This window comes from Camponotus floridanus, unplaced genomic scaffold, assembly GCF_003227725.1.
Source record: "Camponotus floridanus strain SB8 unplaced genomic scaffold, Cflo_v7.5 scaffold118, whole genome shotgun sequence".
NCBI lineage: Eukaryota > Metazoa > Arthropoda > Insecta > Hymenoptera > Formicidae > Camponotus > Camponotus floridanus.
This window is the reverse complement of record NW_020229235.1, coordinates 446,429-518,517: the sequence shown is the minus strand read 5'-3', so window position 1 is coordinate 518,517 and position 72,089 is coordinate 446,429. Positions and strand designations below refer to the sequence as shown.

The 72,089-nt window shown below is 35.7% G+C and overlaps 2 protein-coding genes across 2 annotated transcripts; both read right to left on the bottom strand.

Moving 5' to 3' along the window:
• Positions 1–19,106: 19,106 nt before the first annotated feature.
• On the bottom strand, positions 19,107–20,564 carry LOC112639922. Its single transcript, XM_025415253.1, has 4 exons — positions 20,528–20,564; positions 19,572–19,792; positions 19,335–19,494; positions 19,107–19,242 (listed from the first exon to the last, which is right to left on the bottom strand). The coding sequence occupies exons 1-4, from the start codon at positions 20,562–20,564 to the stop codon at positions 19,136–19,138; spliced, it is 525 nt and encodes a 174-aa protein (XP_025271038.1). The 3' UTR covers positions 19,107–19,135.
• A 13,284-nt stretch (positions 20,565–33,848) lies between these two features.
• On the bottom strand, positions 33,849–37,818 carry LOC112639921. Its single transcript, XM_025415252.1, has 2 exons — positions 37,519–37,818; positions 33,849–37,475 (listed from the first exon to the last, which is right to left on the bottom strand). The coding sequence occupies exons 1-2, from the start codon at positions 37,816–37,818 to the stop codon at positions 33,849–33,851; spliced, it is 3,927 nt and encodes a 1,308-aa protein (XP_025271037.1).
• Between the last annotated feature and the right edge of the window lie 34,271 nt (positions 37,819–72,089).

The following is a 72,089-nucleotide window of genomic DNA, read 5'->3' as shown; positions in this document are numbered from 1 at the left end:
ATTACACCTTGTACGCAAAAAATTTATATTTAATATATTTCATAAAAATATCCCTAAAAATAATTTACAGAAATTTTCCCTAAAAAAATAGTTCTCGTAAAAAAAAAACAAAACTAAATATGAAATCAACAATTAACTAGCCAAGTACATTGAAGCAATTCATAGAGATTTGTAGTTTGAAATATTTGTCACAAATTCCATCTTGCATTTATGTATTATAAATTTTCGACAAAATATTAAAATAATTTTCAAAATAAGATTTCAATGCTTTATATGATATATAAAAATATATTATTATGATCCAAATTCAAATTAATATTTGTACAATATATGAAATAGCACTAATATATTGCGAATTTTATCATAAACATAAATAATAAGTCATAAAATTACTTAACCTTTATTTTACCTTTAATAACGTTGATTACATTAATCGGCAATTTTAAATTTAAAAGTGTCTCGTGAAAAACAAATCGATTTGTTTTGAGATCATCAAGTTTTACCAAGTAAATCCGGAACTAAAGAAACTAAGAAAAGTTACATACAAAAACTTGATTCGAATAGCATTATAATATATTTATTATTAATAAACATTTAATTTCGAAATTAATCCTAAGTTTTACCAAGTAAGTGCAATTAAAAAAGTTAAAATCAAAATAACAAAAACTTGGCGTGCTCTCCTCGTATCATAATTCATATTGTTATAATTAGTAAATATTATAATTATAGATATATAATTAACAATTGCAGAAATAATTTGCGAATCTTAATTTTAAATATTTACTAAAATAAAATTATGTGAATTATGTGATTAATTTTAAATATTTACTAAAATAAAATTATGTGAATTATGTGATACGACGAGAGCACGCCAAGTTTTTGTTATTTTGATTTGAACTTTTTTAATTGCATACTTACTTGGTAAAACTTAGGATTAATTTCGAAATTAAATGTTTATTAATAATAAATATATTATAATGCTATTCGAATCAAGTTTTTGTATGTAACTTTTCTTAGTTTCTTTAGTTCCGGATTTACTTGGTAAAACTTGATGATCTCAAAACAAATCGATTTGTTTTTCACGAGACACTTTTAAATTTAAAATTGTCGATTAATGTAATCAACATTATTAAAGGTAAAATAAAGGTTAAGTAATTTTATGACTTATTATTTATGTTTATGATAAAATTCGCAATATATTAGTGCTATTTCATATATTGTACAAATATTAATTTGAATTTGGATCATAATAATATATTTTTAATCATATAATTTTATATCATATAAAGCATTGAAATCTTATTTTGAAAATTATTTTAATATTTTGTCGAAAATTTATAATACATAAATGCAAGATTGAATTTGTGACAAATATTTCAAACTACAAATCTTTATGAATTGCTTTAATGTACTTGGCTAGTTAATTGTTGATTTCATATTTAGTTTTGTTTTTCTTTTACGAGAACTATTTTTTTAGGGAAAATTTCTGTAAATTATTTTTAGGGATATTTTTATGAAATATATTAAATATAAATTTTTTGCGTACAAGGTGTAATATTTTTTATGTACTTGGCGTACTTTTTTTACCTTTATAAGGTTTTTTTTAGAGGGATATCACACCTTTTTGTAAAAATTATATTTTTTCTGCAAAAAATATATATGCATTTTTAGCACTTTGAGGCCAACTACATTTTTGTACTACTAAATCATTTATTAATTGCCATTCAATACCTTTAGCACGTACAATGTTCGTGTAATGTCTATCAAGTATATTTTTACCTTCATGAAAAATTCCACTAATGACTTTATATGTATTTCCATCAATATATATACTTTTCCGTAGGTACAGCTTTAATTTTTAAATCTGTTATTTTAATAATTTTTATATCATTGATTTTAAATAATGGTAACTGTAAGATAATAATACTTTTTGTCTCTATTATATTAGTCTTTCCAAGCAAAGAAATAGCACTACAATTGGTACATATTTTTTCAACATTATTCCAATGTGTAAAACTATATTGTATTAATTCTTGTAGAGTATATGATTTCTTTAAATTTTCAGGTAATTGAAGTAATAATATATAATTTGTATGCTTTTTTATATTTGTATAATTGCATACCTTACATCGTGAAGTTATGTTTAATTGGTTTTCAAGTACATTCTTTATATTATCTATGCTATTAATTAAATCTATAATAAACTCGCTAACATCTTGCTGAAATTTTTCAATATATTTATATCCTGCTAATTGACGTATTGCCATTATATTAATAGTTTTATCATCTGATACGTAAGAATTAATAAATTTTTTTATAATATTTGAATGTTCAAGATGAAGTAACAATTTTCTGAAAATAGGAGAATGAAGCATACAATTGAATTGAAACATTAGCATAACAAGATATGTTATCGACATTTGGTAGTCCTTTTACATACCATAAAATACAATCATTAATATTCTTATCATCAATTTGACATTCTAAAACATTCTTTGATAACATCCAAATAATATCACGAACCTTGCGGACACGTTGTTTCGAAATATTAATATTTAAAAGATCTGGTCGATATTGTCTTCGCAATCTATTATATTCTATTATAGCTAATTCATTTGCTTTAACAGAGGAAAGATCAAAATTTATGAGATGCAATCCACTCAGCGTAGTTACTCGTGAAAGAGTGACATATATTTGTCCACAACTAAATATAGAATTTCCAGCTTCTACAACCGCATGTTTTAAACTCAGACCTTGACTTTTGTGAATAGTCATAGCATAACTGAGACATATAGGAAATTGTTTTCTTATAACAAATGCTCTATCCATTACTTCGAATTTAACGCTTATGCGTTCTATAATATGCTCTATTCCTGATGACACTGTTATTTTTATTTTTTCTACTTCATTGTCTAATGCATTACGCATAATTGATGTAATTGTACCAATTGTACCATTTACAAGATCTAAACTAACATCGATATTTCTTCTAATCATTATATATGCTCCTAATTTTATAGTTATAATTCTCGCTAAGCCAGCTGTTCGAGAACTATCTTTATCATCTTTATTTAATATCTTCATAACTTTTTTTTTAAATATGGTGCACATTCTGTTAGATCTTGAGCAACGAGTTCTATCTCATCCGAAGAAATACGACTTAACATTGCAGTATTCAAAACATCACATAATGCACAAGTTGAAATTAAACAAACTGTATCCATTGGTAAGCTTTGCAAATAATCACATAATTCTTGTAATCGACCATCACAATTAATTTCTTTAAAATTTATTTTCCTTGTTTCTAAAATAGTTATATCTGAATCTGTTACTGTTCCAACACGAATTCTCGTTAATATATCTCGATAAGAATTATCACCTTGTTGTCGTACGTTAATTTGTAATTCATCATAACTAAATAAAGACCATAAATTTACAGCTCCCATTGCACCAATATACTTCTCAATTTTTAGTTTAGATAATTCAATAAATGGCGGATCCTTATGCACAGGTGGAAGTTGTAATAAATCTCCAAAAAGAAGTATATGTTTTTTGCCGAACCATCCATTATCACAATCGATGGTATTAAATATTTCTGTTAATCGAAGATGTATATACATTAAAGTGATATTTGAAATCATTGAAACTTCATCGATAATTATTAACACAACATTCTTAAGTTCATCTCGTATAATTTTAAGTACTATCAGAAAGTTGTTTATACTTGGCAGTATGACCATGTTCTACCGGTAATTGAAACAATCTGTGAATAGTAAGTCCATCAATATTAAAAGCTGCTATACCAGTTGGTGCAGTTATTGCCGTGTCCTTTCCCATATACTTTTTGATCCAAAATCTAATAGTTTTTATCAAGAAACTCTTTCCAGTATCACCCTCATCGCTTACATAAAGTCTAAAAACTTCACTATTTTCATCAAATATACCACTAGTAATTGTATCAAAGATTCGTTTTTGATCAATATTTAATTGCATTATCATTTCTTCGACGTTAACTTCATCAAATTTATTGCCAATATCTTTAAAGTCTTTCATAGCTCCTTCGACTTCGACAGGAACACATTCTAATACATCAAGACAGTTGTTTTCATCTTCATCTTTTGTAACTTCTGATATTTTTTTTTCAATTAATTCTTGGATATTATCCATACCTTGCTGAATGTCGGTTATTCTTTCATGATATTGAAGAGCATCTTTCAATTTAAATTGTATTAAAGAAAATGCTTCTGCATAACTATCACATCTATTTTTTAATTCACTAATATCTCTCCAATGCTGAAATAATAACAATAATGAAAAATAATAACGTTCTGATTGAGTATGAACATTGTATTTGTAATGATTGATAAGGTATCCACGTTTACGTTTCGTTAAATATAGAGATTCATCAAGCATGTAATACTTTCTTGTCTTAGAAATTGGTTTAGTTTTTGTATTATCATACCATTTTGCATAATCATATAAATTAGTAGATTCTAATTCTTTAGGTCTGCTTGGATAATATGTATCAATTAAAGAAGGATAAAAAATATTCACAGATTCAGAATCTAACATTTCAATCTCTTTGTGAGATTTAAGTTTTCTACTCCTAATCATATTTACATCTAACCATCTTATAGTCGTTTCCTTGTCAGTACCATATAATGATATTCCTAGCAAAGTATCAGCAGCTTCAAGAGTTCCACATTCTCTATGATTTAACATACGCATTCCAATATTCCAAAGACAACTTCCTAATGATTTTGTTGAATTTATCTTTTCAAATGTATTTTCTGCATTATTACTCTTCTCTGCTTTAGAAACATATTTCGTAGTATACCAAGTCAATAACGTAGATTTTTCACCTACAAACTGAATATCCATGTTTCCTTCCTAAGCAGTAAGAATAGCTGGATTATAATCATTAATATTAATTTCCTCTTTAGATCGTGGCTTCAGATCGTACAGTCTGCTTTTTGTTTTCAATCTTTTTCTATCCGCTATTGAAACAACAACGTCTCTAAGTTTCAAAGTGTCTGTTACGGGTCGTGAAAAGCCAAATCTGCATACTTCCGAAAAACCTATTTTAGTTTTTTTGGTACGCAAACAGTAATTATTATGTTTATGTCGTTGATGTGCATTTACATGTCGATGTAATTCAGGTGATAACTTTTCATTTGGCATTCTACAAGTGGCATATTTTAAGATAAAAGATGAAATATCTTCATTAGATGATGTACCAATTATCGGGGCATCTTTTATCCAAATTAACAAATGAAAATGTTGCATACCTCTACCTTGATACTCACGGCGCCAAAAGTAATGAGTGACCTCTCCGATTGGATTATCAGGTGAACAAATAAAATCAAGCATAGCTTTAAATTTATTATCTACGAATCTCGAAGTTGATGCAGGATCGAGAGCAATAAGCTCGTTCGCAGATTTTTGATTAGCAATTGGTTCATTTATCTTTCTCTCGAAGATATTCTATCAAATCTGTCCATAACCACTCACATGGACTGAGGGTAAGAAACCAAGTAGCAGGTCCATAATTACATATCATGCAATGCAAATTACTTCTAGGTATTTTCTAATATTGTTCTGTATTCCGTAACTTGGAAAATATAGTACTTAAGTTAGACTTAAGCTGCTGATTAGATAATTGCTCCAAATAAGAGGCAGCTGTATATCTTTCACGAAGATTGGTAACATTCATTTTATGAAATATTCCACTATTTAATTGTCGCATATTATTATCATGTAATAAATAAAAAAGATATTGTATGTTTAATCTAAATTGCGAGTGTTGCGACATAAGTCTCATTTTAATATATTCGAAATCAGTTATTCGGACACTTCTATCTTCATGCTGTCCATTGACACCATATGGATATAAATCAGGGAAACATTTTACATCCAAATCTTTAGTACGATTATCCAATGGAACGTCTTGAATTTTTATCATTTGATAAAGCGTAGTTGCAGATTCATTTATCCTTTTTTCATACATCGGATATATTGTAAATTGTTCATAATATTGATTTGTTTGCGACATTTGAGTTAATAATGCCTTGTATTCTTTCTTAGAGGTGTTATTTTTTTCATTTTCTTCATCATTATCTTTCTCCAAATTTTTGTCATAAGGTTTCGAATCATGCTCTTGAAACTCTACGTTTTGTAATTCGGAATGCAACAAATTCTCAGGAGATGTTGGTAGCATAATATCTGAATGTATAGGATTATTTTGTTTTAACCATATTAAAGCAGTCCACACTTTTTTTACATCGACTAATTTTTCCCAAATTATGTTTGCTTTAGTTGGAATACCACGAACTAATATATGCAGTTCATGATTAAGATTAATAGGTTCAGTCGAAGGACAAATCTTTTTTAAAGTTTCATTTAACGGCAACGGCAAATGGAATGTTCTGCCTTTCACTTTTGAAATCATTTCTTTATGCGGTAGATTTTTATTCATTACCGTATGTGCTCTTTGCACAATTTGGAATGCTTTTGCTCGTTGTATAAGAATTCGTTCGTATTCATTTAATATTGTTATTTCTTTTGGTACTGGTAGAATTTCGAGTTTATTGGTTCTACATGTTGGCGGCAGTTTGTTCTTTTTAAAATATTGAAATTTGCAAATAACAAAATTTGCAAATAACACAATTTTCATTTATTTCTAATCTTACATCATTAATAAAATTATTCCAAACTGTTTTATCATTTTTTTTATCAACTTTTATCATGAGAATATCTCTTTTGAAACAATATTTTGTACAAGAAATACAGGCATATTTTGGAACATCTAGTGATCGTTTTGTAAATGCTTTAAAAGCTAAGTAATATTGAGACTGAATTTCATCCTCATTTAAATTAATTTCTGTAGTCACCTGTGTAAAAGTATTTGTTTTTTGTTGAGCCTCACTTACAATATTTTGAAGTGTATTTACATCAACATCATTTAATGCTTTATGTAATTTATTTAGTTTTTTATTAAGATTGATTAACTTATATATTAATCTTTTAATATTATATATCTCTATAAATCTTTTAATATTATATATATTATATATCTCTCTCTATTTAATATATATCGTATCATCGGATAATGAGGAGATACTATCTCAATAGGTAAAAACCGTGATCTACATACTTTATAATCAATATAACAGATATGAGAATGGCCTAATTTGTCTTGATTTATCTGATTGGAACAATTATAACATAAAATTTTTTGACGAAGAGTTTGTAATGTACAATTTAAAAATTCTTCAATGTAGCATTTCATATTGTTAATAATATTTTTTTCTATTTTACAAAGAAAATTACAGCGCCATGATTTTTTAGTTTTATATTTTGATTCTATTAAGGGTAAAATATTAATTGTTTTACCTTCGGAATTCATTATAATAGGTTTAGAAAGATTATATTCACGATAAATACTTTCTGCAAAATATAATTCCGAAAAAGCGGTATGTTTATCTTGCTCACAAAACATATTTACATAATCTGTAAATTTTGATGAAGAACATTCTGTTGCACGTGTCAAGCAAACTTCAATTTTTTGTTTACATTTATTAAATATTCTACTCATTTGTAAAATATAAACTTTTCTTATATAAAAGCACCATTTTGCTATACGTTCAGCCTCTAATCTATTTTCAGACAACGATGACATCCTAAGAAGCTTTGATATATTTCTAATACATTTTTCTTTACTATACTTCATATTTTGCTTATTTCTATTATTTATTTTTGTTTTGTTCATTTTATTCTTACAGTAAATTTGTTTTTTAAATAGTATATTGTTTTTATGTAATCTATAATATTCCTTCCTCGACTTCTTGATATCGTTTCTGTATTTTTCATAATATTCCTTGTTCAATTTCTTTATATCGTTTCTGTGTTTTTCATAATATTCCTTTTTCGATTTCTTTATATCATTTTTGTGTTTTTCATAATATTCCTTATTCGATTTTTTTATATCATTGTGTTTTTTATTATATTTACTTTTATTTGTTAATAAATCATTTCTATGCAATTCATAATATTTTTTATTAAGAACATTTTTTTATTTGTATATATAACATCAGCCTTACGTGATAAAACATCTTTTGTATAAATGTCAGAGTTCTTATTTTGTTTTTTATTACTATCTCTACAATTATGACTATTTATTTTTCTTTTTAAATCATGTTGATGTTGATCTCTACTTAAATCTTTAATAACTGTAATATTATTAATACCAATACTATCCTCACTGAATTCATATGTGTGATCAATTTGCTCTGAATTAATTGTTTCTGTAATTTGAGGAAAGTGTTCTATTCTATTTGATTGAAACATTTTTACTAAATGCTGACGCATTAAATTATGATTATATATAATTCTATTTGGTTGAAGATCAAATAAAAGAGATACTGCAAAGGCTATTGCAAAAACCCCGCAATCATTACCGTTAGGTTGTGATTGGACCGTTGGAAACTGTACTGGTTGCTTATCAAAGGAGTAAAATGGATATAATTTTTCAAGATAGATTTTATAGTGTTCATGTAATCGTTTCATATTCAATGAGTCATAAATATAACACAAAAAAAATATATCACATATATCAATAAATATATCACATTGATATCGTAATAGCTGCAAACCCAATGGCCGTCTAAATTAGTTGCTATATCACTGCAACTAAGTAATATTTGAATATGTTTCTGATTTTTAGGAACAGGTTCAATTCTATCAGGACATTGAATTTTCCATGATTCGTGTGATTGATATTCTGAGCAACTTTTCAATAATAAATTAAAATAGTCAATATGAATATCTTCTAACCACTCACCTCTAAGAATAATCTGTATATATTGCATGCTTAAAGGTAAAATATCTGCAACAAAATTAGTATATTTGTATTCATTAATTCTTGTTATACAAGAACTGTCATTCTTTAATAACTTGTTTTCCTGAATACATGTAGGAAAATTATTTGTATAATTCTTTTCATTATTTTGCGTTTCATCTATAGCAATATATAATGATGAAAAGGAATTCTTAAATGTGCTATGAATAGAATGCTTAACATCATTACATTTATTTAAAACATTATTTTTTTTTATTATACAACGATCAAATTGATCTAATATTTTATCATATTTCTTCTCTCCTTTCTCCAGTGTCATTTCAGTTATATCATTTTTTAATTTTATTAAATCTATAGAATTTTCCTGTTTAGCTTTCTTTTGTCGATGTTCTCGTTTTTTTCTAGCTAAAGTTTCCCTTTTTTGTATTTCATCCAAACTAAATAATTTTTTTGGATCATTAAGTCTTATAATTCGAGGAAAATGTTCTATTTTTTCTGATTGAAACATGTATGCCAAATGTTGACGCATCAAAGTGTGATCATACATAACTGTATCTGGTCGAAGGCCAAATAAAATAAAATTGATACTGCAAATGCAATTGCAAAAACACCACAATCGTAAGCATTAGATTGATTTTGAACTGTCGGAAATCGTACTGGTTTTTTATTAAAAGGATAAAATGGATATAACTTGTCAAGATATATCTTATGATGTGCATGCAAACGTTTTAAGTTCAATGAATCATAAATATAAATAGTTTTAGTATCATAATAGCTACAAACCCAATGTCCATTTTCATTAGTAATTATATCGCTACAGCTATGTAATATTTGAATATGTTTCTGATCTTTACAAACAGATTCGATCGTGTCAGGACATTGTATTCTCCACGTTTTACGTGGTCGATACTCTGAACAAGATTTTAATAATAATCCAAAATGATCAATGTGAATATCTTCTAACCATTTATCTTCAAATATTATCTGCATCATGTAAGGATTCAGGGATCGATTATTATCATTTATTTTATTGGCAGACATAATAAATGGACACATAAAAAAATTATGCAATAAAAATTTAATTATTTATTTATTACTAACAATAAAAATTTAATTATTTATTTATTACTATTACTATTTAATACTTTGAAAACAGAAAAATCTTTTAATCGGTGCTTATATAGTGAACAATTCTTGTCAATTAAGACAAGACTTAAGATAAGACTTTAATTGTTAAGATAAGGCTTAGTGCTCATGTAGCTGAGTCTTTTATTCAGCGCTTATAGCAGCCGATTTTTTAGTGCAGCGCTTATGGCAGCCGAAATCCAGCGCCAGAGAGCAGCCGCTATAATAAGTAATTCAATATTTAACGACACCTGCAAATAAAGAAATTGTTCATTATTAATTTTGTAATCTATGATATTACATATAAATACATTAGTTCAATATTTATATATATATATATATATATATATATGTATATATATTTATATACCTTTTTTTATACAATATTAAACAAATGGATATTTTTTACTACTGTCGACAGCCAGTGATAGTTTCTATCTTTGTAATAGCTGCAATAATAATGGCTACTATAATAAGATAAAATTGTGATGTGCATATGCTCAACAAGTGCCTTAATACACGAATTTATATATTTTTTACATATGTACATAGAACATACATATGTTCCGATATGTGCATAAATTTGTATGTTAAGGCATTCTTATTGCCAAGCATAATAAATGCTATTTACCTATTGCTCAGAATCGTTGTTAATTAATATACGTGAAGCACGTATGTGAAGCACGTTTATAACCGTAACTAACTGTAACTCCAGTAAGTGATTGTAAGTGCAGTACATTAACCATGTAACGTTTCTCGACTGAAGCAAGTTTTGATCTAAAAACAATTAATAACATCATTCATCAATTACAACCAATAAAAAAACAAGTTTCTTTTTTGTTAAAAGTTACATATCTATAAAAATTTTCAATCGATGATTCAATCGATAATCAAACATGGCCGCAGAGAAAGAAGTAAGTATTATGATATCATCCTTAATATTTTTTTATTTATTAAACAATTTATATAATTTTTTATATAATATTCATTTGATTTTAAATATATTCATTTAATTTAAAATTTTAGATGATCGTAGAAGTAGACGATTTTCTGAATGAGTTCTCGTTCGGAAAAGAAATGCATTGTAATTCAATAGCCGGTCCCGCCACTTCCGCTGGTCTTGCAGATAATTCTATCGTTGGATGCACATCTAATTCTGCCGCAGCTGCCTCCGTCGTCAAACCCATTGCTGCTGAACGCGTCCATAGAGTAGCTACTAATTCTACCGCCATCGCCGTTGGTTCTGTTATCAAACCCGTCGTCGTTGGTTCTATCGCCAAACCTGTTGCTGCTGGTACCAACGCCAGCATTAATTCCGTTGTAAAATCCGCTGCTGCTCCCATCGCTGACTCTGGCAATGCTGCCGCTAATATTATTGTGACTAATCCCGATAATCCTGATCCCGCTAATTATGAAAATGAACGAGGTAATATTTTAATTATATTTTAGTTTATCTATTTATCTTAGTTATTATTTTCATACTTTTTATGTTTTTCATATCTTTTCATATCTTATCTCTAGTTCAAAGATCAAGAGGAACAGCAGCAGGAGCACGCAGGCAGCAGGAGAGATTTATAAGATTCCTCTACCAACTATCGTCTGCTCACTATAATTGGGGCAGACGAGCAAGACCAAGAAGGTAATAAAAATTGTTCATTACAAAATATTTAAAAAATTCTTTATTTTATAAATACAATAACATTAATGACATTATTTTTTTAAATTGATTTTAGCAGACAGTGGCACAATAAATAAACTACCACACGAGAACTACATGATAATAATTAAATTTAAAGTTTGCGTTTATTTATTATAATTTTTGCTTGCATTAATAATTACATTTAAAAACTATGTTTACTTTCATTATATTTCTGTTTATTAGTATTAAAGATTAATAATCAAAAAATTGTATTCATATACATTGATATAATTTCTTTATTAGATATAATTTCTATTTACTAAAATTCGTATTCACTACAACTTCTGCTTATTTTGCGTTTATATTCATTATAATTTTATATTCATTAATGATATAATTACTGTGATTTACTAGAATTCGTATTCACTACAACTTCTGCTTATTTTGTGCTTATAATTTCTATTCATTAATGATATAATTACTGTGATATAATATATAATATTTTATTATCAGTATTAATTTTGAGGTTTAATGTATTAAAGGAATTTTGAACGATTCAAAATAAATATCTTTAAATAAGTAAAATGATTACCATTATTATTATTGTTATCCTATTATTATTATTTATTATAATTAACAATGATAATTTCTGTTTTTTATACATAATGATATAATGATAATATGCATGAAGATGTATCTATGTAATTCAATATAATTTTTTGTGAATGCTAGTATTTTAATTTATGACATGAGAACAAACTTAGCGAGATAAAGATTTATTACGTATATTGGATATACTTAAGTTATATAATGGTACTGATATACTAAGATATATTATCTTAGTATATCAGTACTATTATATAACTTAATATCCAGTATACATAATGAATCTTTATCTCGCTAAGTTTGTTCTCATCTCGCACTCACCTCCCTCTTCCTATCCTGGGGCCCGGAGTACCACGTGGTACTCCGGCCACCAATCCGCGCCAGATCTACTGCGCTGAGATATTTACGCATCCGACTTAACCAAGAACCAATTGTCGGCCAAAGAGTCGTAATGCGCGCTTCCTGCCAAGATACGCGCTTCATCTTGACGAGAATACTACTTGTATTACGTTTTAATATATTATGGTATTGCATTTTAATATGATATGATATGTAAGTAAAAAATTAACGCACAATGTTACGCATATACACACATAATTTTGTCTCTCAAGGTGTATTTGCACACTCGAACGAATAATCATACATGAACATTGCAAACGCGCCTTGAGGGACAAACTTGCTTTGGGTGTATGCGTGCGAGCATATGTACGTGAAGTCTGAACCTGGAAATGAAGAAAAACGATAAAATGTCACATTTCTGATATGCGGTCATTATTTCTCGGGATTGACTGCACCAATCTTATTCAAACCACCACTACGCGCATGACCGTGTAGGGAGACCGCGTGGGGGTATCTCGGCAGGTATATAAGGCGGCCGCTCCGGAAGATCGGCATCTATTCCTGTCCCGACTCTCGGGACGCACGAAGCTACAGGGCGCACCCTGGGCATTCACAGCTTACCGAGCTCTTATCCTATCCTTGCTTCTGGTCCAGAGCACGGTCTCAACCGTGCCCGGTCGGATGATCCCGACATCCAGGAGCTTTCCGTCGAGCCACGGACAACTCGGTCCAGGGTACGGGCGCTCCCGTACTCGGTCGGTCGCAACCGACGTCCGAACTGTCCGGCTCGCATCCCGACACCCGAATAGCCGTTTTCACGGCTCCTGGAATAATTAGCCATTTTCACGGCTCTTGGAACTAATAGCCGTTTTCACGGCTCCTGCAACGACAGCCGTTCTCACGGCTCCTGGCTCCCGGACGAGCGCCGTCCCTCGACACTTGGAGGAACAGCCACCGCCGCGGCTCCTGGAGGATAGTCGTACCCACGGTACCTGGAGGACAGTCGCATCTACGGTTCCTGGAGGACAGCCGTATCCACGGCTCCTGGAGATCGACTGCCCACCCGCTCTGCGTTAGAGCCGTTCTCACGGCTCTCCGAATAGTAGTAGTCCATTTGTAAATAAAGTTGGTCTTTTCTCTCTCCTCCTCCTAGATTCTCAACCGACTTTCTCGTTACGGCCGCCCGACAAATCGCTCGTCCACCGTCCTCGCGTTTACTTCGAGGAGACCCTGATTAATTCCCCTGGTCTAGAGCCCGGTTGCTACCGGGCCCGGTCGGTTGCTACCAGTATCCCGGCGTACCATGGGGCACCCGTATACGCCACCCTGAGGACGAGTACTCCCGTCCTCAGCCGACTTCGGTCGGCAGACCCTGCTAGGTCCGTGTCCGTGCCTCGTTGCACGCGACCACCCATTAGGACTTCCGCGTCGCGAGACATACTCTGGGAAGGGGTCCTGTTTAATTCCCCTGGTCTAGAGCCCGGTTGCTACCGGGCTCGGTTGGTTGCTACCGACGTCCAGTATCCCGGCGTATCACGGTGCACCCGTGTACGCCACCCTGAGGAGAGGTGCTCCCGTCCTCAGCCGACTTCGGTCGGCAGACCCTGACAGGTTCCGTGTCCATGCCCCATCGCACGCGACCATCCATTAGACTCTCCGCGTTCCGCGTTACGAAGGTTTGTACGCGCTTTTGTATAATAGCATAGGCATAGGCTTGTTTTCGATACACGAGTCATTGTAAATAGGTTTAATTAGCGTTAGGCAGTTCCGTAGTTATTAGGTTTAGGTGCGTTCGTGTCCGGATAATGTAAAACGGTTAAACGGTTAAAGACGCGTCCGTAATTCCGTTGCAACTCCGTGTAAATATTTGTTCGAAGGTAGATGTATGATTATACTTTGTGGTGATTGCACGGTCATATCACCCGAAACTCGCCTGTCTATTTGTCCCATACCTGATTTCTTTGAATAAAGCAAACTTATTTTAAATTGTGCCTGTGTGGTGTTCTGCGAGCCTGAGCCTCCCCTTCTCCCGAACCCTGACTCCGACGAACCGATCCGCGGCGTCGGGAAAGATGCACCGTTACAGTGCTATCGAAAAAGAAAATCAATAGAAACTTCTATATCAACAGATAATGCACAGACATTAGAAGCAACGAGAAAGCAATTGCACAATAAATAACAAAAAATAATAAATTTTGCTGTAGTAAATAATCAACACATTTCCAAAATATAATTAATACGTCATCCAATAATCAAACATTACAGGCTAATATATTACCGATCTCTCAAGAAATTTAAGAATCTGATATTGATATGCATAGAAATAAATTATTACAACAATTTTATTCAACTATATGGTCTTTTGCAGATATCGCTTGTAATATTTGTAAAAAAATTATATTATAAAAAACAGTTATGTGTTACAAAAATGTTTGTTACAATAGCAGATATTTTTCCTAGTGTGCTACGTGAATTAAATGAAATAGTTACATGTTTCCGTTGTGCTAATTTAATAAAAAAAGTTCCAACACAAGCATGATAGTAATGTTATGTTTTTCAGAAGAAATTCCAGATGTTACACGAAATTTAATTGATATGGAACTGTTACGTCCAGGCCCGAGGAAGGATGGGCCGAAGGAAGAGCGTAACACTTGTATCCCGAGAATAGGTGCCTTAAGGGCAAGTGTGTCGGGTCGAGCGAGCCTGCGGGTGAGCCAAAGATAGGTCAACGACCACAAGAGTCGATTTTACACTATTTCTGGTCCAAATGCCCGCTCGTCGGTCCCCTTTTCGGTAAAGGAACTTAATCCTTTTTACCTGGGACGGGACCAAGTGCGATTCAGGAGCGTGGGTGACGAGGGGGAATCGATTAAGTTGAATGCAAAAGAATAGATTTAATTAAGTTTATTATATATTATGAAAATCAAACAAAGAACATTTATATATGAAGTTGAGTATTTATGTGAACTTCTTAATCTTGATTAAGTACAATATTAAGTATAATCGTGTGTGTGTGTGTGTGTGTGGGTATGTGTGTGTGCGTGGGTGTATGCGAGACGGAGGGAATTTGATCAGAATCGGGAGGATATCTTTCTCGCAAGAATTCTATGAGAAGGGCGATGGGGTAACTGGTGAAGGGAGTAAAACAGGGGATGCAGATGTTAGAAGGGGCGGTCCGAAAAAAGTCCTTAAGAGTAGGAATGTGTATAGGACCAGGGCCCAAGGTGAATTGGTCTGGATGGATAAAGTACGGGTACGGAGCGTAAGTTGAGGCGAGGATTATTGCGACATTTCGATCGCTAAGATCGATGTCGGAGAAGATAGGGAGAGCGGGAGGAGGGAAAAGATGAGAGTCTGGTGCGTGGGGTGGAGGAGAGAGTGACACCGGCGGGAAATCAGGCTGATGGTCAGGTTGTGCGTCATGCACAGGCGAGTAACTTGGAGGAAGAGTTCCAGGAAGAATATATGGAGAGTAATTAGGGGGAGAAGATCGAGGGGACGGATGTGAGGAGTCCCGCATATCTCCTTGAAAGTTACTTAGAACGATACGGGAAATAGGTAGATCCTTGTTAATTTCGCTTAAGTTTAATACAAAAGAAGGGTCGGCCACAGCCCGAGCCAGTAGTCGGCGGGTACGTCGGTTACGGCAGTATCGGAGCCGCTTAGCGTGGGCTCTAGCGGATTTCCTCGTGAATTCCACTAGGGAAACGATTATTATAAATAAAGGGAGTAGATGGAGGGAGAGGAATCTTGAAAAGAAATAAAGAAGAGACTTACTATTTGTAAGAGCGAGTACCGGTGAACAGTAATAGCTGCTGGCCTCCTTTGGTATTGAAGATGAGAAGGTTTCTTGGGTTGACTTGATATATATATATATATGTATATATATATTTGGCTGATGGCAATGCCTGAATATTCGCACTGACTCTATATGAATGACAGAATATCTGTCTCGAAATCTTTCAGAATAGTTTAAGTAACTGAGTGAGTGACTATATGGCTGTATGAATGAATGAATTGACTGAATGAATTGACTGAACAAATTTTTCTGACGAGTGTTGTTCGAAGTTCGCGCTTATATATCGTTTTGGATTACCTTCTCCTAACGTGAAGAATAAGGAAGGTTGACGAATAGAAATCTTTGTTAGATTTCCATGGTCTCCTCTCTGCCCCTACTTATGAGCTTTTTAGAACAAATGTAACAAATCAGAATTTTATCACATTCGTTCGCGAATAGGAGAGCATTTTCCAAAACGGGGGATTTAGGATTCTCAGTATCGCAGGTGGTAGTAATTTATGCCTTGCAGGATGCGTCTGCTAAAGACAAGGGATGACTTTTACTACCCCCTTGATATAAAACGGGTACATGTCGCGACATCCGGTCACTCGCATTTTATGATTAGTTTTTTTTATTTTTTATAGCTTCTTTAGGTTTATGAGTTTTTAAGAAAATATCAAATTTGTCTGACTGACTGCCGCTTTATTTAGCCGGATGCTACTTTTATAGCCCGTTAATATCCGATTGTTATTTTAGAGCATGTACTGAGAATCCCGCTTCAATTTAACTATTATTAACGGCTTTAGAAATCGTGCACGTGTGCACTAGATATGGGAAAGAAAAGAATCGTGAGCTCCTCTGGACGTAACGGAACAAAGACTTTTATTAAGTATCATTCCATTTATAAAAATTATTAAATTAGGTGGACGATCAGGTCAATCAGGTGGACGATTTGGTCAATCAGGTTTTCAAGGACAAGCTTTATTCGCACAAGATATAGAAGAAATTACCATTACCAATTGCAAGAACAGGCATACTTATTGTATATGAACAACTGGAAAATGTTGAACGATGCCGACAATTCCAAATAAACTTGCAAAATTTATCAATTGCTTTATTGTGGTTGGAAGAAAATAATCCTTTATATCGAAATATTAATATTAATCTTGATGTTACAAATTTTGACATTTCACAAATATGTCAAGTAATTGTAACACAGGGTAATGACATGAATATTGATGTAAATAATTGTGTTCCATCTGAAGTGCAAACCTCAAATCAAAGACAGATTTAATCGAAATTTCTGGGAATAAAGCAATAATCAGAGGTTCCATACATCAACATTATGATATGCTTTCTGATGTTACTAGAGGGAAACAATGCACTGCATCCGACATCTTCCTACACACATCCCCTATCTTTCTCTGGACTAATCAGTATACTATAACTGCTATCCTCATATGCATTATAACAAAGTCAAATAAATGATAAGAATATTGAGAGTGCAGTAGATTTAAATTTAAATATTCATAAGAATATTGAGAATGCTGCAGATTTAAATTTAAATATTGAAAACAGCAATAATGATATTGTCATTACGTCTTCAGTTTTATAGCCAATTGATGAAATTATACCTGATGTTCAATCTGTTTTTGAAAAAGAAGTAGAAGATGCTCCGTTATACACATTGTGGCGAAAAACTACAGAACCTATACAGATGCATATTGAACTTCGAGCTGAATAATTAGCTTGGTTTTGCTTTTTCCGAAAAGACGGGGAATGGACTTCATGAACCATCACGACAATATATTATATAACGCCATTAGATTATTGTTAAGTACGTATTATATGTCAGGATTCTAAATTTCGACGAAATGATTACTTATTTTATTCGTTATGGAATATTATTGAACTCGGCCAAATGTTTGCGTTTGTCTTAGATAGATTAAGGTAAGGAAATACTAGTCCTGAAAGTCTTGTACAAAATTTGCGTATTAATATGAGAGCTTTACGTGGCTCTTATTGACAAACAGCATCCCAAGCAGCACAGTTACGTTTAATAAATGTTTTAAAAACGTTTAGCCGAAACGTTTTTGTGATGTATAAAAATACGTTTATTAACCGGTCAAAATGTCTCGTATGAAAACGGTTTTTTAAACTAGTAAAAAAGACGTTAAAAAAACGTTGTAAAGTAAACGTTGTTTAAAAATATATCTAGGGCGGTATTCGTCAGATCTTATGTTTAAGATTGTCTTAAGATCTCACCCAACCAATGAAATAACACTAATACTGCTATTTCATTGTCTGCGAATGAGATTTTAAGACGATCATAAATATAAGATCTTACTATAAATACTGACCTAGAAACCTCTTTAATACAAATTAAATGTACACTTAAATATTGTTTATATTGGAGTTGGAAAAATATTAATTTTTTAATGAAATGTTATTTTATTTAAAATAATTGTTTACTGAATTACATATGATAATAAAACATATTATAATGAATACATATTATAATGAAAAGTAGAATGTATTGACAAGTAAATGTATTAAATTTTGCAGAAACAGGAGTTATACACAAGTTATTACAGAAAGTTATGTATTCGCATAAATAATAATCACAAAATAAAAGATATTTTTAAAGTAAAGACTAGCATATAAAATAAAAATGTATGTGTAATATATATCTTTGATTAATAACAAAATAAAAAAATATATGTGTAATATATATGTCTTTTACTAATAATAAAATAAAAATATATGTGTAATATATCTTTGGAAGAAATGATTAGGAATTATGCAACCTAACTCTCGTCTTGGCTTGTTTCAGCCAATCTTTAATAGCTGATTCAATTTCTTGCGTTGACGCCGAAGGAAGTGCTTTACGTACAGAATCTATAAAGAAAAAGCAGCTAAATTAAGAGAATTAAAAAAATAAGATAAAATCATAAAACAAAGTTCTTTCAAAAGTGCATTCTAAAACATACCAAGAAGCAAATGCATTGATTTAAGTTCTTTAAAAGGCCTCTTTGGAACCCTTCCTCCCCAATTAAAATTAATCGCAAACTTAGACGTTATAAGATTTTTCATTATTTTTCTAGTAATCCCTGCAGCACCATTACCTCCAATATGACTAAATTTTGATATCTAAAAAAGTACACAATATTAAATTAATGAAAGTCTCCCACTAAATTCAAACCAGATGAAAAAAATGAAACACTTACCATGGTCTTATAATTTTCAGTAATAGAAATGTATTGCTCAAATTCATTAAGCTGTGTGTCATTGTCAATTGGCAGTGTTATTGGGACATTTGTTTCTTGAACTTCAAATCTTTCAGGTTTTACATAACTTAATACTTCTTGTATATCAGGTATAATAACATTATTTTGGATATAATCGAGTTTCCTAAGTTTTTTCAAAATTAACAAATGCAGTGATTCATCTGCAATAAAAAAAATAGAAGTTTTGCTTTAACTTGTAAGAACGATTGTGACTATATATAATTAAAGAGGAATACATTAAAAATAGACAAAGTTATTGTGTCAGTATATTATAACAATATTGTTATAATAAAAATAATATTTTAACCAATAATTTCTTTGTTATCTCTAATAATTTATTAAAACAATCATAATCTGTAAATAATTAATTCTGAATTTTGAATATTTAGTATTAGATTAATTAAGATTATCATTTTAATTTTTAAGGATTTTTATTCATCCTCTATCACTAATATTGTTAATTATATTAAATGATCTATAATAAATTACATTTAATTGCAAATATTTTTATAAAATATTAATGCACATTTAGCATGTGTTTGTTGCAAATTTTTAAATGTAATATTAAAAAAATTTTCTAAATTATAAAATTAGAGCTATTTCTATTCTTTTAACTTTTTTTGTTTATATATTTTAGTTTAAAAGCTAATGGTTAATATACTTATAGATAAAATTATAGATTTAATTTAAAACTGTCTTAAATAATATTTTAATACGGCTAATACAGTTCTATAGTTGATTTATCACATCTTTAAGAGTATATGTATATATTTAAAATGGTCTCAAATATGAAAATAAACTACAAATACAATCTAATTGATCAAAAGTGCATTCTAAACTTATAATTATGGCTAAATATTATTATTAATCAAATATTTTAATTAAAAAAAACCAACCTGCATTTCTGTTACTGTTCGTGGAAGTAGTAGGCATAATAAACTGAACTGAAATTTTCATTTTCCATACAATTTCTTTCACGTGATACCTCTTGAAAGTTAGAATTTAGAGTTGAGTTTTTCCTGTTTGAAGTAGATTTATCAAATGATGTAATTGTAGGAGATCTTATTTTACTTCTACTTTTGTCTTGCTTTGAGTTCTTTAAAACAAAGCTGTCTTCACTTGACGAATAAATCTCCGACATTCTTCTTTTATCTCTATATTCATTATTATCGTTATTATTATGATCAGTCGTAGAAGAAGTAGTAGCTACAATGGAGGAACTCAAATTATCATTCACTTTGGATGTCCTTTCACGTGGTAACTCTGCTAGAGAGTTTACAAAGTTTTCCTTGTCTAAAGTACATTTATCAAATAAATTTATTGTAGGTGGGGACCTTATTTTACTTTTATTTTTGTATTGTTTTTTTTTCTTTAAAATAAGACTTTCTTCACTCGAAGAATAAATTTTCGATATTCTTTTTCTTTTAGATCTACATTCATTATCTTCTTCTGAATCTAAATGAGATGTATATACAGCTTTTGCTAAATGAGAGCGAGCTTCTTGATATGTATCTGCAATCAAGCATCAAAGTTCATCATGTGATATATTGTATTTCTATATTTATACTTTAAATAAGATGCTGGTTTTGTTTTTTAGTTAGAGCCAGAGATATCTGTAGGCATCTGTGAATTCAATATAAACCGATAAATATAGAAGTAAGCGGTAGGAGACAGTAGGAGGTATCAATTCTAGTTTTGTTTAGCCCCTCTAGAAAAAATTGATTTCTCGATCAACGATAGCAATGGTTTACGTTTAGATGAAACAGATCAATGAATGCTCAGTAATTCTTTTTATTATGATTTGTTTCTACACTTATAATTAGATCTAGTGATTCTCTATTTAAAGGCAAAAACCAATCATATAAATCACCGAACGCTCACTGATCTCTGTCTTCTGAACATGGGCAATGTCGATCATGAAATTGTATCATTCTTGAAATTTTTCAGTTTATTCTTAATTACATTCGAGTCAAATAGAAAAAAGTGTGTTTATTTAGCAAAAACATCTTTCATTATCTAGATATTATTGTCATTCATTACTTGTGTCTATTTATCGATAGCAATATAAAGTTTACCTTTCAGATTTAATTCTTGTAATTTGTTACATATAAATATATTTTCAAGTTAAAAAATTTTATGATTTCACATAAGTTAAATATATAATAAAAATTTATTCGTATTGTTGAAAAATAATATAAGAAATAAAAATAATAAAACAACAATTTGTAAAATAAGATGTGTGAAAATAATAAAATTTGTTACATAAATGTACTCACTATATTTATGTAATATTCTGGTATCATATTCGTCCCACTTTTCTGGATCAGGAATTTCAATTGATAAAATAGCTTTTTTAATTCGATCGGTACCTTTGTAATAAGGCCAATAGCATTTAGTACCTTCTTTGTTAATCCATTTTGTTGGTATAACTTCCGTTTCTGCAGTTTCAATAAATTCAGCCACACAATACATATTTCTAAAATAAATACTATATTATAATTATACAAATATATATAAAAACAATTATTTTAAATATTTTATTAATTAAATTTAAAAAATAATTACTTTTAATATTTTTCTTGAAATTTAATAAATAAAACTTAATTAAAACAAGTTGATTCCGATACTTAATTCCGATATTTTAAACTTTCTTTATATTAATAATATTAAGAACTCATAATAAAGACTGCTAGTGAAAATTTTATACGCAACTCATTATTGCTCAACATATTTAATGCTCAACTAAACAATTTTATACATTTTGACATAATAATTCGATTACAAATATAAAACAAAAGTAATTATGTATAAATCCAACAAATGCAATTTTAAAAACTTTATTTATCAAGATGTAATAATGGAAATACAATATATGTATCAATTTCAGATTGATTATCTGGTAAAGCAACTAATTTTCTTTTCACGTTTTTTAAATCGTAAGTATGAATTGTTGGGTTTAAATTAGAAACTTTAAAAGTATGAAGATTAGATGAATTACATGGATAGTTGTAAAAGTTTTTTATCTCTTTATATTCATTGACAACTACATAATGTTTCGTATGGATTTTGTCAAATAAAATATTTTTAACTACAGCAATAGTCCCGTTATAATTCTATATGACTGTTATTGTGTGATATTGATAAAGTATACAATGGTGTAATTATTTTATGGTATTGTTTTGTATATTTATATTCTCTCGGTATAGGACCGTTAATGTGAGAATGTACTACCCGTACACTATCTTTTTTAATAGATAATTTAAGCATATTCAACTCATTAATGCGTAAACAAATTTGTTGATGAGGTTTAGATGGACCTCGAATCAATTTTTTTAATTTGCCTAAAAAATTTTCAAAGGGAAAACAGGAATAATCCCATAATAAACCAAACTTTCTAATATCATCACAAATATGAATGAGATTATGAAAATTATAAACTAGAATTTGATTTCCATAAATATGTTCTGCATGCAGGATAAAATTTTTTAAAAGTTCTTCAGCATAATCTATATGTCTAACGAGTTCAGCACTAGATAAAATAAATGCTGCACAATGTAAAAGCATAAAATGCTTATAAATTGCATTATCTAAAATGTCTTTTAAGACTACAGGTCCAACATATAAAAGAAAAAGCCTATATTCTGTGGCCTTCCATCTGCTTAATTCTGTTAAAGATCTTGTTTTTCTTGCAAAATCATTCGGAATAAATGATCTTAAAAACAACATTTTTCTTGTAAAGTTCTGAATTGAATGAAAGGAAAGTTTATAAGGTGGTTTTCCATTAACAACCCAGCGAAACAATAAAGTTTTCATTACTCCTAGACACAAAAGATGCATAGCATCCAAAGGAAATTGAGTTACTGCACCAATATTGTAATTTACTAAAGGAGAAGTGTCTTTATGATGATCTTCATCAACTTGATTATAGAATGATTGATCAGTCCTTCGTAAAGCAAAAATATTTTTGTATATCATTCGATGTGAGATACTAATTCCTTCAACGGAGCACTTTTCACAACCATACCTGGCATTATGAGAAGTACAACATTTTAAATAGGCTCGAGCTGGCGCATCACATATAAAGGCATTTAATTTAATTTTTACTTGTTGTCCATTATAAAAAAAACCATTTGTTGCTAAAACATTTAACTCACATAAAAATTCTTGTAAATACAGATCCAAAGGTTTTGGTTTTCCAGTGCCTGTAAAAATGCCAACTACAAAAGGATTTTTATTTTTTATATCTATACATCTTACAAGAATAGGCCACAGACACACTCCACTACTTTTATAAATTGGAACACCATCAATATTTACATCAATCCTTAAAATTTGAATTACATTTTCATTTAAATCATTTAATATTTTTAAAAGACTCTTTGCGATACCAAAATGTGTGTATAAACCATTATCTAAACTCAATATATTTACTTGTCTGGGTGTATGAAGTATAGTTTTGCTCTTTAAGGGTAGACCATCTACAAATTCATTTAAGCGAAGTAATAAATTATCTAATGCTGAGTGAGTTATATTGTGTAATAAAGCCCAGCCAAAGATTATATTATTTTATTAGGAACTTTTACTTTTTTTGCTAATTTTATTTCTGAAACATCAGTTTCTAATGAATCAATCTCTAAAGATTTGTCAAAAGGTACGTTTTCTTTCCAATCAAAACTATTTACAATGCTACGTAAACTATCTGCTTGAAAATTCGAGGATATGCTTAAATTATCTGTCAGTATTACATGTTTAGTTGAGCATTCTATTGGTTTCGATACTGGAATGTTATTCCATTCGATATCAGAATCACTAAACTCATAAGTTTTTTTTCTACAACAAAGAGATTTTAATTGCTTAAATTCTTCATATGCTTGTCTAGCAAAATGCCGACTTCTTTGTCTCTTTGAAAGATTCATAATAAAATTATAGCACACAGCGTAACAACCTTTTTATATTTTATATTCTTGAAAATATTCACACAAGCACAAAAAGTCAAATTTGGTTATGTTTACAATATCAATATCCCACAGGGCACAAAATACTAAAAGACGACGAAAAGATGTCTTTTCTAAGTCGACTTTTGGACATGGCGAAAAAGACGTCTTATAGATGTCTTTTCGTCATGTCGAAAAGACGACTTAGAAAAGACATCTTTTCGTCGACTTTTTAAAGTCTAGAATTTGTACGTCCAAAAAGATAACTTAAAAAGACGACGAAAAGATGTCTTTTCTAAGTCGACTTTTGGACATGGCCAAAAAGACGTCTTATAGATGTCTTTTCATCATGTCGAAAAGACGACTAAAACAAGACGTCCTTTCGTCGACTTTTTAAAGTCTAGAATTTGTACGTCCAAAAAGATAACTTAAAAAGACGACGAAAAGACGTCATGTTTTAGTCGTCTTTTTCGACATGTCGAAAAGACATCTATAAGACGTCTTTTTGCCATGTCCAAAAGTCAATTTAAAAAAGTCATCTTTTCGTCGTCTTTTAGTATTTTGTGCCCTGTGGCCCTAATACATTGCGAAACATGAAGTTGGATTGAGGTAAGTATAGTAATTATGTTTAAAATATATAGATAGAAGTAGAATAAACGATAATTTCTAGCAAATAATATATTTATTTCCACGGATTTTCCACAGCAAGCAATCGTTGAAGTGTATTTACTATACAGTTCTGAAATGAAAAACAAATTCTTTCTGCGCGAGAAAAAGTGTCAAGAAAAGAAAAGTTTTCATTGATTTATCTGTGACGTAACGCATTTGGACGCATTCATTGGGATCGCAGCCTTAACATTTAATGAAAGCGTAAGGCCAGGTCTACAATAGATAATTTAAGTCCTAAGCTTTAAGAAATTGACCAATCACAATCGAGTATTCTCTTCATACTTGACTGTGATTGGTCATTCTCTTGAGGCTTTTGGCTTAAAGTACCTATTGTAGACCCGGCCTAACTGCTTTAAGCGGCGAAAGATACTATAAAAAACAATTGAACTTCTCTCTTCAATTGTTACTTCCTTCTTCCCGAATTGTCTCTCCTTCTTTCCGATAGAGATATCGTGGGCAAGACATCGTGGGCAACATTCTTTTCGTTTTCATCCAAGGTAATCGTCCTATTTTTTTGATATTTAATATTTATAATATTTAATTTCATAATCAACAAAAAGTTTTTTGTTTATTTATATATTTTTAGCATATATTATCTCATTTATCATAAAATTAAATAATTCTGAAATCTCAGATTATGTTCAAAACCAGACATTACGTACGTGTTAATTATTGCTAGAGATGAAAATGCTTTTATAAATAATACATAGTTTTATCTTATATTTATACAAAAATATTCAGTTCTCTCGAAATCTTCAAACTAGTGGTTGTTGATGACGATGATATTCTTATTCGAATAATTTCCACGGATTACTCGAAGCAATTTTCACATATTATGATATATATATTATTCAAGACACTTGAAACTTTATTAATAAATATGTATATTAGAGTATATTTATATTTGTGATAATATTATTCATATGTTTGGCTATAAAGTATTATTTCTCTTTTTACAGGTGTTCATGCTTATGCGTTGGGTTCTCGATATTGACAATTATTCCTCAAGGAATTGTGACTCGATTGTATATTTTGGTTTCCCTTTGTTTCCTCTATTTTGATGCAGCGACGCAGTAATTATAAGGTAATTCTTTATTCTCCTTTTTTCTTTTTATATCATTTTTTACTTTTCAAGACAGAACTATTTGTATGACGATAATGTTTTGCATGTATATACTTTGCAAGTATTACAATTTCTACTTTTACATTTTAATAGTTTTTCCATTATGTTTTTTATATTCATCACGAAATATGTATGTTATTTTTTTGTTATACATTTATATTGATTTTTATTCGTGTATATGGTTTGGTCTCTGATATACAACAGAATTATATATACTGCTAATTTGTTTTATGTTATAGCGTCTTACAAGTTTCATAAATATTTAAATGTTTTTTGTGTACTATTATCCATATGTTTGGCTATAAAGTATTATTTCTCTTTTTACAGGTGTTCATGCTTATGCGTTGGGTTCTCGATATTGACAATTATTCCTCAAGGAATTGTGACTCGATTGTATATTTTGGTTTCCTTTTGTTTCCTCTGTTTTGATGCAGCGACGCAGTAATTATAAGGTAATTCTTTATTCTCCTTTTTTCTTTTTATATCATTTTTTACTTTTCAAGACAGAACTATTTGTATGACGATAATGTTTTGCATGTATATACTTTGCAAGTATTACAATTTCTACTTTTACATTTTAATAGTTTTTCCATTATGTTTTTTATATTCATCACGAAATATGTATGTTATTTTTTTGTTACACATTTATATTGATTTTTATTCGTGTATATGGTTTGGTCTCTGATATACAATAGAATTATATATACTGCTAATTTGTTTTATGTTATAACGTCTTACAAGTTTCATAAATATTTAAATGTTTTTTGTGTACTATTATCCATATGTTTGGCTATAAAGTATTATTTCTCTTTTTACAGGTGTTCATGCTTATGCGTTGAGTTCTCGATATTGACAATTATTCCTCAAGGAATTGTGACTGGATTGTATATTTTGGTTTCCCTTTGTTTCCTCTATTTTGATGCAGCGACGCAGTAATTATAAGGTAATTTTCTTTATTCTCCTTTTTTCTTGTATATACTTTTCATGTATATACTTTGGATTGCAAGTATTACAACTTCAGTTCAATTCTTCTAAAAGCTGATTTACTACGATTGTTACTTTGCAAAAGTATATAGTGTTTAAAGCGTTAAACCTAATTACAGTAATTTATGGAACTGGGTTTACAAGTTTTCCAGTAACGTATCTTGTTTATATATACAGGGTGTCCGTAGATTTTCGACCAAAATGAAATAAATAAGTAGATTGGCTCGAATTAAGAAGGAATGACCTGTATTGTTTTGGGATTGTCGCAGTAATTAACGAAATATTAAATAAAACAGATCGGCCAATCTGCGTGAGTAAAAGCGCGCGGCGACGAGAGTCGTCCCATCGTAATCCGATACTACGAGCGCGGCGAAGCGGTGGGCGGGTCGCTCTCCGAGACATGATGGTGGTTTGCGATATATCGCAATACCGCGCCGAAAAATGACCCGTCCCCCCTTTTCGTGGCGAGAAAATGATGCGCTATCATTTCCACACCACCTTGCGGTAGATAGCATGGTGCGCTTTTTTTATAGTGGTTTCCCCCATAGGCCTATTCCACTCTTAATTTAAAAATTATTCAAAATACCATTTACCATACGCTGAGTATATCGTAAATGTAAAAAATTAATGGACAGTACCTTTACAAAAATTGATTCGTGGTTGAAAATCCCTCGATAAAATGTATTGCACACGTTGATAATGTGATACGATGATAAAATTCTTCAAGAATCCTTTCTTCATCTCGTACACGAAGACGCACTGCTGGACCGGTTATCCCGATATTATGCACGACACTCAGTTTCACATAATTATTGCACAACACGTAAAATTGTACGGCCACTTGGTTTTCGTGCACGCCCGAGAAATGATTCCATGTAAATTGCAGCCGCACGATAAGTATTTTCTCCCGCTAGTTCGTATGCCACAATCATATCCGTATATTCCTGCAGAGTACACTTCATTTTCTCTGTTAATTTACTACGCAAACACAAGATTTTTATTAAAACGTCTTAGCTCTCGCACACTGTTACCAGACTGCGTACGCCAGCAGCACGCAACTACAGCTGACAACTGAGCTAATTAACAGAGAAAATGAAGTGTACTCTGCAGGAATATACGGATATGATTGTGGCATACGGACTAGCGGGAGAAAATACTTATCGTGCGGCCGCAATTTACATGGAATCATTTCTCGGGCGTGCACGAAAACCAAGTGGCCGTACAATTTTACGTGTTGTGCAATAATTATGTGAAACTGAGTGTCGTGCATAATATCGGGATAACCGGTCCAGCAGTGCGTCTTCGTGTACGAGATGAAGAAAGGATTCTTGAAGAATTTTATCATCGTATCACATTATCAACGTGTGCAATACATTTTATCGAGGGATTTTCAACCACGAATCAATTTTTGTAAAGGTACTGTCCATTAATTTTTTACATTTACGATATACTCAGCGTATGGTAAATGGTATTTTGAATAATTTTTAAATTGAGAGTGGAATAGGCCTATGGGGGAAACCACTATAAAAAAAGCGCACCATGCTATCTACCGCAAGGTGGTGTGGAAATGATAGCGCATCATTTTCTCGCCACGAAAAGGGGGGACGGGTCATTTTTCGGCGCGGTATTGCGATATATCGCAAACCACCATCATGTCTCGGAGAGCGACCCGCCCACCGCTTCGCCGCGCTCGTAGTATCGGATTACGGTGGGACGACTCTCGTCGCCGCGCGCTTTTACTCACGCAGATTGGCCGATCTGTTTTATTTAATATTTCGTTAATTACTGCGACAATCCCAAAACAATACAGGTCATTCCTTCTTAATTCGAGCCAATCTACTTATTTATTTCATTTTGGTCGAAAATCTACGGACACCCTGTATATATATACCGGGTGTTTCAGACCACCCGTACACCCCATTTTAAAGCAAAGGAAGTGGTTATTTTGAAAAATGTTTCAGACAAAAGTTGTTGAAGATAAAGTAATGCATTACATGGGTAAATTTGATTGACCTTGGGTGGCGTCGTGAAGGTCATGTCAAGGTCGACTTGAATTTTTTAAATGGGAACCCCTATTTTTCATTGCATATTCTTGTAGCTTATCTCGAGAGCTTTCCAAAACACTATAATTAAGTACCTTTTTATTAAGTACTTTTTGAGTTATAAGGCTTGAAATAATTTCTTAATTTTACATAAACCATAAAATATCTAGTAAACCATTCATTTTTCGATTATCTTACCTTCATACTTTTATGTACAAAATAATGAGAGGAATCAATTGGTGTAAAGAAAACACATAGTTGTTTCTAAGAAAAAATATGTAATTTGCAATTAACAATTCCATATTTTTTCTTAGAAACAACTATGTGTTTTCTTTACACCAATTGATTCCTCTCATTATTTTGTACATAAAAGTATGAAGGTAAGATAATCGAAAAATGAATGGTTTACTAGATATTTTATGGTTTATATAAAATTAAGAAATTATTTCAAGCCTTATAACTCAAAAAGTACTTAATAAAAAGGTACTTAATTATAGTGTTTTGGAAAGCTCTCGAGATAAGCTACAAGAATATGCAATGAAAAATAGGGGTTCCCATTTAAAAAATTCAAGTCGACCTTGACATGACCTTCACGACGCCACCCAAGGTCAATCAAATTTACCCATGTAATGCATTACTTTATCTTCAACAACTTTTGTCTGAAACATTTTTCAAAATAACCACTTCCTTTGCTTTAAAATGGGGTGTACGGGTGGTCTGAAACACCCGGTATATATGTATATATATATATATATATATATATATGCAGGGAATCAGATAAAGAATTAATCAGCGCTCGTGAGCTGGTAGAGCGCAGCAAACTGAACAGAAAAGTTCTGTACCAGTTTGCAATTTTCACATTAGTTATTGAAATACTAATTAAGAAATATTTCATATAATTCTGCATAAACTATTAAATATCTCGTCAAATATTCATTTTTCGATTATCTTACTTTAGTATTTTTATGCACAGAATAATGAAAAGAATCGATTGGTGTAAAAAAAATACATCGTTGTGCAAATAAAAAAAAATATGTTGATCATTGCAGATTTTTATTTTTTTGTTTACAAACAACAATGTTTTCTTTATACCAATCGATTCTTCTCATTATGTGTCTAAAAATATTAAGATAAGATAATTGAAAAATGAATATTTGATGAGATATTTCATAGTTTATGCAGAATTATGTGAAATCTTTCTTAATTAATATTTCAAAAACTATTGCGAAAATTGCAAAATGATATAGGATTTTTCTGTTCAGTTTGCTGCGTTCTATCAGCTCACTGATCGCTGATTAATTTTTTACCGGACTCCCTGTATATTAGAAGTTAAAATGTTTACGCAGTCATTAATAAAATATTTAATATTATAATTAAAAAATATACATATATTAAAGCTATCTTTAAAATGTTTAATATTATAGTTAAAATACACACACACACACACACACACACACACACGGAGTGTGTTATAAAGTCAGTTTTCATGTTAATTATCGTGAAAAGTAAGCCAACAATGTTTAAGATAAAAGTTGAAGATTCTAAAGAGGATATAAAATTGTAGCATTGGTTTAATCTTGAATAATACTTTATTTTTAATTGCACATTTTTATAATTTATCTAGAAAGCTTCCAAAACACTAATAAAATTTTTTTTGTTTAAGAACTTTTTTAATTATGAGACTTGACAAGTTCAGCATATTGATATAAAATTTATCTGCAAATACATTTTCGATAATTGTACTTCAATACGTTTACGCGCAGAATAATGACAGAGCAACAAACGTAAAAAAATATACATAACTCCATATTGCAAATAAATTATTTTCTTTCAACAACTGTTTTCTTTACATTAGTTTATTAATTTCATTATTGTTCGGGATCGCGCTTTCGATTCGCGAATTTTGTAAGACCGGGTAAGCGCGATTGAACTTTGCCGGCACATACCCGCGGGGGTATCGCAAGCTCTCTCAGTGCGTGATCGCGTAAGGAATACTTGATAGGAATGAAATGATCTGCAGTTGCGACTTAATGTGTTACAGTAAGACCGGTGAGCGAATTACTGTCCGTTTATTGTTAAAGTCACAAAATGATACACGTTTGCTGGTCTCAAGACGCGATGTAGGGTGAGAGCGCACCACTACGCGGATCGCGTGAGAGCGAGCGAGACAGCTATCGATCAGCTGTTAGCGAGATCGAGCGAGACGGCGCTATATCGGCCGTTCGCTTGAGAGCGAGCGAGACGGCGCTCTATCAGCCGTTCGCGTGAGAGCGAGTGAGACGGCGCTATATCGGCCGTTCGCGTGAGAGCGAGCGAGACGGCGCTATATCGGCCGTTCGCGTGAGAGCGAGCGAGACGGCGTTATGCCGCTCGGATAAGAGTTTGAGCGAGACCGCACTATACACGTCAGTCCGCTGGTCCGATATAGATAGAATGAATATTGCTATCTGCGAATACGCGAACCGCACTGTTCACGACTTGACACAAATGCGAGAGAGACGGCGTTATGCCGCTCGTACTAGAGTTCGAGCGAGACCGCACTATACACGACTCGCCACGAATGCGAGAGAGACGGCGTTATGCCGTTCGTCCTAGAGTTCGAGCGAGACCGCACTATACACGACTCGCCACGAATGCGAGAGAGACGGCGTTATGCCGTTCGTCCTAGAGTTCGAGCGAGACCGCACTATACACGACTCGCCACGAATGCGAGAGAGACGGCGTTATGCCGTTCGTACTAGAGTTCGAGCGAGACCGCACTATACACGTCGGTTCGCCCAATTTTGAGATAGATAGCTGACTTGTGGCTATCTATGAATACGCGAAACCGCACTGTTCACGGCTCGCCACGAATGCGAGAGAGACGGCGTTATGCCGCTCGTACTAGAGTTCAAGCGAGACCGCACTATACGCGACTCGCCACGAATGCGAGAGAGACGGCGTTATGCCGTTCGTACTAGAGTTCGAGCGAGACCGCATTATACACGTCGGTTCGCCACGAATGCGAGAGAGACGGCGTTATGCCGTTCGTACTAGAGTTCGAGCGAGACCGCACTATACACGTCGGTTCGCCCAATTTTGAGATAGATAGCTGACTTGTGGTTATCTATGAAGACGCGAAACCGCATTGTTCACGGCTCGCCACGAATGCGAGAGAGACGGCGTTATGCCGTTCGTACTAGAGTTCGAGCGAGACCGCACTATACGCGACTCGCCACGAATGCGAGAGAGACGGCGTTATGCCGTTCGTACTAGAGTTCGAGCGAGACCGCACTATACGCGACTCGCCACGAATGCGAGAGAGACGGCGTTATGCCGTTCGTACTAGAGTTCGAGCGAGACCGCACTATACACGTCGGTTCGCCACGAATGCGAGAGAGACGGCGTTATGCCGTTCGTACTAGAGTTCGAGCGAGACCGCACTATACACGTCGGTTCGCCCAATTTTGAGATAGATAGCTGACTTGTGGCTATCTATGAATACGCGAAACCGCACTGTTCACGGCTCGCGGGAGAGTGAGCGAGACGGCGCTCTATCGGCCGTTCGCGTGAGAGCGAGCGAGACGGCGCTATATCGGCCGTTCGCGGGAGAGCGAGAGAGACGCCCAGTTCGCTTGAACGGAGTTACGGTACGACGAAGGCTCCGCCTCTGGCTGAGAGTGGAGGCGCTCCGAAAGATCCCGGCACTCGCGTTTGAACTGTTCACGTGCACTGCGGACACGATTACTGGCGCGCACAATGTTACTTCGCGAAACTGTTACAATGATTGAGGCTCGCGGTTTAAGGATTTCACACGCGTGAGACTAATGAAACGAATCTTAACTTTGCTCGTTAAGATTATCGCGAACTCTCGAATTTGCACTAATTTTACTCTTCGTATGACGCTCCGATCACTATGATGGAAAACGGAAGACTCTCGGGGAGAAAGCCTTTCTCCCGATAGATAAAGATTTGATCACGGATCGTATGATCGGACCTCGACGTATCCCTGATCATTACGTCAGATCGCGTGATATATAAGCCTGTTTATTGGCCAGGACCGTGTATTATTTCGCGTGATCACGCGGATCCTGGATGATTTTTGAAAAACAGTAACGGCGTACGTGAACGCGGGTTCGATAGCGCGCAAACGGATGGCGCTAGTATGACCGGGGGTAATAATTTTATGCGCGATTCAGGGCGAATCCTTAACATATCGCCCGCCTCGAAATTATAATTTCGAAAGTAAAGAGTTATCGGATGCCGCCCGCCGTGAGCGACTGATATCGCATCGGAGCGATTTTACAGGTTTATGAATACATATGTACATATTTACAGGAACGCAGATTTACATATTTACATTATTACAAATTATTAGTATATACATATGTACATCGGTGTATTTACATATTTACATGCTTCCGCTTTGACGTATTCACGTCTTGAATTGTGGCTGCGTGAATCTCAATTGTCGCTCGGAGAACCGTTAGCCGAAGACTCGATATCGATGGATAGTACGCATAGCTAACGCCGATTTTGATGGAAGTGCTTGTTGTTTCTTGAGAGCGTCCAATTCGTCACTGAAGACGTCTGACTGGATTGATCTAATCCAAAATTTGCATTCGGTCTGAAATTCACTTGCCGTCAAAGATTGGCTTTGCACCTCTGAGTCAGTTGAAGTTTGATCTCTCTTTCGGAATCTGGTTGCGAAACGGATAGTATATGCTGTAATTCGGATTAGCTTCGGCCACGTGGAGTATCTTGTGGCTAAATCCCAGCCAGAATCTGTTTGAGCTACGTGTACTATAAGTTTCCGATTCTCCTCAGGCGCTTCTTCCAGTGGAGGAGCGGGATCTCTTGGCCATTTGGTCTGGGTTAGTTTGAGCCAGGGAGGACCGTGCCACCACAAGTTAAAGGCGTTGAAATTGGAATGTAGAATACCTCTCGAAGCACAATCGGCTGGGTTATCCGCGGATGGAATGTACCGCCATTTCACTTCAGGTACTCGAGATTGGCTATCTGCGACTCGATGAGAGACGAAAGTTTTCCATCTGGACGGATGTGAGTTTAACCATGCCAATACTACTGTACAGTCCGTCCAACAATGACACGCGACGTTTGACATCTGGAGTGAGGATTGCGTGAACTCGATCAACCGAGCAAGAAGGCATGCTGCTTGTAATTCCAATCGAGGGATGCTTGTGATCTTGAGTGGCGCGACTTTCGACTTGCCCGCCAATAATGTGATCTTTATCTCTCCTGATTGCGAGGTCGTATGCATATAAACTGCGGCGGCGTATGCCGCGTTAGATGCATCTGCAAATCCGTGTAACTCGCATAAAGCAGTACTGTCATCTTGACATGTCCATCTAGGAATCTGTAAATTATTTAAGGCCGATAGGTTGTGGTATATTGATTCCCAGCGCTGAAGTGTTTGTGACGGAATGGCGTCATCCCAGTTTAATTTTAATCTCCACAAAGGTTGCATGAAGATTTTCGCGTTGATCGTAACGGGGGTGACCCATCCTAATGGATCGAATAATCGAGCGATCGTTGATAGTATCTTCCTTTTCGTATCTGGAAGTGTCGGTGAGAGATCCACGCGGAATTGAAACGTGTCATAGGCGGGATTCCATGTTAATCCTAGAACACTGAAATTTTCTTCGAAAGTTAGCCATCTGTTTCCGGCGAGTCCGTGACATTCTTCCGGAATGTCTGCTAGTAATGCGGAGTTGTTGCTGGCCCATTTTCGTAAAGTAAATCTGCCGCGAGACAGCAGAGAGCAGAGTTGTTCGCGGACTTGACGCAGCACTGATATGTCATTGGCTCCGAAAAGAACGTCATCAACGTAAATATCATCTTGAAGAATCGGAGTTGCAAGGGGAAATGCGGCTCCTTCGTCTGTTATCAATTGCTTGATCACTCGTAAAGCCAGGAACGGATCTGACGCGGTTCCATACGTAACAGTGGACAATTGATAATCCTGAATGTCCGATTGATCCTGATTATACCAGACAATACGTTGATAGTCACGATCACGAGGGTCGACCAAAATCTGTCGGTACATCTTGGCAATATCCGCCATGTAAACATACTTATGTTTCCGCCATCGTAATAAGATCGCCGTTATTTCCGTTTGTAATTTAGGCCCGATCTCTAAATGTGAATTTAACGCTGTACCGTTTGTTGTGAGGCTGGACGCGTTGAACACGACGCGCAGTCTAGTGGTAGCGCTCGTTGCGCGGATCACAGGATGATGCGGAAGATAAACCGTCGGTGAATGAGCTGCGGCTGGAGGCTGCACCCTTTGCATGTGATTTAACTGCTCGTATTCTTTAAGAAACGCTGAATATTCCGATTTGAGATCTGGATTCGTATCTAGACGCCTTTTTAATGCTGTTAGTCTCCGTATAGCTATTGATCTAGACTCTCCGATGTCGATAGGGAACTTCGTCTTAAACGGCAGACGAACCACGTAACGCCCGTCGGAAATTCGTGAGTGAGTCGTAAGAAAATGTTTCTCACATTGTTCTTCGGCAGGAGACAAAATGTTATAGCGTGGGATCTCTTCGATTTCCCAAAAACGGCGTAACTCACTCTCGATTGAGCAATGAAAGACGTTAATCGTTTGAGCCAAAACGTTTTGATTCTGAGCGGGTCCAGAGATAATCCATCCAAAATGAGATCGCTGGGCGATAGGTTGCCCGATTGGACCTTTCCGTATTCCATTCGTAATGATTTGACTGTAAAGGTCGGCGCCGATGATTACGTCAATAGGGCTTGATCCTGTGGGATCGTCGTCTGCTAACTTGAGTGTACTTATATGTCTCCAATCCGATACTGAGACTGATAATCGCGGCGCGTATTTAGTAAGCGCATTTAGAATATACGCGACCGTAGTGAAAACTGGCTTAGGCTTTCCGCGAGGTGCGAATTCAATGACAGCGGAATGTCGACATATATCCGCATTGATACCGCCGACTGCGGAAATTTGAGCGAAAATTCGTTTCCGAGTTAACCGCAAGATTCTTGCTAATCTTGCTGAAATAAAAGTGACCTCTGACCCTTGATCGATCAGGGCGCGAGCTTCACAGACGCGACCGTCGGGAGACCGAACTGTTACTTTCGCCGTGGCCAGTAATACGGATGACACTGGCGCACTTGAACATACGGCGGACATCGCGACGGTTTGCGACGGCTCGATTTTATCCACAGTTTCGCTGGTGCTAGACGTGTTCGCTCGTGTAACGTCTAGATCGCTTGAAGAGGCCGAATCAAGATGCAAGAGAGAATGATGCCTTTTTTGACAAATGCGACATGTATTTTTACTTTGGCAGTTTTTTACGGAATGTTGCGTTCCGAGACAATTGAAGCATAGATTTGAATTCTTGACAATTTCGCGTCTCTGATTCGGACTCTTAACTACAAATTGTTGACACCTACTAAGATAATGCGGTGTCTTACAGACTGGACACGGACCGGAAGATTGACGCGCGAAGGTCGCAGTGTTCGCTTGAACAGTATGTCGACCTTTGTTCGCAGCGGAAGGAGCTAATTCCTCTAATGCGAGCGCACGCGATGATATAAACGTAATCAATTCTTCGTAATTCGGCGGAGTCGATTCCGATCCGGCTTTGAGTTTCCATGCGCGACGAGTGGCGGAGTCAAGCTTGAGCGATACAAAATAGACTAAAATGTCATTAAGTATATCCTCTTGGGTTCGGTTTAACCGCTTTAAGGCTGAAAGCGCTCGATCGGTTTTATCGCGTAAAGCGTGCAATTCCGCGGCACATTCTTTGTTAACCGAAGGTAAATTGTATAATTCAGCAATGTGAAGTTCAACAAGTTTACGTTTATTTTCAAAACGAGAAGTTAATGCTTTCCAAGCGACGTCAAAATTATCAGCGGTAACAGAAGTACCCGCTACAACATCGCGAGCTTTATCGGTCAAGCTTGAGACCAAAAAATGCATGCGCGCGAAATCGGATAATTCGGGATTCTTTATGATTAACACAGTGAATCGATCGCGAAAAGTTTCCCACTCGTCGGCTTTACCGGAGAACGGTGGTAATTGGATTGGCGGTAAATGTCTCAATGATAACGCGGATTCCGACTATATGAGATACAGATCGGTCGCTTGATTGGAGCGGACTCACGCACGGTTCCAGTTCCTCCAAACAGTCAGACATGTAGTCCAGTGCTGTCAAGTAGATTTCCTGGTATTGATCCAGTTGCTCGTCTCGGAAATAAGCGATGAGATCGCGTTTTGATTCCGGATAATGTTGCAGCAACAGGCGATGTCCTTCCAGGCAATTATTCCACGTCTCCTTGAGTGATGTCATTCGGTTTCGTATCTTGGCGGAGGTGAGATTATTCCGGCCAATTTTCTTGAAATTGTCCAATGCTTTCGCTACGAAGCGTAGCGTCGAAAGCTGATTTTCAACTAATTCACTCATTGTCACTGACAGTAGTCAAAACTTTCGAATTCACTCACAGTATTGTTATCACGCTGACTTCGAGCTCTTACGATCCGGCTCGAAGGACCAAAATGTTCGGGATCGCGCTTTCGATTCGCGAATTTTGTAAGACCGGGTAAGCGCGATTGAACTTTGCCGGCACATACCCGCGGGGGTATCGCAAGCTCTCTCAGTGCGTGATCGCGTAAGGAATACTTGATAGGAATGAAATGATCTGCAGTTGCGACTTAATGTGTTACAGTAAGACCGGTGAGCGAATTACTGTCCGTTTATTGTTAAAGTCACAAAATGATACACGTTTGCTGGTCTCAAGATGCGATGTAGGGTGAGAGCGCACCACTACGCGGATCGCGTGAGAGCGAGCGAGACAGCTATCGATCAGCTGTTAGCGAGATCGAGCGAGACGGCGCTATATCGGCCGTTCGCTTGAGAGCGAGCGAGACGGCGCTCTATCAGCCGTTCGCGTGAGAGCGAGTGAGACGGCGCTATATCGGCCGTTCGCGTGAGAGCGAGCGAGACGGCGCTATATCGGCCGTTCGCGTGAGAGCGAGCGAGACGGCGTTATGCCGCTCGGATAAGAGTTTGAGCGAGACCGCACTATACACGTCAGTCCGCTGGTCCGATATAGATAGAATGAATATTGCTATCTGCGAATACGCGAACCGCACTGTTCACGACTTGACACAAATGCGAGAGAGACGGCGTTATGCCGCTCGTACTAGAGTTCGAGCGAGACCGCACTATACACGACTCGCCACGAATGCGAGAGAGACGGCGTTATGCCGTTCGTCCTAGAGTTCGAGCGAGACCGCACTATACACGACTCGCCACGAATGCGAGAGAGACGGCGTTATGCCGTTCGTCCTAGAGTTCGAGCGAGACCGCACTATACACGACTCGCCACGAATGCGAGAGAGACGGCGTTATGCCGTTCGTACTAGAGTTCGAGCGAGACCGCACTATACACGTCGGTTCGCCCAATTTTGAGATAGATAGCTGACTTGTGGCTATCTATGAATACGCGAAACAGCACTGTTCACGGCTCGCCACGAATGCGAGAGAGACGGCGTTATGCCGTTCGTACTAGAGTTCGAGCGAGACCGCACTATACACGTCGGTTCGCCACGAATGCGAGAGAGACGGCGTTATGCCGTTCGTACTAGAGTTCGAGCGAGACCGCACTATACACGTCGGTTCGCCCAATTTTGAGATAGATAGCTGACTTGTGGCTATCTATGAAGACGCGAAACCGCATTGTTCACGGCTCGCCACGAATGCGAGAGAGACGGCGTTATGCCGTTCGTACTAGAGTTCGAGCGAGACCGCACTATACGCGACTCGCCACGAATGCGAGAGAGACGGCGTTGTGCCGTTCGTACTAGAGTTCGAGCGAGACCGCACTATACACGTCGGTTCGCCCAATTTTGAGATAGATAGCTGACTTGTGGCTATCTATGAATACGCGAAACCGCACTGTTCACGGCTCGCGGGAGAGTGAGCGAGACGGCGCTCTATCGGCCGTTCGCGTGAGAGCGAGCGAGACGGCGCTATATCGGCCGTTCGCGGGAGAGCGAGAGAGACGCCCAGTTCGCTTGAACGGAGTTGCGGTACGACGAAGGCTCCGCCTCTGGCTGAGAGTGGAGGCGCTCCGAAAGATCCCGGCACTCGCGTTTGAACTGTTCACGTGCACTGCGGACACGATTACTGGCGCGCACAATGTTACTTCGCGAAACTGTTACAATGATTGAGGCTCGCGGTTTAAGGATTTCACACGCGTGAGACTAATGAAACGAATCTTAACTTTGCTCGTTAAGATTATCGCGAACTCTCGAATTTGCACTAATTTTACTCTCCGTATGACGCTCCGATCACTATGATGGAAAACGGAAGACTCTCGGGGAGAAAGCCTTTCTCCCGATAGATAAAGATTTGATCACGGATCGTATGATCGGACCTCGACGTATCCCTGATCATTACGTCAGATCGCGTGATATATAAGCCTGTGTATTGGCCAGGACCGTGTATTATTTCGCGTGATCACGCGGATCCTGGATGATTTTTGAAAAACAGTAACGGCGTACGTGAACGCGGGTTCGATAGCGCGCAAACGGATGGCGCTAGTATGACCGGGGGTAATAATTTTATGCGCGATTCAGGGCAAATCCTAAACAATTATTCTCCATATAAAAGTGCTAAGAAAAGTTATCGAACATCTAGTAGCAGAATTTGATATTTCGCAGAATTTGATATTTTGTCTCGAAATGATAAAACTAAGTTTTATAACTTATTAAATTAAAAATAAAAAAATATTTAAAATAGCGTTTTGGAAAGCTGTAGAGAAAAACTACAAGAATGTGTAATTAAAAATGACATTTTATTTTAGGAATTAAGGATGACCTTTACGTAATCTTTAAATTACTATTTCCAATCAAGCCAATTTATGTTCCCTTGATGCCATTTTATGTTCCCTTTAAAACCCTACAACGCTTATTTAAAATATTTTTGTTTTTCGTACTTTTCAAAATAATGAAAGTGATAATTAACTTTATAAATACTCTGTATATATATACATATATATATATATATATATATATATATATATATATAGGGTGTCCCACTTAGAAGTGTCCACCCCTTTTTATCTTGTAAACTAAAAGAGATAGACCATAACAAATATATATGAAATTAAATGGCTTTAACTGAACTTTATTGTGAGTATAAGTGATTGATTACAAAATTTATCTGTATTAAAGAACGGAGAGATATGTATCATTTTTTTATAATAATGTAGATATTTTGATATAATAAAAGTTGTAGCGCTGTTTGAAACGAATATAACGATGTATGACTGTATGTAAATATTTTACATATTATACGAGATTTTCCGGCTTGAAATATCGCGGGCGACATCCACCATTTCATTTTCGTCCCTGCGATATAGCCAACTTCTGACTCGTGCATTAGAGGTTGACATATGTCATGTTGTCATTTAATCATGATACTCAGTCAGAAGTTGGCTATATCGCAGGGCCGAAAATGAAATGGTGAACGTCGCCCGCGATATTTCAAACCGGAAAATCTCGTATAATATGTAAAATATTTACATAAAATCATACATCGTTATATTCGTTTCAAACAGCGCTACAACTTTTATTATAAAAATCTTTTTATCTTTTATTATCAAAATATCTACATTATTATAAAAAAATTATACATATCTGTCCGTTCTTTAATACATATAAATTTTGTAATCAACCACTATAAGGTACTCACAATAAAGTTCAGTTAAAGCCATTTAATTTCATACATATTTGTTATGGTCTATCTCTTTTAGTTTAAAAGATAAAAGGGAGTGGCCACTTCTAGATGGGACACCTGTATATATGTATGAAAAAAAAGTATTAGTAATTAGTATTAGATATTAGTAATTATATCAATTAAATGTAATTAAGGAAGACTACTAAAAGTATGCAAATTTGATTTGTGTAATACAGGCAGGCTGAACGGCCAGCAGAAAATGCGACAAGTAAAAAGATTCCGTAATTTATCTCGGCGACAGAAAAATCGTCGCTTAAAGCAACTACAGATTTCGCAAAATATCGTTACCATTGAAAGTAAAAATAGTTTCAATCAAAAAGTGAAACTAATTGCGAATAATTCTTTACTTGATAAAGAAAACTTTGATGACGTTTCCCATTTTGAGAATAATAATAATTCAAATAACGTAATAAATATAGATACCAATGCTGTAATCGAGCAGTCAAATGTAATATCTGTTTCTACATTTTCTATTTCTCCCCAAAGAGAGCATCTTTTACATAGTAAAAAGCAAATCTCACTTCGTGAAAAATTAATTCTTTGGACTGACAGATATAAAATTGGGCACAGAAGTTTAACATCTTTACTTCACATACTAAAATGTGAAGGTCACGATAATCTTCCTAACGATAGTAGATCATTAATGAAAACTCCACGTTCCACAATTATTTACAATAGGTAGGGAGGATATCATTACCATTATGGTCTACAAAATGGAATAATCGATCAATTAAAACAATTTAGTATTTTCATTAACAATAATATTATTTACATCAATGTTAATATTGATGGTCTTCCCATATCAAAAAGTTCTAAAAGCCAATTGTGGCCTATCCTAGTTCAAGTCGTGTTTGAAAATTCTGCACCTTTTCTTGTCGGCGCGTTTCATGGATACAATAAACCAAGTACATCTAATAATTTTTTACGACACTTTGTGAAAGAGTACAAACAATTAAGTACCTCTGGGTTTACATATGAAAATAATGTGTATTATGTTAAAATTAGAGCAATTATATGTGATAGTCCAGCAAGATCATTTGTAACTTGCACAAAAGGACATAACGGTTATTTTGGGTGTAGCAAATGTATTGTTGAAGGTGATTATGAAAACCACCGAATGCTTTTTCTTGATAAAGATTGTTCTTTGCGAACGGATGAATCGTTTCATCTTCGAAAAAACCCAGAACATCATACTGGAATATCTCCTTTCGAAAAAATTCTGTTACCAATGGTCACTACTTTTCCGCTCGATTACATGCATTTGGTATGTCTTGGTCAAATGAAAAAATTGCTAATGTTATGGTTACGAGGATCTGGTTGTTTAGAATGTCGATTTTCTGGCAAAAAAATAAAAAATTTAAATTCTGATATGTCTGCTTTAAAAAGATACGTTTGCTCCGAATTTGCCAGAGTACCAATTACTGTTGAAGAATTAGATAGATGGAAAGCGACCGAATATCGGATTTTTCTCTTATATTTAAGTCCTGTTTTATTGTATAAATACTTACCAAACGACTATTTTAAACATTTTCTTGCATTTCATTGCGCAATTAGGATATTATGTCATCCTACAGATTATTTACAAAATAATCAGTTCGCAAAAAATCTTTTACTTTATTTTTTTCAATATTATGAAGTATTATATGGAAAAGAAAATGTAATTTATACAGTTCATAGTTTGATACATCTAAGTGACGACGCAAATCAGTTGGGACCATTGGATAGCTTTAGTACTTTTCCTTTCGAAAACTATTTACACAGTTTAAAAAAAATGTTAAGAAAATGTGAAAAACCTTTGTCTCAAATACATCGTAGAATCGTAGAACAAAATACAGCAAATGAATACAAGCAGTGTAAAAATGTAATGAAATATCCAATATTAGTTGAACAAAAGAAAAAAGATATCTCCTTTGGTTGTTCTGAATTTTTCGAATCATTGGAATTCCGTGATTTTAAATTATCCAGTTCTTCACAAGCAAATAGTGCTTGTTTTTTAAAAAATAATAAAGTTTTTATGATACAACATATTGGATTGCAAAATGGGAATCCTGTCATAATTGGTCAAGAATTTAAAAATTATTATTCTTTTGAATTTTATCCATGTGATTCGCGATGTATGGATGTTTTTGTTGTAAATAAGAACGATTTAACTGAATTAAAATGTGTTTCTATTAACGAAATTTTAAGGAAAGCTGTGGTGCTTTTGTATAGAAAAGATAAATTATGTGTTTTTCCACTTCTTCATTCAGATGTAACAGGTATACAATTTTATTTTTTGTATGATAATTTTTTGTAATTGTAATTGTACATTGTTTTATTTCTACAGATGTTTTCTATAGCAATTGGAGATAAATGGTGTTCAGTTGTGCCACAATCGTGGCTTAATATTAAAGATAAATTATGTGTGTGGCCTCCACAAGGCACAAATGTTTCAAAACTTATAAAAAAATGTATACCTCCAGAAACATCATGGGACACCATTTCATATAAATATTTGATGGGACCATTTGGTAAGAATAACATACATAAAAGAATTGTTAATAATTTTCTTTATTTATAATTTTACTACTTCTTACTACTTTATTTATAACTTTATTTACTACTTTATTTATAATTTAACTACTTCTTTAGATTCATTCGAAACAGCGAAAAGTAAAGAAAAGGAGGCGGAATTCGTTTCCTCGGACGATGCTAAAATCTCTGCGCTGCAAAATAAGATGGATCTTCTCCTTAAGAGAAATAGGAACAAACCGAAAATATATGATAGTTTCGAGATTAACTCAACGGAAGAAGAATCTAGTGAAACGCTTTCTGGTATGTTTATTGTAATTAATATTAATAAATTGTACCCATATTTTTTTACAAAGTTTATACTATATACTTCAATATTTTTTTTATAACTATACATATTTTTAAATTCTTTTTTTGTTAATATAATGGTTTTATAATACTAATAATTATATTTTTTTCAGAAGAAGAAACGATTTGTAACACGCGGGAAAAGAAGCACATAACAGTTACAAAACAAAGTTAGTATATTGTTAATTGGTAAAGCTTATGTGTACAGCTCTTAATACATTTATGAAATGTATATTTTTATATTTACAGCGAAAACCATACCACATCCTCCATCAAGTTATAAAATTAACAAACTCAAGAAATCCGATTTTAACAAAAAGCAAGATAAAGATAGAGAACTTAGCCAAGAGAAAAGTAAGTTCTTTTAATATAATTTTAAGTACATGTTATATACACAATTAATATGTAACACTACAGCATAATAACATTTTATATAAATTTTTTATTCTTAAATTGTATATTAAATTATGACAAACGATTAATAATGTTAAGATATATTTTAAAGCTTTTGTAATATGATTTTTGTTTAGATACACAGTTGTCACCAGAGTCCGACATACCGGAATCGCAGTCTCTAGATTATGGAGATAGCATATTTCTTACGGATGACTATGTACAAGGTAAAAAAGATTATTGACTATATAAATATATTTTTATCTTTTTTAAATTAATCACAATTCATATATTGTTTTCATAGATAAAGATGAAGATCCATTGCAACTTAAGGAACCTGTTGTAAAGCATAGTATGTATAATGATATTATTTATATAATGTTTTATCTATTTGTTTTTAATAATTTTTCTTTTTTATAGTTCATTATAATCCTGCAAATATTTCTCGTATAAAAGTTTACAAAAGCGGAATAGCAGTTATAAACGAGTCTGATAAAGGGGATAATAGTAATCCAGTGATGGAAGACGCTGTGTCTAACGAAACAAATATTTTGAAAACAATTAATGGTAATTATTTTTTACTGTTTTCTAATACATATATTTTTTTAATTATCTCGTGTAACTTTTAGTTTGTATTTTTTAAGGTGACCATTGTTCTATTGAATCAAGATTTTTGCAGCAAGAAAAGTATTTGCAAATGATCAACGGCAAATTGGATAATGTCATGAGAAAGTTGGATACTATCTTAGCTTTCCACGATGAGGAAATGCCATTAGCGCATTCCTCTCCGGATTTGTTACCTCTATTTCCATTAAAATCGAAGGCAGATTTTAAAACGTTTTGTGACAATTTGGAAAAAGATGAGGATTTACAAAAACAATTTGTAAGTACAACATAAATAATTTGTATAATTGTATTTGTATAATTGTATTTGTATTATTTTTCTATTAAAAAATGCATATTTTAATATTTTTGAAATTACATTTATTGTAGCAAAAAAGAATTCGCACTATGGGTGGCAAATCGGCAGAAAATCACCTTCGCAACTGTTTAGTTACAACTCTAAGTAATGAGCTAGCGAACAGTTAACTTGGGAAGGCCAGCGTCAGACGGTGGGAATAAAAAGCACTGTCTTTGCGAATATTATCATAGGTATGTGCGTTATATTTTGTGATTCTTGAAAAAGTTGTTTTTGTCCTATATGTGTGTTTCATCATGATATTAATTTTTCAGGCACTATTCTAAACATGTACAGTAAAAGTGACATGTACAGTTTAAAAGCGAAATTCTGCGAATGGTTAAGAAGAGGAAGCGATAGACATCGTTATGAATTGAAGAAGTTGCTATAATACAACACTATTTCTTGCTTGCAGTTTTAAGGTATGCGCGCAAGATTTATGAAAAAAAATTAACATTTTTGTACATATCGTGAGAATGTGGTTTTGATAAAATTTGTATTTTTATAGATGAAAAGCTGCAGCCCTAATATAATGAACGAGAGAAAAACGCAGAATTGTAATACATATTTAAAAAAGGACCTTTTCATCAGGGACATTGACGAAAAAGGAAGCATATTGATATAGTATGTATATATGTACATAGAAGCACACAGTCACACGTACAATAGGCCGATTTTTTGCTAGTTTTTCGAAAGGAAAACGCCTTTTCAATTCCTTTCGAATCATAATTTTATTTACGAAATTTGTGCAATGTTTTTTTATTGTGAAATATTTTTCTTTATAACATTAATTAGAAATTACGGGGCACAATAGATAAATGAATAAATTCTTTTATTTTTTTTATTTACTATATTTAAAGTTTTTAGACATATGAAGCCAGACTTAATATTGTGCAATTTATTTTAGTATCTACATATTGTTTTTGTAAATTTTTGAATTCACAAAATATTTTAGACTATGCCATATAGTTTAATGGTAAATAACAAATGAGATAGCAAATCCGAAGTGATACGTTAACGATATTTGTTTATGTTTATTTCAAGAAAGCTTAATTTCTAATTTCTTTGTAATGGTTTGTTAATGTTAAAAAATTCTATACAAAATATGTTTATCTTCGCGTTACACTGATTTTAATATGTCTGGTTTTTGTCTAATTACACTATGTGTTATTATAGATATAATTAAATAATATTAAAATATTTCTTCATATTTTATTCCATGTATAAATAAATACGTGTATATAATACATATATTTCTTTATACATGGAATAAAATATGAAGAAATAAATGTTAGGTTGCGGCGCCCGCAATTGCTTATTCGATTACTTTTTAGATTGAAGGATGTATGTACACACGCACATATTTAATTGCAATGCTCGCAGTTGTAAACAGAGAGAAGATACATATAAAGTATATACATCTATCTTCTCTTTGGTTGTAGATTTTATAATATGTACACATACATACAAATGTTATGTATCAAGCGGCAATACATGTCCACAAACATATTAGAAATGAGCGATACAGAATATAATAACATTATAAATATCGATATTTTCATAATAAATTTATCGACAGCAATAATGTTTTCTAAAACAAGCCGATGGATGCTGGGACTGTCATCCTTGGGCGACAGAGTCCGCATCGGTTATGTTTTCATATAAAACATAAAACAAGCCGATGGGTGCTGGGACTGTCATCCTTGGACGACAGAGTCCGCATCGGTTATGTTTTCATATAAAACATAAAACAAGCCGATGGGTGCTGGGACTGTCATCCTTGGGCGACAGAGTCCGCATCGGTTATGTTTTCATATAAAACATAAAACAAGCCGATGGGTGCTGGGACTGTCATCCGTGGGCGACAGAGTCCGCATCGGTTATGTTTTCATATAAAACATAAAACAAGCCGATGGGTGCTGGGACTGTCATCCGTGGGCGACAGAGTCCGCATTGGTTATGTTTTTATATAAAACATCATTTCTGTAGATAAATAGTTATTATTACTACAATATCGATATTTTATTTTTCTTTATAAATATTTTTAATAATATGTAAACTACATCTAAAATACGTTTTTTGTGCAAGTAACAAATGGCCAAGCTACACTGTTATATATATATATATATATATATATATATATATATATATAATAGTTATATATATATATATATATATATATATATATATATAATGTTGCAATCAATTAATTATAGCACTTTTCTTTTAATATAATACATATTATTATATGTATAAAATTAAATATGTTTAATTGCTTAAACTCTATCAAAATGTATGAATTGATTAATTGTAATATTGCTCTTATATCCATGAAACGCACTGACAAAAAAAGATACACAATTTTCAGATTTGACCTGTAATAGGTCAGAATTGGTTTTTACAAATATATCGCTCATTTCTAATCGATTTTCTACATACACATGCGCGCGCATGCACACGCATTTATAAAGGAAACTGTAATTTACAGATACTTAAATTATAAATATATTAAATAATAGTTTTTCTATTTTTGTTTTGTGACATATTTTTCTTTAAATTGGAAGGAATATAGTTTTAAGTAAATAATATTTGACAGTGGCTGCATATTGCATTGTGATAAATGTTTTTTGATATATTTTGAATTAAACTAATAGGGTCGACATTATTATTTAATTAATAAATGCATTCAATGTAGACGAGAGAAATAAAACATGTATTATAGTATTTATAAATAGTGCGTATATATAATAAAGAAATTATAGTAAAATGTAATTCATGTAAGAGATATAAACAATTTTTTAATATAATTCATGTAATTCATGTAAGAGATATAAATAATTTTTTATTATAATAAAATTTTATTTATAAATTTTAAAAATATAATGTAATATTTCTTAATATCTATCTACCTATCTATCCTATCCATATAGTACAAAGCAGTATAAAAAATGACTAAAACTCGACATATTTATATTCAAATTAAGACGTCTTTTAGTCTAATAATATAGTCGACGAAAAGACGACTAAAAGTCGATTAAATTATGTCTAAAAGACGACTAAAAGTCGATTAAATTATGTCTAAAAGACGACTAAAAGTCGATTAAATTATGTCTAAAAGACGACTAAAAGATGTCTTAAATAAGTCTTCAAAAACCTAATAAAAGATGTCTTAAAGACGACCGAAAATGTACAGATTTAGTCGTCTTTTAGTCATCTTTTAGTCATCTTTTGGCTTGACAGATTAGTGACTAAAATCGGGTCATGAGCCGACTTTTAGTCGACTTTTCGTCGACTATTGTCTCTAACTAAAAGACGTCTTTGACGAAAATATGTCCAGTTTTAGTCGTCTTTTAGACGTCTTTGTGCCCTGTGGGATGCGACCTTTCGTCACATACAGTTACCATTCCTTAAATTTAATACCAAATTGCACAGGTATTAATTGCACAGTATCAATGTCTATTGAATAGTTTAACTTTTTATTCTTTTTGCCACAATAATTCCTTCCACACCATGCTACCAATGTATATATATACATACTACTACGTTTCTGCCCGCGCGCCAACAGCTCTACGAACGACGCATGCGTATGTTATATATTGTTACTTGATTGCGTTCCGTTTATGCGCGCATTTATCTACAGTGCACGTTATATGCACATATTATAGATTATGCGCGCATATGCGTGAAACGGAAGCAACCTATATATGATTTATTCGTGTTTTAATAATACATTTCTTTTTATATTACGTCTTCAATATTTAGTTAATAGAAATATTTTTTTACTATCATATATATGTATATATATATACTTTTTTAAAATAAAAGAAAATATGTAAACTCTCTAAAGATTATTAACTTTTAAATATAATGAAATATCTTATTATTATACTTTTAACGCCTCAATTTATCATAATTACATAAATACATTTGAAAGATTACATGTCTAAAAAATTGTCTTATAAAACGTTTTTATAACGTTTATTAAATTAGTACAAAAATCGTTTCAAATTTTAAACGTTTATTTTTCAGTTTAAACGTATAAAAGCAATTTTCAACGTTTATTAAACGTATTCTTAAACTAACTGTGTTGCTTGGGATGTAGTGGTTTAATTGCTATGGTTCGTAATTTTCGGCCCACTACAATGGTTTTTAACATTAAGTTGCAACGATCTTAATTGAAAAGACATATTGAAAGCATGTCTTATTGCAGCTGGAAGAAAAGGGAAAAATATAAATAACTTGCAATTTGATGAAAAATAACGATTAATTGTTGAGCATCTGGTAGCATTATCTCGTCATTTTATGGTTCGTGTTCATGCTATCGTGTATTGCAAAATGATGAGACTTTATTAGGTGGAAAATTAATAGATTTCTGGTAGAGAGTAGAATTTCAAAATAGAGGTAGTCCACACTAACATATGCTATGTTGGAATGAAGGAATTCCATCATTCGAGGGTCCAGATGGTATTGCTCTTATTGATAAGATTGTGTCGTGCACATCTCCTACAAGAGATAACGAATTAGATGCACTCATAGCACGGGTTCAAGTGCATAAACTAGTACGTGTTATGCAGATAGACAACTCGGACAATGTCGATTTGGTTTTCCTAGAAAAATTAGTGATATAACAATGTTGCTTGGACCAGATGAAGCTATTTGTAATAATGGACGTTTTTGTATATTAAAGCGCAACTCTACAGATATTTATATCATTAATTATAATCCTACACTCCTTAAATTATGGGGTGGTAATATTTGCAATCTTGTGGAAATGTTACGGGTATAGTCTATTATATATATCTATAGCTAAATATGCAGCTTAACATGAATCTCACAATGTTGGTCAAGCAATAAAAATGCAATTATAATATATAAAGTGCAGAGGTATGATGAAGACATAGGAAAGCAATCATTCAATATATCAATGATTATACTTCGACATAGGCAGGTATCTACTTGTGAATGTGCATTTCGTTTATGTCATTTAAAATTACGTGATAGTTCACGAAAAGTTGTTTTTGTAAACACGACTGCTTTCTACAAGAACGTTATCGTATCGTATGTTTACATTGCGATTGTAACATATATATATATATATATATATATATATATATATATATATAAGGCTAACTTGTGAATAAGAAACACACCGATAATAATATTAAAAGTACTTTATTGCACTGTTACGGTTTTTTCTCAGGATTTTTAACTGCTCGAAATATCTGTCCAACAAGAAGACAAAGGAACAATGGACCCGTCCAGTGGCCCCGAGTGGACTCGTCCTCGCGCCCCGTTAATGTCAGTCAATTCACGAAAGAGTGTATTGCTATCCCTACTCTACATTATATTTACATTATATTAACATTCCTCCCACAGGGAAAAAAACTAGTATCCGATTTTGTCCGGTATCTTTATACATCATCCGCTCCTAGTACGAACGATGTTCGAAATAGGTTGCGGAGTAGATTCCTTCTGGTTCTTCTTAATCTGCTTTGAGTCGTCTATGTTTGACTCTGACGTATCCGACATTTCCAAAGGATATAGATGCTGAATGGGCCGTACTAATTCTCCGGTGGCGGTTTTTACCTTAGCTACCCGTACGATACCATCTTTACCTGGAAAAATTTTGCTTATTTGAGCTAATGGCCAATCTAAACGTTTATGATTATCCTGGCCGACTAAGACGATATCTCCAATTTTTACTGGAACATTGTGGCCCTTTGTTGTCCGCCGTGCTAGTTGTCCTAAATATTCAGAACGGAAACGTTTACATAATTCATTACGCAAGCTTTGACAATATCACATCCGCTTGTTCAGATTAACGTCTATCTTATCCAAATCAGAAACATTACTCCGAAAGTTTCTTGTAGAAACATCATTGGCGTTAACGCCATGTTTGTAATTGTGTTGGATCCTCTGCCAAGTAGGACAACGGACGAGAGTTAATGACAGCCTCGATGTCGCATAAAATAGTATTCATCTCTTCATAGGATGGACACGCTCTCTTCAATGTCCGTTTCAACAGGTCTTTTACTATTCTTACCAGACGTTCCCACCATCCTCTCCACCAAGCTGCTGAAGGAAGATTGATACGCCAGTCTATTTTTTGACTTGTGCTGAATTGTTGAATTTCTTTCCAATTAATCTTTTTAAGTAGATTACGTGCTCTTATGAAATTTATCTTATTATCTGTGTAAATTACGGAAGATTTTCCTCGTCGTGCGATAAATCTGCGTAAAACTTGCAGAAAAGCTTCAGTAGAAAGAGACGTCGTGAGTTCCAAATGGATCGCTCTATAAATAGCGCAAGTAAATAGACAAATCCAAGCCTTTTGTGCTTTTTTAAGAAACAAAGGCCTGATATAATCGATCCCTGTGACTTCAAAAATGTTTATTTCCGTAACACGCTCATGTGCTAAACAACCGAGACTAGCATCTGCTTTTTTGACTTTGTATCTTTTGCATGTCCAACAATCATTTATCGTACTGCTGTTCTGAGAATTCAAAATGTTTCTAGCAAATCATTCATTACAACCTGGATTCCCACGTGATGAAGTTGTTGATGTCTGTACTGGATTAACATTTTAGTTAAAGGATGTTTAGAATCTAACACAATGGGACATCGAAAGTTATACTCATCATGATTAATTACTGGTGACTTTAGACGTATTAATCCACATTCATCCTTGAATGTATCTAAAGTATTGAATCGTGGTTCATTCTCGTTAAATGATTCTCCTTATGATAACTTTAAAATTACAAGCTCCGCATCGATGAATTTTTTTATGGTCAATTCTCCTGAGATTCTTACAGCTTGCTGAGCTCGACAATTAACCATGAAACGTTGGATCCAAGCCATGGTTCTTACTATTATTAGATATCTAGATTGTCCTTTCATGTATCATCCTATTTCTTCTTGTGTGATGGATATAAGCATCTCTTCTATATTATTATTAAAAATCTTTTTTTTTCGGTACGCTGATTTCTTAATCTCGCTGTTTTCCTCTTTGTTCTCAATGTCATCAGATGAGGGCCATTGATCCGCAGGAAGTTTTAGCCAAGTTGGGCCTTCCCACCATAGAGATTCTACTAAGTGTTTAGCTCCACATCCTCTTGAAGGTAGATCAGCCAGTTCATGGATCCCGGTACATGACGCCATTTGTTAGGATCAGATAATGAACGTATCTCTCTTACTCGGTTCTCAACGAATGTGTTCCATAGCTTGTCTTTCCGTATCCATGCCACAACTGTATTCGAATCAGACCAAAAGAAAACTTCTTCTTCGAAATCTCCAGCTTCTTTTATTGAGCGTAGTCTTACTCCTATAGTAGCAGCCAACAATTCCAGACGAGGTATCGTTATTCTTTCAATAGGTCATACTCTGGATCTTGCTTGAATAAGTTGTATATTGCGACGTTTTATTCAATTAAAATTATTTATTTCGCAATACTCCTCAGGGTGTTAGGGAGGAGAGTGCGAAGGGGAGCGAAAACGCCATCAAAAACACAGCGAATATAGTATACTCGCGTTCGAGGGAACAGGGATGGAGGGTGTTCGCGCTCGAGCCGCGGTGAAGCGAAAGCCGTCTCGACATCTCGAAGTTGGGCGCCAGATGCGATCTTTCACGCATCAATTTTCGCTAAACGCCTCATAACACGAAAAACGATAGCCTGCTTCGCCACGGGCCGACTAGTTCGCCTAACGGTAGAGGGGCAGAGTCTTGGAAAAAGTCAATTGATTATGCGAGACATCGCTAATTCGACATTCGACAGACAAAACGAAAATCGACAATCATGAGAGACTAACACTCAAATAAATTACGCGAACTTAATAAAGACATAACAAATTTATTAATAGGAAAATAATATAAAAATAAAATTAAATAACAAATCCGAGTAAGAACGAATATTCACAATAAATTCAAAGATATGAGAAAACGCAATATATAATAGATCAAATCAATAGAGATAGTAATAATAATAATCCAATCAAATCGAATGTTCGCTCGAAATCGACAACCTAAGATTTCTGTTATTTACCCGAGCCCGTTTTTATGGCCGGAGTTCGCCAGACCGAACAATATTTCCCAAAATGTAACGGAATTTCGACACCTATATCGACGTCTTATCGTACCGGTTTTTTTCCTCGTAATTTCTCAACTCGCTCCAATTGACAGCAGAAGGGTTTGACAGCGTGACTAAAAATCGAGCGAGAATAATTACTGATTTTGCGAAAATAGATCTCGTCTGCGACCGGCGAGCGATACGGTCGATATTCGATAGCTGACGGGAGCCGGAGATTTTTCTCTATCTGCGTTTCACCTCTTTTCTCAGCGCAACCAGCTCAAATTTCGATAACAGTTGAATTTTTCGGCGATTATCTCGCACCGCAACATTCGACAAACGATAATCATTACAAAATACGCTACTCATTGACATAATGAGCGCGACAAAGACGCATATACTTATAATACTCTCACACTTATAATACTATGCGCTCACACGCACACTTAATAATCGATTACACAAACGCAATTAGACACGAAAATCGCCCGTGGATCGTCTGCGAGGATGTTTTACGCGGCAACGACAGCGACACGACAACACGGGCGGCATACACGCTTTCCGCGATTTTTAGCGTACGCGGTCGATGTTCGGCGGTCGATAGCTATGCGTGTTTAACATCCCGAAACCCGGAGAGAGACGAACGATACCCTATCAATTAATGCCTACGTTACGACTGCCCGCGATACCTTGATCGCTTGTCTCCAGTCGCCAGAAATCCACGAAAAATCGACAGCTCGGCACAAGGCCCGAGTGGCAGCAAAACACGAAAATGGCGACGGCGACAGAACGGCCGGTCGGCGGACCGAATCGCGTACGTGGCTTACAAAAGATAGGCAACCTCACCGATATGTGTCCTCGAGCAGGGAGGTGCCGTTCTCTCCTTGATTCCGCCAACGACAACGACCAGCACAATGCGACAACTATTACGACTTTTCAACTGATTGCGTCGAGCGCCCGCACCAGAGTGAGTCCCTGGATCTCCTGATCCAGGGACAATAGCTGCGTCAATGACCGCGTGCAGAAGTGCGCAGTTCCGCGGTAAATCGCCCCGCGACACGCGCGATATCCTTGCGCCTCGCGATACGCGAGGTATTCCTGCGCCCTGCGCGAAACGGTCTCGAATATTCAAATTCTGCTGTCGTGGGCCCCGGTTTTCATGATCCGGTAAAGGCCCATCTAACGTCCTCCACCCCTGGAAAGTAATGCCGATCGGCCTTTGTCCTCCTTTATACGACGAGGGGCGATGTTTACCCGTGGCGTCCCGGGGCTCGATTATTCGGGCGCTATTTCCTCCTCCGCTCGACGGCGGAGAGCGCCGTGTCGCAGGCCGTTTCATGAAATCCCTCGACGTTACCTTCGCTTTCCGGATGTTTCCCGGCGGGTTGCCCGACATTTCATTAATACAAAAAAATACAAAAGGTTAATAAAGGCGCAAAATACAATAAAACCACTCGTCTCTCCAGGGAGTTCGATATTGTTCTCGCAATCTGGCTTCTGGCGCGGCCGCGCGGCCCGTCAAAATTGCCGGGCCGGATGGACGCGCGACAAGATGGCAACGTCGTAATATATATGTTCTCTCGAGTTTTTGTCCTCGTAAAAACGGCAACTGCGTATGCATCTTGACTAGCATCTACGAACACATGAAAAGACAGTTTACATTGACGAAAAGCGTGTCGCGGAATATGTAGTTCCTTTAACTAGTGAAGCTGCTGCAATCAATTATCGAAATCAGCTCTAATATTTTCAGGTACTTCTTCGTCCTAACTGATTTTGCATGATCAAAGCTTCTGTAACAACAGCTTAGATTTTAAGGATATCGGAGAAGTCAAACCAGTGGGATCAAATACTTTTTGAGCAGCAGATAGTATTTCTCTTTGTAATCTGTGACGTAGTGTAAAATTCCCACAATGTAGGTGTCAACCTTAAAGTATCCTGTTCTTTATCTCAAAGCAATCCGAGTACGAAAGTCAATTTATATGTTTCTTCTTGAGCCGTGTATTCCCAGCCTCGCAAATCAAATTTGCCTTCTGCCATGATTTGTCTTGCAGTAACTTCAAATGCTACGGCCTCGCTGTGCGTATTAACACTGATTACACAATTATCTATGTAGAAAGACTTCTTTAATTGTTAAATGACTTCTATTCCTGCCTCCGTTTGTCCTTGTTGTAGTGCTCTGTTTAAATGATATTCGATCATTGCCCCTAAGAAGAAAGGGCTGCTGGAGACTCCAAAAATTACGCGTTGATGTCTGTATACTTCTATTTTTTCTGGACGTGTCTTCTTCCACTAAAGAAACCGCAATACGTCTCTATCGTCAGGTGAAATACTTATTTGCAAAAAGTACTCCAAATGTCTGCAGTTATTCCTATCTTTCGTCGTCTAAAACGTAGTAGAATTCTCGGAATTTGTTCAATCAAATTAGGACCTGTTTCGAGATAATGATTCAGTGACGGTGGAGTTTTCCAAGAAGTGGATGCGTCAAATACAGGCCTTATTTTCGTAGTACTATTTTCTTTGATCACACTTCTAAGAGGTAGATAGTAGGCATTGTAGTTTACTTCATCCTCCGGAACCTTTTCAATAATGCCTTTGGACAACTATTTTTCAAAAATTTGTTGGTACGTATCATAAAGATTTTAAGCCTTAAGTCTTTTAGTAGTAGACTCAAGTCGTTTTATAGCCGATCCTTTATTTTCTACGAGTGATAAGTAATCTTCCTTCCAAGGAAGAAATATTTCATATCGACCTTCTTCATTCATCTTAATGGTATGCTAAAAATTCTCTTTAACTTTTGCTTGGTGTGCATCATCTGTCTTTTTCAAGCTAGGATCCATAATACCCAGCGTATCCAGCTTCCACAAATCGACAATGTTTTCCTGACATGTAAACATAGATACGACCATGAGTGTTGCGTCTTCCTTTTGCTGCGGTGAGTTATCCACATTTCCAATTAAAGTCCATCCGAGTAACGTTTCTAGTGCTACGACTCCACATTTAAGCTCTTTTCGTTTGCCTGTTAATAACTTTCCTGCGATATCCGCATCAATTAACACAACGATAGGTTCACCTTTTGTGTCGACATTGGTGAGTTGTATTTCTTCTAGTAGCACTTCCTGTAGCCTCGGCTTATAGAAGGAATTTTCCCGCATATTTTTCTCTGACTTAATGCTACAAGGATATAAGAATAAGATCCGTCGATGTTGCTTATGCTAACTCGGTATTCTAGTAATGGACTTTAAGAATCTCCAAATAACATATGTACCATATGCTATTCGCCAATGTCCTCAAAAATCATCTTGTCTTGTTTGGTTGCGAGAAGACTCGCAGCAGTAGCAATATCTTTTTGTTCATTCTTCACTTTCTTCTTGAATTTATCCTGATTAGTTGTAGACTCAATGTTTAATCTAAAACCACTTATTGCCATAGCGATTCTTTCTTCGCTCATTACTAAATTCTGCAAAAATGACATTAGTTCATCTAGGCATTGCTTCGATGTAGAAGAATTAATCGCTTTCGTATTTCTCTGTCATACATGTAAGAGATTTTCTGGTAACGACAATTCAACCAAAGGATCGCAGCACACATATCTGTTGTGACTTCAGGCGACTCTAAAGCTCATAATTGTGTCTCGAGTTTATCATAAATGCTCGATAAGAGAACATGACCACTTGTTTTTATTGACTGAGTTAATACCTAACTTGAGCATCTCTCGGACGTATATCTCGACAAGTAGATCCTCTTTATAAAAATGTGATTTCAAGCTGGTAATAGCCTTATCGTAATTCGCCGTTGTCGGCGGAAAACTGTTGACTAATATGCTCGCCCTGGAATCTTTCATCATTGCTTGTATTAGGTACTGAAATTTATCATCTTTGGTTATATCCGGATCCTCATGAATGTGTTTGAACAAGTTCCTAAATTGCAACCACTATTTGAGATCTCCACTAAATTTTGGCAATTGTATTTTTGACAGTTTCAACGTACACGCATTGTCACTAAGAACATGTGCTACTTGTCCCGCGTCTTGTGAAAAAAAACATTGCTTGAATCGGATTAGTCGCATTACTTATTGCAATTTTCGCTCGCTGATATTTCGTTTTATATTCATCCGCAGCATCAGATTCTTGCATGAGATCTTCTTCGCTATAATCGTTGTCGATAACCTCAAAAATCTTGCAATCAATTTCCTCGAGCTGGTCCGCTTTCTCCTTTACTATCTCGAAATATACTTGTAATTTCGCAATGTTCGGACTTCCACTTACCAATTCAGTATTCAATGAGCCTGGATTGCGGGTAAATGCCGCACGTGTAATAATACGGGATCTTTTCATCTTATCCATCGTGTCACCTTTTATTTCTCAAGAATATGTCACAAATGCTTTTCCAGTTCTGTTACGGTCGCCACTTAATATAACATATATATATAAGACTATCTTGAGAATAAGAGACACACCGATAAATTATATTAGAAGTACTTTATTGTACGGTACTATTACACGGTTTTTTCTCAGGATTTCTAATTGCTTGAAATCTTTGTCTGATATTCGCGACAAAAAGACAAAGGAACAATGGGCCCCGAATGGACTCGTACTCGCGCCCCGTTAGTGTCAGTCAATTCACGAGAGAGGGCAGTGCTATCTCTACTCGATATTATTTTTAACAGCGATGGCTACATTAATAACATATGCAAATATATTTAATCGCTATTGTTTACGTCCGGAAAATTTGGACGATCTCTGTTTAGCTGAATATGTTGTTACGTATGAATATATATCACGATTGAATAATTATGAAGAAGATGGAGATGTAGAAGTTTAGTAATGAAGAAAATGATATAATTCCAACTAAGTATATCCGTTCACAAGATGGTACGAGAATGAAACAACGTACACGGCCTGCAGTGTTAAAAACACAATATTATACTCAAATTAATAGTCACGAAACATTACATACTTTTATAGTTATTTAGTAGTTCATGTTCATTTCAGAAATGAAAAAGAATTACTTCAGGGATATGAATCGGCAGAACAAGCATTTAATGCAAAGCGTCATCTATTAAAACTTCTATGTAATCTCTATTAAAACCTCTACATAAGGAGCAAAATATTGAGCAATTCCAATTTATAGAATGAGAATTACAAAAAGTTATAGCTCAAATTATTGCATTTGATGATGACAACACAAATACGCAGTCTATGGTAGAAAAAGAAGATCGTGTACATTATATAATGGATAAATATAATAATAATACCGACTTGGATTTACACGATCCAATGAAGCAGATCGCGTTATTTCTGCAGAAGAATTCGTGCAAAATGTTAGAAATATGAATATAAAATAATCTAATTTATTTAATACAATTACTAATCATATTAAACAAGATATTCAAGGTCAAATTATTGAACCTTTACGATTGTTTATTACAGGAAGAACAGGATATGGAAAAACGTTTTCTTTTTTAAATGATGGAACAACAAATTAAGCGATGTTATACTCTTACTTTAGATCACTTGTTAAGGGGATCCTAAAATCGTATATATTACTGTTCAAATTTCATAATCATTATTATAAAATTATAAAAGTGGTTATAAGATAACAATCAAAATGAATTGAGGAAAAACAGGCAAAAAACCACAGCGCTAAGATAATGATAGCTAAATTAAAAAAAATTTTTTTAATATATGATAAGTCAACGCATGTAACTTATAAAATTATTAGATGACAATTAATTACAACGACAGACGCGCGTTTTGATCCCGTTCGGATCATTATCAATGTCTAACAGCAAAAATTCAAAATAACGGAAAATTATAAAAATAAAACATAAGTCAAAGTCGCAATAAAGTCAATAAGAACAGAGATCTCACGGACGCAAACAGAAAAAAATACAAGAACAAATATAATATAAATTGGATATAATAAAAATCGCACGCATAATTATAAAGAGAGAAATTCTTAGACGGAAATTTCCACACGCGAAACGGTCATATGGTCCTTCCTTTTTTCTCTTTCCCCGTCGGATCCTTTGATTTCTCCCTCCTTTTTGACAGTTAACATTGATCCGGCTGAGTTTATATCACCTCCTCCTATTGCTTGCCTCAACACTATTAACAACGATTGGTTCGTCAACCTCTCCTCCACCCCTATTCTCTCACAAGTTCAATGCCTCTTACAACTAGGAGAAAAATTTAGTCTTCCTATTACCAACAGTAATTTGCAGAGCATTTCCTTTGACTTCATTAAATTTCTCGAGTCAAGTTTAGTTAGACTGGACCCTTCAATATCTGGTGACATTCGCAATCAATGCATTTATTTTCTTAACAAGTTCTTGTCCTCCCCCATTTCCTTTTCTGACTTAGAAAGGGATATGGTAGATAAAGCTAAACTCACAAGAAGATTTTTGTTGGACCATCCTGACATTATTGTCACTAAAGCGGACAAAGGCAATGTTACTGTAGTCTTGGATAAAGATAATTACTTCATGAAAATGCAGGAGTTGTTATCTGATGATAGTACTTATACTATAAATACAAAGATCCTACCAAAAAAATCTTTAACGACCTGAGATCCTTGCTGGCAAGATGGCTGAAAAAAGATTATATTTCGAAAAGCCGTTACTGATCTCTTTTGTTAACCGACGGCGTTATCCCAGGAGCCTATGGTTTGCCAAAGATTCACAAACAAAACTGTCCTCTCAGATTAATCGTATCCTCGATCAATAGTCCGTTGCATGCGTTTGCTGCAAAAAAGCATTCTTGCATGACACATTGTATCAACATCTTCCAAAACCTAAGAGCTATGTAAAGAACAACTTTGAATTAGTTGACAATCTGAGAGGTACTTACATTGAAGACTGTTATAACTTGATTTCTTTAGACGTCGTTTCTCTTTTTACTAATGTTCCGACTGATTTTGTTGTGGGTGGTGTTGCCAAACGTTGGCATTTTCTCAACAATAAGATCGATATCCCCTACGACAAATTTTTGTCTGGATTAAAACTAGTTCTCCACTCAACATTCTTCAAATTTAACGATGTCTTTTACAAACAAGTTTTTGGCACACCCATGGGCTCTCCTCTCTCCCCGATTTTAGCGGACATTGTTATGCAGGATCTTGAAGAGAGAGCTTTGTCTTGCCTTCCTATACGTCTTCCCTTTTATGTTCGTTATGTTGACGATATCGCCCTTGCAGCTCCTTCGTCCTACATCCCGTTAATTTTAAAATCTTTTAATTCTTACCATGATAGACTTAAATTTACCATTAAAATTGCTCCTAACAACACTCTGAACTGTCTTGATGTTTCTATCATTGTTAACAACAATTTAATCGAATTTGATTGGTACCGGAAACCAACGTTTTCGGGCAGATACCTTAACTTCCTTTCTCAACATCCTGTTTCACACAAGAGAGTGGTTATCATCGGTTTAACTGACAGAGTGTTTAAATTGTCACATCCTCGCTCTCATGAAATTAATTTTAAGTTTATCATAAATATTCTGTTGAATAACGGCTATCCACTGAATTTTATTTTCAAGAATATTTCCAGAAGATTACGTTCCCTTGTTAATTCCTCTCCCACCTACTCCGACAACACCTCTGTTCTTCTTAATATCCTTTCCCCCTCCGATTCTCCCTCCTCCTCCCCCTTTCCTTTTTCATTGTCCCTTACATTCCACACCTTTCCATCCACCTTGCTTCCTTAATCAAAAATCTAAATACGAACTTGGCCTTTGTTGTTCGTAACAAACTAAACAAATACATACATACATTAAGTTATATAAAGATCCCTTAAATAAATTTAACCATTCAAATGTAGTCTATAAAATTGAATGCAAGGACTGTTCTGCGTCTTATGTTGGACAGACTGGCCGCCAATTGTTAACTAGAATAAAAGAGCACAAGTCTAATATCAACAAGCCTAATGATTGCTTGTCTGTGATCTTTTCCCATAGAATTATGGGACATGAGTTCAAATGGGATGAAATATCCATTTTGGACGAGGAACCGTCTTACAGAAGGAGACTTTTTTCAGAAATGTTACACATTGCCATCCAAAATGAAGGCCTAAATGTTCAAACTGACACATTACGTTTAGATGCATCCTATATTCCTGTTATCAATAAATTTCAATCTTAAAGCCTTCTTTTCTGCCTCTCTTAATTCCTGTATCTTCCTGGTAATGCCATCTACCTTTATTCTTCCTCATTATTATTTTTTCCCACCTTTCCTTTCCTTCTTCGCTTTCATATCCATTCGTGTTCGTTACTTGTTTGGATTCGCACCTTTTCTCCTCAGTCTGCTAGCTGTTTCCTTCTGATCCTAGCCACGTTAATATTGACCACCGTCCCGATTGAGCACGTTGAAATTGACCACGTTGCGATTGACCACGTCCCGATTGACCACCGTCCCGATTGACCACCGTCCCGATTGACCACCGTCCCGATTGACCACCGTCCCGATTGACCACGGTCCCGATTGACCACGGTCCCGATTGACCACCGTCCCGATTGACCACGGTCCCGATTGACCACCGTCCCGATTGAGGGACGTGGTCAATCAGGACGGTGGTCAATCGGGACGGTGGTCAATCGGGACGGTGATCAATCGGGACGGTGGTCAATCGGGACGTGGTCAATCGCAACGTGGTCAATTTCAACGTGCTCAATCGGTACGGTGGTCAATATTAACGTGGCCAAACGGGACGCTCCCATAATTTTTATTCAATCCAACTCATTATGCGTTTCTGAATTATTGAGTTTTTCATTGTATTTTTTCATGTGTTTCGGTGATGTGTTGCTCCGTTATTTATTTCTTTTACAAATCTTCTTTTAGTTTGTTTGGAAGTATCTTTACCACCTTTCTTTCTTCCTATTATTAAAATTCTACATTTTCCTGGAATGAAGCATTTTTGAGAAGACACATTTTCATTCTTGCTTAACGGATTATGTTTTCGACTGCTTTTTTACCAGCCTTGGAAGGCTGGCAGGTGAGCATCACATATGACCGTTTCGCGTGTGGAAATTTCCGTCTAAGAATTTCTCTCTTTATAATTATGCATGCGATTTTTATTATATCCGATTTATATTATATTTGTTCTTGTATATTTTTCTGTTTGCGTCCGTGAGATCTCTGTTCTTATTGACTTTATTGCGACTTTGACTTATGTTTTATTTTTATAATTTTCCGTTATTTTGAATTTTTGCTGTTAGACATTGATAATGATCCGAACGGGATCGAAACGCGCGTCTGTCGTTGTAATTAATTGTCATCTGATAATTTTATAAGTTACATGCGTTAACTTATCATATATTTAAAAAATTTTTTTAAATTTAGCTATCATTATCCTAGTGCTGTGATTTTTTGCCTGTTTTTCCTCAATTCATTTCATAATCATTGTTAAAAATCGCATAGCCAAAATCCACATTTTTCTATATTAAAACCCGAAAATTCAAAATTAACAGGCGTCGAGAAATTTCTCGAAATACCTATTTTCTACAAAAACTCAACTGGTCGAATTATCTCTTATTTTTTCAACGTCTAAGAAACGCTTATCATGCTCGTTGACAATAACATTGTCAACCGTCGACGAAATTTAAGCAACATACGCATGCGCGCCCATACGTCACAATCAGCTGATTGTCAATCAGCTGATCGAAAAAGATCGTGCGCATGACAATTGTAAAAATCTTAACTCTTGACCTCATCGGCGGCCAATAATGCGCGGCGCCCTGAAGTCACCGCTAAAATATAAAATTAATTGGTCGACGTCGCAACGGGCCCAAAATTCCTCTCGCTATACAATATATAATGGGCACGTAGACCCACCGAAGTCTTGCACTTTTCGCTATTATCGGTACACTCGCTTTTGTAAAACCGCTCTCGTTAAACTGCCTTCTGTACAACCGCTCTCTTGTTAAACCGCTCACTTTAACCGCTCAGGTCACTGCTCGTAAAGTTGTCGGATTAACTTCTCTGTAAATTATTGTACATATTAACTTTTCTTTAATAACTGTGTGGTGTGTCGAATAAAGAAAAAAGAAACTTGGAAAATACAAAAAAATTTACGTGTCGTGTGAGATCATTTAGCTTTAGTACTTGTCTGTGCCAATCCGTCCATCACGCTCTCAAATTTTTCCGCTGTCGCGGCAACCCGCAGTCGCTCCGTGAACATTCTGGTCCTTCAAGCCGGAGCTTTTTTCTCATCCGCAGCTTCGCGAGTGACTTTCCAGTGCTGTGCAGTGGAGCAAGTTCCTAAACAGACAAAGCAAATCAGTTACCATGAGTGCCGACCTGAAGGCTCTGTTGAAAGCTCAAGCCGACATCCACGGGCGAATGTCTCCGTAGACAATCTTCGCAAGATGGAGGTCAACAACATCACCCTCGGCGCCGTTCAAGCTCGTCTTACGATCTTCGATAATCTTTGGGCGAAATTCGAGGCTCAACACGAATTAATACGGGCAGCTCTGAAAGAAAAATATTTAGAGAGTGAGTACGCAAAGCTGATTTCATTGATACCGCAAAATATACTTACGTGTCCCAACGAAGCACGCTAACCGAGTACGCTGACAAACTTAAAGCGGAGTCAGTTACTTCACCCAAATCTGAGCCGAATTCAAAGCATGCTCCAAAAACTACGTTGCCGCGCATTAAGCTCCAAACTTTTTCGCGTGCGTACGGAGATTGGCCCGCGTTCCGTGATCTTTTTTTGTCGCTCATCAGCAACAACTCGTCAATCTCAGATGTCGAGAAACTTCATTCATCTCCGTTCCTGTCTCCAAGGACTTGCGGAAAGATTAATTCGTTCGTTATCTATTACCGGAGATAATTACGAGCGAGCTTGGACCATCCTGAGCAAGCACAATGAGAACAAGCGAGAGCTGATCCGCTCCAATTTCGCCGCGTTTACTGTCCTACCAAAAATGAAGAGCTAAACCGCCGAAAAATTGAATCGCATATTTAACGCCATCACAATTGCCGTGAATGCTCAGGAGAGCATTAAGAGGCCTATCGCCACCCACGGGATGGACCTTTTTAACAATCCCGTTGTCAAACTCTTCGATTCGCGAACTCCGCTTGAATGGGAGACATCCATATGCGATTCTTTCGACCCGCCGGAACACGACGCTTTGATGGACTTCATCTCGAAACGAATTCTGGCCTTGAACGCCGCAAAGCCGAAGGCAAACGCGAAGACGTCAAATGATAGTAAGGAGAATAGACCGTTTCTAACTCATATTTTCCATTGGTGCGAGAGAGAGGTCTCGTAAAGCGAGAGAGATAGAAAGATATCCGAGGGACAGGGTGACGGTGGCGGGGGCGAGCAGGGGGGGTAGGTAGGGCGAGGGGAGCCGCCGTCGGGTGGGTAAACGGAGGGTCGTGACGTCACGCGGAGGGGAAAGGCGAGGGGACGGCGAGGCGCGGGGGAGCGAGCGGGAGAGGGGTTCGGCACGAGAGCGAGGGAAAGGGCGAGAGAGAGCGAGAGAGGGGGAGAGAGAGCGCGCGCGCGCATCCCTGGATACGGCGCGTCGGAGCGTCTCTGGACGCGGCGCGCTAGGCGCGCGCGATAAGCGGCGATTGCCCCGTCGGGCGCGTCGCGCGCGAGATAGAGATAAGGTCGACGTTAATAATAGAGCGGATGTATTCGACGTAGGCCTGAAAGAGATATAATATACGATTTATATAAAGTACGATTTATATAACGTACGATTTTATACAATGTATAATATACGATGTATATTAGATTTATTTCGAAGAGGAGGGAATTCGTAGCAAATCGAGGAGAGACGAGGGTGACGTAAATCGAGGAGAGAGAGAGAATAAATTACGTGTACAATTTATTTATTTATTATGTCACGAAGTTACATGCGTAGATACATATGTACATCGAGAATAATATCGGTACTCGCGATCGTTTCGCCTCGTTCGAACGCAGTTATACGGGTAAGTGTACGGTTCGAGATCGCGATACATTCATTCGTCGCGCATAGCGTTTTACAAATTGTGATAGAGTCCGAATAGCAGAGCGTGTAACTCGCAGTCGATCAGATCGTTCGCATTGAAGTGCTCGTGCCGACGAATCGCGTCCGGAATATCGCCGGGGTGGTCGGTTTCCGTCGCGATTTCTAGAAAACGCGATAACTTAGCGTCTACGGTCTCGAGTATGCCGGTCAACGACGCGATGATGCGATTGACGCATAGCTCGAGAACGAACAGCGCCTTCACGGTGGAGTGCGACAAGCGATGCGATTCTTCGGCGTCTCGAATCGCAGCGTCTTCAGATTGTTTATCTTGCCGAATCGAAGCATCACGGTTCCGACGATTATGGACGTCGGAGGGCGCGCCACAGCCTCGTCCAAGTCGTTCTCGAAATACGGCAGTATATCGTTGCGCATAGCGAGCAGATCCTTCCACATGTCGGGCGTCAGAGATATCTCCTTTCCATGGCAGTCTCCTAGGACGATGTCGACTTGAGACTTCGCGCTTCACGGCTACGGCGATATCGATGTACTTGTACGCCGTCTTGGTCAGCGGATATCGTCTTCCTAGTATTCGAATTGGATGTCTCGCGAAATTGATCTCGCGTTTGAACAGCCAGTTTCTATTCCATCTGTCGAGATCGGAGAGAAAAAAGACGACGTTATTATACGAAATAGCCGATCGAGGCGGAGATCGAGAGCGCTCGGGCTAGGTAACTCGCGCATACTCACTCGTTCTCGATGTACAGTCGAGCTTTCTTGATCACGAGCGGAGTGTCCGAACGATCGCGGGTGGAATCCTCGTCCTTGGCGGAAGCCGCATAATCGTCTCGACGGTTATGCGGGGCGACGAAGGGGCCCGTCATCGGCGGCGCCGACGGAGTCGCGGGCGTCGCGGACGAGTCCCCGAACACTCTGCGGTACTCCTGTCCGAGTCCGGCGAACATGATCGGTCTCGCGAACAGGGCTTCGATGTTCGTAGGAAAACACTGCGGTGGCGACGGCGTCGTTAACGTTGATTGTCGCGAGGAGAGAGAGAGATTCGTCGGAGACGCCCGCTTAGAATCGTACGCGCGTTAATCGCGAGTATCGTCGGAAATGTCGCGCAACGATCGAGACGCGCCTTATATACGACGCGATCTCGATCGTCGTCTCGATATCTTTATTCTTGACGCGCGCGTTATGCGCGTTAATTAATGCAGCGGAAGCGGTTTAGAACAGCGGTTTAGAACAGCATATTAAATGTAATCTTAACGTTAGATTTCAGGATTTCCTGATCTTAGTCGTCATCGTCGTCGTCGTTGTGCGGTCTTTCGAAGGACGCGTATTCCAGACGATACAGCTTGGAGACGAGTTCGCTCAATCGATGCAGAATGCCATCGGCTGGGCATTCTATTCCCAGTATATTAAGATCGAAGGGACCGGCCGAGATTATCGCGATGAACTCGCTGTACGCGTAATACTCGCGTTTCTTCAGAAAATAGAGATTACCGTCGACGTGGCGGAAGGCGGCCGTTATCGCGGATGATATCCAGGAAAACGTATCCCGCAGAGCGCCGTGCCTCGCGACGGTCATCACACAGTCGTTTATCTCGGCTATTTTATCGTCGTTGTATATGACGTAGCTGCGCCCGGCGTGCGTGTTTATCGCGGCGCTTATCCTAGCGTCGCGGGGAAATCCGACGTATTCGACGGATCTAGGCCATCCCGCTTTAAGATGAAAATCGAATCGGCGACGTAGTCGCCGGTGAATATCGCGATATCGCCCGAGGGTCTCTGATACATGGCCGATACGCGAGTGAGATTGCGGGGGAGGAACTTGAAGTAGTCGGCGAACGAGAAGGGCGCTCCGTAGCATCTCTCCCTCATATCGATGGGCCACACGTTGCGTTTACGCGCGATGTACAGGCGACGATTCATGATTAGCGCTCCGTCTACGCGCTTCAAGGCGCATAGATCCGCGGTATCGGAAGGAGCGAGCGGCAGCTTGACCGTCCTCGCGGTCGTCGGTGGCGCCGCGGCCGTCGTCGTCGTTGTCGAGGTCGTCATCGTCGTAGTCGTCGCCGCGGTCGTTGGAGTAGCGTCGACGATCGTAGAATTCGTCGTCTCTCTCGATCCGTAGAGATTTCGCACGTTTATGACGTCCTTTACGCTCAGCCTGTGCGGATATCGCCTTTCCTCCGAAGGCGTGTACGCGTACATGACCGAATCATCCCTCATACTGTGAGTCAGACCCAGAGTGTGATCGATCTCGTGCGTCAGCGTCTGAAGGAGATACAGTCTGTCCGACGAGGGCCTGGTCAGCGTGGTGTGCCACAGCTCCGTCTCGTCAACGTGCACCTCGGTCACTTAATTGGGCTCTCCCGTCGGAAAGAACGCGTGAGCGACGACCGATCCCGGTCCCGCGAACGGCGAACACGAGCCCCCGTTGTCGCTGTTCTCGTACGCGTGAGCGCCGGATTGATAGGATATCAGTATATCGGGGCGCAGCGGGTCGCGCGAGAACGTCAGAGAGGATTGCTCGGACCACAGAGCGAACGCGCTCTGAGTCGTGCGCAGAGTATCTCTGTTCGCTAGTTTGAAGTTCCACGTGAGATGCGTCCTCGGCCACTTTCTCGTCAACGGGCTGTAAGCGTGAATGTCTGCGACGCCGCATCGCGGCCTGCGCATGACGCGAATCGTTTCCACGGTCAGAACGCCGTTTCCCGGCAGGTCGTAGTATTCCTGAAACAATGATAGCACTTCGCTCAGGGCGGTCGCGTTGTCCAGTAGCGACGACTGCTGATAATTCTCCTCGTTCTCCAGAAAGCCGTAGGTTCGAAGATAACGGGACGCCTCCGCGACGTCATCGTAGGTCAGCGTCGCCGCGACGGCCGCGAGCAGGGATATCGTCAGCGCGAGCGATAATGCGACGCGCGTCATGGCTCTCGCGAGGCGCTAGCGCGCGGGGGTCGGGACGGTAGTGAACTATCGCACGATATATCGTTCTCTAGAACGCGAGAAAGCGTCGTACGAGGGAGAAGGAGGAGGCGAGGGGAGAGGAGGGGAGATACGCTCGGACGCGCGAGAAGGATGATCGAGAGAACGAACTTTTTTTTTTTTTTAAATGATTCTTTATTCGTATAAAATTTTTTTCGATCCTTATCGTACGTAAAGAAATATATACAGGGTGTCCCAAAAGTCTGGACACAGTCAAATATCTCGTATAGAATGCATTTTAGAACAAAATGATTTAGACAAAAGTTGTAAGGATTAAAAAGATATATTTAACTGTAACATCCATTTGACATTGAGTGACGTCGCCAAGTTTAGGGCAAGGTCAACTTGAATTTTTTAAATGGAACCCCCTATTCTTTATTGCATATTTTTGTAGCTTACCTCGAGAGCTTTCCAAAACATTATAATAAAGTATTTCTTCATTGAATACTTTTCAAATTACGAGGCTTGAAGTAATTTTTTAATTTTATATAAACCATAAAATATCTAGTAAAAAATTCATTTTTGGATTATTTTACCTTAATACTTTTATGTACAAAATAATGAGAGGAATCAATTGGTGTAAAGAAAACATACAGTTGTTTCGAAGAAAAAATATGGAATTGTTAATTATAAATTACATATTTTTTTTCGAAACAACTGTATGTTTTCTTTACACCAATTGATTCCTCTCATTATTTTGTACATAAAAGTATTAAGGTAAAATAATCCAAAAATGAATTTTTTACTAGATATTTTATGGTTTATGTAAAATTAAAAAATTACTTCAAGCCTCGTAACTTGAAAAGTATTCAATGAAGAAATACTTTATTATAGTATTTTGGAAAGCTCTCGAGGTAAGCTACAAAAATATGCAATAAAAAATAGGGGGTTCCATTTAAAAAATTCAAGTTGACCTTGCCCTAAGCTTGGCGACGTCACTCAATGTCAAATGGATGTTACAGTTAAATATATCTTTTTAATCCTTACAACTTTTGTCTAAAGCGTTTTGTTCTAAAATGCATTCTATGTGAGATATTCGACTGTGTCCAGACTTTTGGGACACTCTGTATATACGAAAAATACACTAATGGATATAAACTAAAGTACGAGGTAACGTATAAAGTGACGTATAAAGTGACGTGTGGAATAATATAGAGCGATTAATATATAGCGATTAATATATAGAGTGATTAATATAGAGTGATTAATATATAGAGTGATTAATATATAGAGTGATTAATATATAGAGTAATGTAAAAAAGACGATACGAAGTGAGGTACGAGGTAACGTATAAAGCGACGCATCGTACGATCGCGCGAAACGATGCGGCGCGTGGAATAATATGACGATACATGGATTAATATATAGTTGTATGCGAAGCGATGTAAAATGCGTAGGATGCGAGCGATGATCGGGCGGGAAGGCGCGGTCCCTCGGTGTTGAAGTCGGCGAGACGTCTGAAATATATAAAGTATCAATTTATATAGTATTAATAGATCGTACTGAGGTATATGTAATGAAAGAATAGCGCGTTAGACGAAAAGAGATACGACGTAACTCGATTAAAACTCGTCCTCGTCGTCGTCGTAGTCGCTCGTGTGAGCGGAGCTCATTCCGTCACTCGTGTGAGCGGAGCTCATTCCGTCGATCGGATTCAAACCGCGGTATCACATTTCTCCGAAGGAATCGTCGTCGTCGTAGATATATGCGGTCTTACACATATGATCTTGGATGAGCGATTCCATACCGAACAATCTTCTCAAGCGAAATATGTCGGTAAACATGTTAGGCGCGCTCTTCTCCCATTTCTTGTAGGACAGTCGCTCGCACCACAGTAAATCCATGAATATGCGGCGCGCCTGCCTTTTTTTCTGCATCCAACGCTTATGGTGTATGCTTACGAACCCTTCGATCTCGACTTTCTCGAACTGTAAAAAATGTCGCGCGATCAACGATCGTCGCGTGTCTCTTCGAAGGAGAGCGAAAGAATAAATAATGATGATAAAAGGGTACCCACGTTCCACGCTACCGCTATGCTGAGGATCGCGTTCATGAGTCTCTTGATGTATTTTATTTTCCAGGCGCACATTCGCGTCGCGAACATACATCCGTGAAACATTCTTTGCAATTTCAAAAATTCGTCATCCATCGTTCGCGCGAAAATAACGCTGAGAATGAATATTGAATGCACTGGGAACACTTAGAATACTGAGCGCGCGGAAATATAATGAGGTAATATAACGAGGCGCGATAAATTCTCGATTGCTCCGGAAGAAGTGCGGAAAATGCGTTTAACCGCGTACGCGCGATACGAGTTAACGTTTATTCGCTAATTAATATTATTTTTCATAGTGTTAATATTATTTTTCTTAGTATTAAGGGGATGCTGTACTCGACTGTATTATCGACAAAATTACCATTTTCGTAGTTCTGGTTTTTCGTCGCACTAATTTGACAGAATTGAAAATATTTATGTAGGATTGCAATACATACATAAATAATCCTAGGAAACTTCGATTTTATATGAAAAACGAGAAAAAATTATGAAATTACAGTTTTCCTTATCCATTTTTATCTGAATATGGCATCTCGAATTGTAGACGAACTGTCAACTCGTCATAATATGTACTTCATATAAAAGCTATATAGTTTGTATAAATGTAAAAACAAGTTTGCTTGGGTCGAATTATACGAACAAACATTGTTGAACCTTTGAAATCGAAATTAGAACTTAAATATAAAAGTATAGTATGTAGAACGATTCGTGTGTATGTATGCGTGAGTGTAGGTAAAGTGAAAATAAAAAATAGCAACAAATTAGTTCCAGGATATTACGATAGATGTTCCATCTCCATCTCCCTCCCTCCCTCTCTCTCTCTCTCTCTCTCTCTCTCTCTCTCTCTCTCTCTCTATTTGTATAAGTTATATTGAACAATAAACAACAAGATTATTTGTTCATAATAATCGATATAAATCACATACATAGATCTTATATATATATACGTATATACGTATACACATATAATTCAACATAGTTCTAAATTTGAAAAATAAGTATAATTTAATTGATAATAAGAATATTTTGAATAAGTATATTTTAATTTTAATAAATAATATTTAACATAAAGAAGAATTCCAAAATGAAAAAAAATCTTAATAAATAATATTTAATATAAATATGAATTTGAAAATGAAAAAACATAAATAATATTTAACATAAAGATGAATTTGAAAATGAAAAAATACTAATTATAATAAATAATATGTAAAATAAACATAAAAGAATAAGTATAATAATAATTACTATTCTTATTTTTATTCGAAATATTATAATTATTGATAATATTATTGATATTTAGTGTTTTTATATTGAGTGTTTTTATATTTAGGAGATATAGAAACAAGGAATAGGGAGAAAAGAATATGCTTAGTGTAGCTTTACAATTATTTACACATAATATATTTATTCATATATTTCAATATTTAATAAAGTACTAATATTACTTATAAAAGTAGCGCACCATACATTAAACACTAGCCATATATAAAATGTTTATTTTTTCATAATAAAGATTTAGAATTTTTAAAGAAAACAAAAAGACTGCAAAATATTACAAGTTATTATATAATAAGTACAGGTACAGTAAAAATCTTATTTCAGTTCTGTACAGGTACAGTAAAAATTATATTTAACTTTATAAG

Coding starts and splice junctions, on each gene's coding strand:
- LOC112639922 (XM_025415253.1), bottom strand. CDS start 20,564: ATGCCTACTACTTCCACGAACAGTAACAGAAATGCAG. Junction 19,495..19,571: donor CTGAAAATTATAAGACCATG/GTAAGTGTTTCA, acceptor GTACTTTTTTAG/ATATCAAAATTTAGTCATAT. Junction 19,243..19,334: donor ATCAATGCATTTGCTTCTTG/GTATGTTTTAGA, acceptor TTTTCTTTATAG/ATTCTGTACGTAAAGCACTT.
- LOC112639921 (XM_025415252.1), bottom strand. CDS start 37,818: ATGAGTGAATTAGTTGAAAATCAGCTTTCGACGCTACGCTTCGTAGCG. Junction 37,476..37,518: donor TGGAGGAACTGGAACCGTGC/GTGAGTCCGCTC, acceptor TATCTCATATAG/TCGGAATCCGCGTTATCATT.